This window comes from Nymphaea colorata, chromosome 1 (genome assembly GCF_008831285.2).
Source record: "Nymphaea colorata isolate Beijing-Zhang1983 chromosome 1, ASM883128v2, whole genome shotgun sequence".
Classification (NCBI taxonomy): Eukaryota; Viridiplantae; Streptophyta; class Magnoliopsida; order Nymphaeales; family Nymphaeaceae; genus Nymphaea; species Nymphaea colorata.
The window spans coordinates 25,578,356-25,649,036 of record NC_045138.2 but is presented as its reverse complement, the minus strand read 5'-3'; the positions used below and the strand labels follow the sequence as shown (position 1 = coordinate 25,649,036).

General features: G+C 39.6%; 7 protein-coding genes across 8 annotated transcripts in view; 2 read left to right on the top strand and 5 right to left on the bottom strand.

Annotated features, from left to right (window-relative positions):
• LOC126409617 (ADP,ATP carrier protein 1, mitochondrial-like) overlaps positions 1 to 158 on the bottom strand; it is a 3,664-nt gene extending 3,506 nt beyond the window's left edge. The window contains exon 1 of the mRNA XM_050075521.1: positions 1 to 158. This exon is cut by the window's left edge and continues 1 nt beyond it. The gene's annotated coding sequence lies outside the window, so the exon portion shown is untranslated.
• Positions 159 to 3,391: 3,233 nt separating this feature from the next.
• LOC116250485 (ras-related protein RABB1c-like) lies at positions 3,392 to 9,557 on the bottom strand. The gene is made up of 7 exons (XM_031624127.2): positions 8,843 to 9,557; positions 8,258 to 8,343; positions 6,852 to 6,991; positions 5,402 to 5,484; positions 5,111 to 5,315; positions 4,440 to 4,508; positions 3,392 to 3,718 (listed from the first exon to the last, which is right to left on the bottom strand). The coding sequence occupies exons 2-7, from the start codon at positions 8,301 to 8,303 to the stop codon at positions 3,629 to 3,631; spliced, it is 633 nt and encodes a 210-aa protein (XP_031479987.1). The 5' UTR covers positions 8,304 to 8,343; positions 8,843 to 9,557; the 3' UTR covers positions 3,392 to 3,628.
• A 1,992-nt stretch (positions 9,558 to 11,549) lies between these two features.
• LOC116250477 (phytosulfokine receptor 2) lies at positions 11,550 to 15,858 on the bottom strand. Its single transcript, XM_031624116.2, has one exon. It carries the CDS (start codon positions 15,046 to 15,048, stop codon positions 11,917 to 11,919), a length of 3,132 nt encoding a protein of 1,043 aa, XP_031479976.1. The 5' UTR covers positions 15,049 to 15,858; the 3' UTR covers positions 11,550 to 11,916.
• Positions 15,859 to 24,557: 8,699 nt separating this feature from the next.
• LOC116267541 (mitotic checkpoint serine/threonine-protein kinase BUB1) lies at positions 24,558 to 32,372 on the bottom strand. 2 transcript variants are annotated; one of them, XM_031649322.2, is made up of 15 exons: positions 32,273 to 32,372; positions 32,079 to 32,144; positions 31,837 to 31,987; positions 31,592 to 31,749; positions 31,382 to 31,469; positions 30,665 to 30,778; positions 30,509 to 30,593; positions 29,385 to 29,488; positions 29,205 to 29,276; positions 28,788 to 28,877; positions 28,503 to 28,660; positions 26,610 to 26,664; positions 26,358 to 26,492; positions 26,148 to 26,269; positions 24,558 to 25,103 (listed from the first exon to the last, which is right to left on the bottom strand). In XM_031649322.2, exons 1-15 carry the CDS (start codon positions 32,317 to 32,319, stop codon positions 24,914 to 24,916), a joined length of 1,635 nt encoding a protein of 544 aa, XP_031505182.1. In that variant the 5' UTR covers positions 32,320 to 32,372; the 3' UTR covers positions 24,558 to 24,913. The 2 variants fall into 2 exon arrangements, with proteins under 2 accessions (XP_031505182.1, XP_049936163.1); XM_050080206.1 differs by having other exon boundaries at positions 32,079 to 32,166; positions 32,273 to 32,353.
• A 3,457-nt stretch (positions 32,373 to 35,829) lies between these two features.
• Positions 35,830 to 39,189, top strand: LOC116267408 (30S ribosomal protein S5, chloroplastic). Its single transcript, XM_031649147.2, has 2 exons — positions 35,830 to 36,666; positions 38,797 to 39,189. The coding sequence occupies exons 1-2, from the start codon at positions 35,969 to 35,971 to the stop codon at positions 39,044 to 39,046; spliced, it is 948 nt and encodes a 315-aa protein (XP_031505007.1). The 5' UTR covers positions 35,830 to 35,968; the 3' UTR covers positions 39,047 to 39,189.
• A 1,504-nt stretch (positions 39,190 to 40,693) lies between these two features.
• Positions 40,694 to 45,667, top strand: LOC116245839 (uncharacterized). Its single transcript, XM_031617412.2, has 6 exons — positions 40,694 to 41,829; positions 41,930 to 42,004; positions 42,149 to 42,249; positions 44,178 to 44,224; positions 44,306 to 44,382; positions 44,968 to 45,667. Exons 1-6 carry the CDS (start codon positions 40,981 to 40,983, stop codon positions 45,370 to 45,372), a joined length of 1,554 nt encoding a protein of 517 aa, XP_031473272.1. The 5' UTR covers positions 40,694 to 40,980; the 3' UTR covers positions 45,373 to 45,667.
• Positions 45,668 to 58,953: 13,286 nt separating this feature from the next.
• LOC116251407 (probable carboxylesterase 17) lies at positions 58,954 to 60,350 on the bottom strand. The gene has a single exon (XM_031625665.2). The coding sequence runs from the start codon at positions 60,176 to 60,178 to the stop codon at positions 59,150 to 59,152; it is 1,029 nt and encodes a 342-aa protein (XP_031481525.1). The 5' UTR covers positions 60,179 to 60,350; the 3' UTR covers positions 58,954 to 59,149.
• Between the last annotated feature and the right edge of the window lie 10,331 nt (positions 60,351 to 70,681).

Sequence of the window (70,681 nt, the reverse complement as noted above, 5' to 3'; positions counted from 1 at the left end):
TCAACGAGGTCTTCCCGGAGGGTTGCTTCCCTGTGCCCGCTCAGACTCTTCCCCACAAAGGAGGAGGACGGGGTTTTATACACATAAAAAATGGGAGAGGGAAAGGGGGAGAGGCGTCCACCCGGGACTTCTTTTTTGGAAGGAGAAAGGAAGAAACCCTAAAAGAAACTTCCCCCCTTTGACTGCCACTTTTGCACTATTTCCCGGACTTCACGCCTCGACTTAACCGGATCGCATTTCTTCCCTTCACGTCCGTCGCCCGTTGGTGGCACACTCCCCCAAAGGACAAGGACGTCCCCCAGACCATTAATCCTTTACTAAATAAATCACCTAATCTTTTTAATTTGGAACCCGCGGCTTTACAACTAATTCCACTACGCACCTTTCAGTTTCTGAATCAACACAAACCCACATAAATTTATCTAGTGCCTGCCTTGAACCAATGTCGTTGCTTTTAATCGCAAAATTATGTCGTATGAATGTTCTCATTTACACGTTGGCTTCTTTTAAAAATTTAAGATTTTAAAACTAATGCTCTTTAACCTTAAATTTTTTGTATTTATTATTGAAATATTTATAGCTAAATCTCAAGTATAGAATAAGGGAGGACCTATAATATAATAAAGAACTTCCTAAGTTGTTGGATTTAATAATTAATACTTTCGGTTTTTCGGATCTGGATCCACAGCTGGTGGTTAGGTAACGTTAAACCCGTTTAGATCTGAACCATAGTCGGTTCAATCCACTCCCGGGGATGTCCAGATTCACGTCGACCGGTAGGTGTCCAATGAGAGGCTCCAACGGACCCGGTAGTGTCCTGTCCAATCGTCCCAAAAGAGAGACGTACACGGGTCTGACTCAATTGGGGATTCACGATCCATTCTAATCTTAGATTCGGGAACATGATTAAAAAAGAATCACAATATAAGAACTAAAATACGAACTTAAACGAGAAAACTGAAATGTTTTAGTGGTTTTCAAAATTTACACCAAGTTTAGACATACCCAGTGATCTATAAAATAAAATATAAAAAGTCACCACGTGACTCCATGCCGGCGATCTACCGTCTTATTGGGAAGGTCCGAACGTGTCCTTCTTCCCCACCACACAAAAAAGCTACTGGAAGGAAGGAGGAATGAGCATGGCGGACCTGCCCCCGGCCACCGACCCACCGGTCTGCCGTGCTTAGACCAAATTGATTGGTCATTAACTGGGTCAACGTCACTTTTCTGGGAGAAGTTCATCCCACCACCCGGAATCCGGCTTGAAGACTCCCATTCCCTGCCTTTGGGATGTGGAGCTGGGTGGGACCTTTAGTTTTCTTCATGAATGGAGAAAATGTTGTGTGAGCTGTAATGCCTACCAAGTTTTACTTGCATTCATGTTACACTTGAAACTTTTGTGTTTGTACAAGAGACAATTGAATCTGCTTTCAGTTGATATTAACGTAATAAGCTTCCCCCCGTCGACTTCTGATTGCTGATTTTCAAAGCCAACCTTTTCTGAATTTCCAGATCAATCTTTACCACTTTCGACCTCAAATTCATCCGTCAACCTTTAGTTAGCCCAACTTGGCGGCTGGACGGTGCGGGCGGCTTATTTTACTTTTCTTTTTTAATATGAACATTATTTGAACAAAAGAAAAACTCTCTCTCTCTCTCTCTCTCTCCCTCTGATACGTTTATTCAATGCATGACTTTTTGTTTATCATTTCCATTTTTTTTTTGGTTGAAAAAGAGCGTTGTGGAAATCAACCATAACATTTGATACTCGTTTTCTCTTCAATTATTATTTGCAGTGATAACGTACAAAACAATATGCAGATAACCAAACTCCCTCTCCCGCATCAAATATTACAAAATTTTTCAACTTCTCAAGACTTTAATGGGCGAATGGATTGGTGGGTCACGTTCTAAAACAGGGTATATGATCTCATTTTAAAAATCTCATTAAAGGAGAGTCCCCCCTTTTTGGTGTGATGTAGGCTGATAGCAGGAACAGACCAAATCGACTGCGCATCTGAATGAACCATGAGGACTAGGATCCGAAAGAAACGTATTTTGAAGGACAAAATACATGCATGCTTGGCCCAACTGTTTGAGCTTGGAGGAATGCGGTGTACAACTACAAAATTTTACAAGGAACTGCCTATTATTTCAGTGTTATAGCTTGACTGTTATTTAGATATATCATAGATAAACTTAGGCATAAGATTATTCACTTGGCTTATTTATAATCAAAGTGGCTAAAACGCATCGACAAGTTGTGCTGTTAACGAAGGACTATATAATCAGAAATTTAAGAAGATACAATTTTATATTCAAGCAAAGCATGCATTTGGGAGTTCAATCGAACACGGCAGTTGGCTGTAATAATGAAGGGATTCGCAATATATATAAAATAAAAGATAGGAAAAGCCTCATCTAACTTGAAACCACTGGGAAAGCAGGCTCGCATAAAATAAGAGGCCACCACACTCTGCATAGCTAAGCAACTTTATGGCAACAGGTTGGACTGTGGCCATACCTGGCTGGCATGCTTGTCTACGTCATATACTAAGTAGGCCCTTCTCTCTCTCTCTCTCTCTCTCCTTTCAAACTTCACAGAGTCTAGTACCATTTCCCCTACCCGTGCTAACATTTATTTGATTTTTGGGAGTGCAACTGAACAATTTTTCTTTATACTCTTATGAAGTGAAAGACCAGATTTTGTCATTACAAAATTGAAGTGTTCTATTTCTTTTTCCCTGTAATGGAGGCAAACGGAGGGAGGAGTAGCATTTAAAATTCAGATGATCGGCAAGAGCATGTCATCTCACATCTGACAACCAACAACTAGCATCTTTACCCAGCCAAGGGCATCAGCATAAACTTGACATTGCATACATTAGAGCATCTCTGTCAACTGCTGATCCCGTTGTTGGTGGAGATCAAGAATTAAGATCTATGCAAAGACCAAAATAATACCGGTTGGCGGTGCATGAGGATCATATACAAAGCTAAACACATTGAGAGTCGGTTTCTAACTGAAAACGGTTTGAAAACCTCCATCCGGTTTTCTGAACCATTTGCAGCATCACAAGAACAAGACGAGAGATCGTGCAAGTTCCTTGGCAGCACCAGAGAAGTACCAATCCAACCATACGAATTTCTGCGGTCAAGTTATGCCTGGCATACCAGTGATCCCCTAACCTGCTGGTGGTATCAAATAAGAGCTGGTACAGGAAGAAAGAAGATATGCCGAACTTAAAGCAGTGGAAAGGCAATGAAGAAAAGGGAACAGGTGGTTTCCTGTTTCACCATATTTGTTCTGCGGCCATGCCATTCAACAAAATTATGTCAAATAAAAAGTAATAGACACATGATAGGCTGCACTTGTGGGAACCAGGAAAAGGACTTAAGACATGGCTTTATTTATAAGAGGAAGAGAAAGAACGGCACAATGACAAAGTCGGAACATACGTACAATTGAATATAAGGAACTTCATTCACAGAATGTACAAACAAACAGAAACAAGGATGGTTCACAAGTTATCAGGACAGGGTTCGACGTTCGAGGGGATTGAGTTTAGATGTAGAATCACACAAGCACGAAAAGCTGAATATTGAATCTGTGGCCACCTTGTTCTCAACTGCAGCAGCCTCCTCCCTGTGTTACAGTACCATCTCTTCCGGTGGCAGGAATTCCCCCTCCAAAGCCAACTTTAATTCCGTAGGACTGAAAATTATGACAAGAAAAAAAACATTAAAGCAACAAACTGTAATTGAAGGAAAGGGATACATGATAGATCAAATCCACCCAAACAGAAAAATATGCAGAAGACCAACAGGTGCTTTGATATCCTTGTCACCTTTTAAAGCTAATAGAAAGAGATATTTTGGACTTGTCCCATTGACGTGAAGTAATCAAACATCCTTCAAGAAAAGGTAAACAACATGTTTGGCTCATCATCATTACATAAATGGGTGACCTTTAGACATTGACCTATTACATTCATCTAAAGATAGAATCTGCATGATGATGTTTCTCAAGAATAAGGGCAACAAAAAGCTGGCACTATATCTAAACAAGGGCCCAGAATCCTATCTTATATTCCCAAATGAACCCTAAAAACAATGTGAAGCAATCAGGTGCCTCTAGACTTCGTCCAGTAGTAGGATGAAAACCCTATCATATTCTCTTTCTTGGCTACCACCGAACCCACAAAAAATTATAAACATGGAAAAGAGATGGCCGAGTGAAATGAACCCACTCTAGAGTCTCAGACTCAGTTTCATCTTCTTCTTGGAGATGTCGGAAGGTTTCCTCCAGCATAGCATCGCCAAATTGCGGGAAGTTCCAACAATTGGAAAGAGGGCATTTTCAACATGGAACCCAATCATATTCATATAAAAAAAATGCTGCAGAAAAACATAGTTGGATGCAGGAAAGAACTGACCTCATTTGAGACATCAAAGACACCTTCTTGAATCTTCTTATAGATGGTAGCTGCAGTACTTATGAAGGCCTAAAAGGAGAAGGAGAGAGAGAGGTTAGCAAGAAGTGCTTAGAATTAAAAACGAAAAAAACAGACCAACGGAAAACAACAATAGTCAGCAAGCATCATGGTGCACATTAAATGAGACTGGCTGCACCAATGGACCACAGCATGAAAAAATTGCTATGAGATTATTTTATATGTTTACTTAAAATTGTTCAAACATATGACTTAGCATAGGCAAGGATAGGCCCCTGGCTTCCCCTTTTCCCTCATTAAGTTCAGAATAGGATTTGCACATGTTCTAAATTTCTAACTCTGTTACAAGAACTAAGATCAGATGTGCCGAAGTCTCCACCCAGGAACTTCAGGACATTGGTAGACAACTATCTGAAGGCTCAAAGAACCCAAAGGGAAATAATAACACCACATGGATTAGTTGCTATAGGTCCCAAAAAATCTCATATGAAAAATGAGCTTAATCATGCATCGATCATAGACAAGTGCACATTCACATGCAAGCACAGCTCATCTTTGTATCATTCAAGATTGGGCCAAATTTGAGCTACTCGGTTCATTGTAGACCCCTAGACAAAGCAGATGAAAGATCCTGATGATGAGCAATATATCACCTCCTCAACATTCTGGGCAGTTTTGGCAGATGCCTCCATAAATATCAAACCATGTTCCTTTGCAAACTGTTCACCTTCTTCGGTGCTGACAGCTCTTCTGTGTGCAAGATCACACTTGTTACCAATCAGCATAATTGTCATATTCGCATTTGCGTGCTGCCTGGCATCCTCCAACCAGCTTGCTAGATGGTTAAAGGTCTCTCTCCTACGAAATAAAAACAGATGGAAAACCATTATTCATCCATGCATCATCAATCATTTACTCAAACAACAGAAGATCAACCACATTACCTTGTAATATCATAAACCAAAAGAGCACCAGCAGCTCCTCTGTAATAAGATCGAGTTATTGATCTGAAAGATTCTTGCCCAGCCTGCATACGAGTATGAAAACTAATAGAAACATTAACGTGCAAATTACTAGTTAAAAATCGACAAGCACCCACTGTAGATTGAGGAACAAGAAAATCAAAAGTCGTTCACAGATTCTGCAGTTCAAGTCTTAGAGTCCTATTTGGTTGCCTATACATGAAGTTGACAAAGGGATGCACATTAAACAACTGATATAACATATCTATATGTCAGCATCTTATAGATTTCAGGTTTTGGCAACTGTCAGAAATTTTTTGTTGCTTTTATTTTGCTTTAGTATAATGCGGAAGAATATTCGGGAGAAAAGTTATTTACCTAATATGATAGAACTTCTGGCTTTGACAGTAGGTTTTGACATTGCACCCAAAGCATTGACATGTAACTTTGGAATTTCACACAGGCATACCATTTGGCAAATTCTGAATTAAGCTATAACGGACATTAAGAGCATGTAGATGGTGCATATGCACCTACAACCTGAACCAATTGTAAAGGACATCTTATTGCTCTTCTTCATCTACGAAGAAAATGTCTTGCAAATATAAAATCAGGTGTTGATTGAGCCAAACTGTAGGAAGCAAGGAAAAGTGGTGAAAGCACCTGCAAATTTTGAAACCTGGGGACAACTGCAACTGACATGTCAAGAGGCTTTGAAATCATCTTTAGGAAGCAACAAAGAACCCTTCCGGTGAACAAAGTGGATTCAGTGAGAACAAGGAGCATCAATCATATTAACAGTGAAAGTGCTGTTTTAATCTTCATTTGGTAAGTCTGAAAATTATCGTGGAAGAAATTTCAGATAACGAACTAAGACATGATTTTGTGCAATTTAGGCATTTCTTAGTCATTAATATTTGAGCTGCCCCCAAATATGAATTCAATAATGTTACAATAGATTAAGCCATTAAGGTAATCTTTAGATATTCACCCAGATCAAAGGCTTGCAGAAAACCTAGGCACTGTTCATTTCTTGAATGTTTAGGACTTTATGGTTTGGAACTTTGGACTATCTGTTTCTCAAAACTCAAAAGTTTTAAAGTAACAAATCCACAAAGAAGAAATTGCAATTTCATGAAGCCAGGGATTTACAAGTAGGTCACATTAGTACACCTCTCACTCTCTCTCTCTCCACCCCCTTCCCCCTAAAAAGGAAGAGAAAAGAAAAATCACATGACACTGAAAGGGAGCTAAGGCTACAAAAAACTTGGTGTTCGACAATGATATATGATGTCAACCATCTGCAGAATTGCTTATTCAGGAAAGGCTGACCATATCTTCGATCAGCAAGCCATAGGATCATGCACGAAGGGAATTGAGAGTAAGTCATTAAATGCTTTTAAAAAATAGACAACAGAGTGTGATAACTAACTGTGTCCCATATTTGAAGTTTGATCGGCTTGTTGTCAATATTTATCATCCTAGCACCAAATTCAACACCGATTGTCAAGTCATGCACAGGTTGGAAACGTTTGTCAGTGAACTGCAGGAGAAGGCATGATTTACCAACACCTGTAAGAACATGACAGAATAGATCTTCATCAACATAGCATATTATCGGTTATCAGTTCAATAAAAATAGCTTCATCAGACAGTTTAAAAAAATGTAAATGAGAGAAACAAAATTATAACATAAGAAGACATATATAAATCATGAATCAAGAATTACACCTGCCTAGTGAATCTACCTACATTATAAATAATAGATAGAAAAATTCCACAAAAGTGAAAGCAGATAAAATATTTACTGTTGAAATGTTAAAGAGGTGCATATGGCATAAGGATCCACATCAAACCATCCTCCTAGGGTTCGATCTGAGTATGCACATTACACGTAGTAATGAAGTTTGCAATGTTCAATAACCAACCCAGGACAATGGGTTGATTAATTCTATGAGCCCTCTTATATTTTCCAGAACAAGAGAAACCCATATCCTATTCTGGAAAAGTCCGAAGTTGAAGCCAACAAATGTCAGTGTACTTGAGAAGAGAAAATGTTGGAATATCAATGATGACGGAGAATGAAAAAGGACAAACAAACACTCATTTCCTAATGCTTCCCTGTTTAGTTGTTGGTATCATCTAGTTCCCCAAGGTAATGACTGTATAAAAGTATGCTTTGCATATAAAAGCATATTGTCAATCTCTGTTTGGTAAAATAGTATGTTGCCTTTCTAATCCAGTCACCCATAACTATTATTTGGGTCCTTAATGATGTTATTACTTGTTTTTGAATTATTTTCATGTAAAGAATGTCAAATAATGTCATTCATTGTTTGTACATGCTACATATAAAACCTATCTTGATCTCCAGAAAAGATAATAAGCATTTTCCCAAAAAACAAAAGAAGGTTGTCCTTTAAACCTCAGACGCCATGTGTTACAGCAACAAAAGCAACCATTTCCCAAAATAAAAGGTATGATTCCCCAACATAAGCTCAGCCGGAAAGAAAAACAACTAGATAACATGAAAAGTTCAAAATAACACAATTAAGCATTTGGGAAATCTTAGAGTAAAGGTCATAGAAGACATAAAATTTCCGTAAAGACAACTCCTAGACTGCACATTGCAGCACATGTAGATTGTTCAATGGATGAAGAAAAGTGACAAACTGCTCTGAAACTTCAGCTGCGATAAAAGTTTACGACAATAAAGAATATGATTCCAAAGAAGATTGTAAATCCATCCATCTTGATTATAGATTTGAAGGTAGAAAAGTAAGACAGAAAACATGATACTCATTGCTCAATGCAACAACGATAGAGAAGAACACTGACCTGTATCCCCAATGATTATGTACTTGAATAAGTATGCGTAAGACATTATCAATCAACACTTTTCAGGCTCCCAACTTACAAAAAACCTGCCCATGCATAAACATACTAAAACTATAAAAATTCCAAATCCGCAATGCTACAAAAATTGCACCAAGATCAGATAGAAATAACACAAAGTTACAGACAGAACAAAGAACAAAAAGCACAAAATAGCACCACGATCCCAACAAAACCTACACAAACAGAGCACGAAATTATGGGACAAACTATATCTAATCAAACGCAACCTCCATCAACTCACAAAAAGAAAAATAACAGGAATTCCTAATCGAAAACCTACACACAGATACACCCTCCCTTCCCCCAAAAGGAGAAAACAAGAAAAATTAAAGAAGAGAAAAATAGGTGGGGAGAAGGAGAGGACGAACGAGAAGGAGACAGAATTGGGACAAAGACAAGAAGAAGAGGAAGAAGAAGCGACAGAAAGGAAAGATAGATCCGGCAGTAACCATCAATCCGGAGATACACCCCATCGGGAAAGGGAGGTCCCCCACTGCCCAGCCACAAACAGAGAAAGCGAAATACCCGAGAAGAAGATCGCCGCCGAAGGCCGCCGGAGAAGGAGAGATCGCCACCAAACCTAGGGCACCGGGAGGGGAAGAGAGAGAGGGAGGGGGAGAGAGGTCCCAGTTTGAGTTGGATGATGTTTGAGTTGCAAAGATAAGGTCCCAGTTTCGATTTTCACCACACTCAATCCACTTTTTGCTCGATACTGGAATCTTGAACTTTTCTTATGCTTGAATACCAATCTTTCTGAGTTCTTGAAGCACACTTTGAAGGGCTCGCCGTAGATTCTTTCCTTCTACGATGGCAGGAAAATCCACTTTTGGAGTGGGAGAAGTAAGCGTGCTGGTTTAACCTTTCTTTTTTTGGGAGTAAAAAACCATTGAAGCCAAGGAATTTTAGCCATTAATTCATCCTAGCCAGATGTGACCACAGAACTATCTTCAGAAGAAGAAGAACATGAGAGAGCCATGTGGACGTGCTCTGTCAATCCAGGGCAGCTGTGGCCTTTGCTGTTCAGTGAAGCTGATTGAACTGGCAGATGGACCTTGTTGGGTCCCTCCTCCACATGGGGCGACATCAAGGAAGATCCTCAAAATTGTCGGTCAATTTCTACCGCTGCTACATCTACCGGCGGAATCTCCGGCCTGTGTGCAGATAGTAAACGATATGATTAGGATCTCAGAGGATCTCAAATTCCAAATAATTGGCTTAACACAAATGTTTAGTTTAGCTGGTCGGGCAGAGACACGGTAGCAGGTAGCATTTTAGTTTTGATTCTCGTTGGCACTAGGTCCTTGGTCATGGGTAGGCTTATGCAACTGTGGATCGGAACTAACGAGGCTTTCGTGTTTCTTTTTCGAGTAGTGGGTTGTAATCCTCCCATTCATCCCTACTATTGTTTTATCAGTCTACTTGAATTTTAGAACAAATTTATGAAGTATTTGTTCCTAGTGCCTTAGGCTCTTGTATGTCACTAACATAATGGCAAAATCTATACAAATTTTCTTGTGAAATGAGTTAATTAAGGCAAGTGATGTTAGAGATGATACCATCCAATGTTGTGGTATGTTTTTGTTTATATTTCAACTATTTGAAAGAGAAAATAGCCGCAGTCAAATACCCATATAGCATAATAGTTGATTGAGAGAGGGTTTCAATAAAAGAGTTGAGTGGAGACTTCGACCTTTGGCTGGAAAACTCCACTCATTTGGATACATGAACGGCTTGAATTTAAAAAAGAAAATCCAAAATTTTTTGTTGCACTTCCCTCCCTCTTTCCTGTATGTCACACTATATGGTAAAGCCTGGTTTACAAAAAGCTCTTCCTTCCTGAACTTATCTTTCTTGCTTTTAGTTGCCCTGTCTATTTCACATCCCATATCCCATCGCCTGAGCCAATGCTATATTTAAAAAAAAAACACAGCTTGCTTAATTTCACTTTATGTTTTGCTTTTCATAATTTTTTCATTTACTAGTGCTTGTATTCATGGTTTCCCCAATCCTTGATCGCTTTCGATGTAGGGATGTCCATTTATCTCATTTGGGTTGGATATCTAAAAAAATCATATATGAAAAAAAATTAAATTCAAGAAATTAGATCAGATTCAGATTTAATTAACATCCAATCAGACTTCGATATACATGAATATCCGATCATGTTCAGTTTTAAATAAATATTCTATTTTCAGTACTCTTACATTTTGAAAATTGGTCAGATTCGGTTCAAAGTTTAGATTTTGATTCAGATATAAATATAAAAACCAGATTCAGATAGTGAAATCAGATTTTGGATTCAGATTTGGATATGATTTCTTTTTTTTACATATGTGAATCCGAATTGGAATGTGAATCTGGGAATATTTGAAAAAGAAAATACGGTTAAGGGTATTTCCGATTCAAATCTAATCCATTGACATCCTTATTTCAATCTCGCAGATCCATGGTTTTTTAAAGTAATGCGGACCTCAAATCTGCAATTGTGAAATCCACTGTTTGCTCCAGTCATGGATTTTTAAAGTGGATTTGAGATCGGCCTCATATCTCACGTCCGAGGCTTTAACCTCATTATCAAGTGGGGATGCACGGATAATAGTTCAACATAGAAGACCAAGACAAGAAACTTTGTTATTTCTTCCAGTACTAAGGAACGGAGACTTCACAAAGAGTAAGTCCTGTAGTACTTCATTGTTGTCATATGTTTTTTGGATGAAGGATAACGATCCAGAATATTTCCCGCCTCACTATGCACAACTTGTATTTTAAATCTAACACACAGATAATTCACACGCCGCACATGCATGTACATGCACATAGTGGCCTAAGGACAAGACAAACAGAAGTGAGCAAATGCTTCAAGACTTCAACAAATCAAATGCATCTTTCAACCTGAGATAATTGAAGTTTAGTTGAACAACTAAAATCTTTTCGTAACTTGCATCAAATTAGCAAAACAAAGAAACTCACAGCCAAAAACAAAAAAAGAGAGTACATGAGAAGGGATCGCCAACCTGCGAGGTCCCAATTGGTGATCCAGGAATCAGAAGACTTGAGTGTTTTATCATCAGCAAGTATAAATAAGTCTTCAATGTATTAGCACGGATATGCCCACATGAATGATACTGCAGCTAGACACAGAATCAGCACGAGAAACGGCACATTTAATGTTTTGCATGTAGATATTGAACCTTCATGGTGCACCACTCCCTATTCTAGGGCTAACCAAGGGGATCACACAATTTTCAGGTGATCTATTCAAGAGACACAGCATGTGAGTATTCGATGTTAGCATACAAACACATCTTGACAACAGCTTCTAAAGAATATTGCATGTTAAATAGACAACGGACAGTAAGTACACTGTGCTGGGTTGTTGCTCATCTTTTCATACTTCAGCAGAAGTAGCTGTCGAAGCCTCGCACTAATTCAATTTTGTATGAAATTACATGACGTATTATTTACAAACTCAAATGTATAAATCTCAGCTAGAGAAGGGATAACACCGCTCTGAGTTTGGTAGCTTCAGTAACAGTTGGACGCTGAAGAAGCTGTTCAAGTTATGTCGTTGTTGCAGAAGCTTAAGGAAATCAAGAGATCTATGATTGTTCATCTTCCTTCGCAACAGCATCAAGCCATAAAACGACCTGATCAATGGACGGCCTTTGTTTTGGATCAATGCTTATGCATTTACAAGCAATATCAAGGACTGCCAGCAGCTCCTTTTCATTATCTTCATTCAGCATCAATGACTCAAACACATCGGTATCCTTTCCTTCTGCCTTCATCTGGCGGACCCATGCAACCAAGTCCCAGCAACCCTTTGATTTGCACACGTCTACGGGTCTTTTACCAGTAAGAAGCTCCAAGATAACAACTCCAAAGCTGTAAACATCACCCTTGAAGGTAGCTGTCATAGTCTGACTGTATTCAGGAGGAATGTATCCCAACGTTCCCACAAGATCAGTTGTGACATGAGTATCATACGGCTTTAGCAATCTTGATAGCCCAAAATCAGCCAAATGAGCTTCAAATTTATCATTCAGGAGAATGTTGCTTGACTTCACATCACGATGGACAACATTAGGCACACATGCTTTGTGCAAGTAAGCGAGCCCCTTTGCTGCATCTTGTGCTATTTTTAGGCGGGTTTCCCACTCTAGCTGTGATCCTCCATCAAGTCTCTCATGCAACCAATAATCCAAGCTTCCATTTTCCATGTACGAGTATATTAGCAACCTGTCATTACCATACCTGCAATATCCTTCCAGAGAGACAAGATTTTTGTGCTGAGCTTTTGAGAGTGCTTCTACTTCAGCTTGGAACTCGCGTTCCATCTGACAACAGTCCCCTGAAAGTCTCTTGATCGCAGCTTTTGTGCCATTAGGAAGGATTGCTTTATACACAAGACCAAACCCTCCACATCCAATAATATTAGCCTGGTCGAAATTATTGGTAGACTTAAGGAGGTCACATATGGTTAGCTCCTTCCCTTCCGGATTCTGAAATAGGACTAGTTTTGCACCCAAATTGTCACCTATTCTAAGAGGACGACCAATTTCAGCTTCTTCTTCACATCGGTTCGCCTCCCCCTTTCTTAAAATATTGAAAAGGACAACTGCTAGAAGTAACATAATCCCAACTGCAATGCCAATAGTTATTCCTAGAATGGTCTTCTTTCCAGCTCGGCTTCTGACATCAGATGTTGCTGCTGTACCATTTTTTCCATTGCAAGTCAGCAGAAGAGGTGCACCGCACAGACAAGAATTGCCTTCAAAACTTGAGTTGGAGAAGGTGGAGAACTGCCCACCAGTAGGAATTCGTCCGCATAAGTGGTTGTTTGCAACATTGAAACTCGACAAGAAGGTGAGCTCATTCAAAGATTCAGGGATCGATCCATCGAGGTCATTGAAAGAGAGGTCCAACGTCTCTAAATTGCTCATATTAGAAAAGGAGCTGGGAATAGTCCCTGTAATATTGTTTCTGCTCAAGTCCAAGACATGTAGACCTCTCAACCGCCCAAACTCTGACCAAATGGTGCCGTTGAGCTTATTATAGCTCAAAAGTATTGATGGAGGAAAACTTGATATTTGGTTGTACTGCATACCGTTGGAACTTTGGTTCCTCTTCACAAATAGAGGGAAATTGATGGAACTGGTGGATGCCGAAGATGAATTGGCTGACAAAAGGCTTTTAAGCTGCGTTAAGCTCAGAGGTATTTGCCCTGCAAGCGAATTGTTTGAGAGGTCCAGGTAAAACAGGCTGTCTAACTCTCCAATCCAAGATGGAATGCTTCCATCGAAATGATTCCAAGACATATCCAGTAACTGTAAATTTTTGCACTTGAGCAACCATGCAGGTAGTTGACCAGAAAGACCACAATTGCCAACAGCAAAAACAGTTAACTTCTCAAATCCATCTATATTATCAGGGAAGGTCTCTCCTTTGAAATTTTTTGACAAAATGAGTGTAGATAGATTTCTGCAGTTCTGCAGTATTCGCAATGTTTTTGAGATGTTTGAGAAGCTATTGTTTGACAGCGACAGGGAGGAAAGAGACTGAAGCATTCTGAATTCATCAGGAATCTCACCATGGAAACTATTCTTAGCAATACTCAAAGTTTCCAACTCTTTGCAATTTGATAAGCTAGAAGGAAGTGTACCCACGAATCTATTCGTAGCGAGATCAAGATAATTGAGATGAATCATACCCGTAAAGTCAAGATTAATCTCCCCAGAAAGAGAATTATTCCGTAGATCGAGTGTTCGCATTTGAGTACAGAGGACAAGAGAATGTGGCAGCTGACCTGAGAAGGAATTTGATTGAGCAGAAAACTGTTCTAAATTGGTCAGATTTCCAAAAACATCCGGGAGGGAGCCAGAGAATCGGTTCCAGGAGATGACAAATGACTTGAGCTTCACAAGGCTACTGATTCTGGCACTCAATTCACCTGAAAAGTTATTGGCCGGAACCGATAGTTGCTCCAACGCTGCCAAGCTAAACAAACCACTGGGGAGCTCCCCATCAAGAGAATTAGAACCCAGTAACAACTGGCTCAGAGAAGTACAACTGCCAAGGCCTTCAGGAATTTTGCCGGAAAACGAATTACTTGAGAAATCCAGAACTTGAACAGCAGCGGATCGGTTGCAAAGGATGGTTGCGATAGGTCCGCCGAAAGAATTATTGCTGATATTGAAGCTGATCAACTTTGAATAAACAGGCATTGAATCAAGAAGAGTACCATTGAAGAGGTTACTGGAAATATTCAACCATCGGATTGAATTCAAGCCGGCTCCAGCAGAGTTGAAAAACGAACCGTTCAGTTTATTATAACTGATGTCAAGAAACTCCAACTGCGTCAAATTCGAAACCTCTTGCGGTACTTCACCTCTAAGCGAATTCAGTGAGAGATCAAGATACTGCAGGCGGTCCAAACGCCCCAGTGACGGAGAAATCGTCCCTGTGAGGCCACTCCGGCTCAAGACCAATCTCACCACTCTGCTGGAGCTTGCATTTATCGCGGTAGCGCAAGAGACACCTTGCCAAGAACAGCAATCAGCGCCACGGACCCATTTTGCCAAAACAGAGCCGTTTATTAGATTCTCGGCAAATTCCATCAACGCCTGAGAGTCATTGGCGTCGCAGGTGTTGGCTGCACCTGCTGACGCCGTAGAAAAGCAAAGCAGGATCAACACCGAAGCACCCAACCATCTCAGAATACGGGAACCCATCTACACCGAAACGCTAGAAACCAACGATACCGCGCTTAAACATGAACACTGATTAAAAGAAACGAAGTTGGAAGAAGCCAACCGTCTAGGGGACAGCCCCAAATTATCTTCTTCTGCACTCCTTTAGTCTCAGAAGAGCACAAAGAACCAACCAGCAATCCTTCAGATTGAAGCAAATGGTGAAAAGAAGGAAGAAGGACCAGTAATTCAAATTATTTTGAAACAAGGAAAGGGCTTTGCTATCTCCTTGTCAATCATGGAAAAGCATGAAGTACAGAGACAGAAAAGGAGCAGAAGGTTGTAAGAGAAGGAAAGAAAATCAATTCCTTTTTGTTTTCTCTCCCCACTAAATAAAACAATAGTGGTTGAGCTGAAAAAAAAAATGGTACGACCTACTCCGATCACTAACCCCAGTTGGTGGAAACGGGGTTCTGATAGGATGATTAATTTTTCTCTTTTCTCCCTTCTTCCTTTATCTTTTTTCCGGCTCCCCACACTTTATCACAAGCCTCCTGCTGCGCAGCTTTGCGTAGCGGCTTGTATAGAGAGAGAGAGAGAGGGGGGGTTCGGTGCGGCCGGTGGATGTCACGCGTTATTGCCGGTGAGAGAAAGAGCGAGAAGCAGAGAGGGAGAGGGAAAGAGAGCGCGAGAATGGAGCGTGAAGGCCAGAACCTGCAACTCTCTCTCCCCCCTTCTCTCTCTCTCTCTCTTTTGAGAATGAGATTGCGAGTCAAACTTGCTGCTTTCCATGTGAAAGCGCGGTCCCCAGAGTTCCACTCCCCCTGTCTGCCTCTTCCTTCAAACCCCTTCCTTTGACCGTCCCCATTCATTCATTCTTTCTCTCCCTCCCTCTCTATCAAGGTATGGATAGCGCAATTAGAATTGGATAGCATGTTGTACCTACCTGTTTTCAGTGTGAATCTTTTAATTTTGAGATTAGAAGTATAATTATGAAGGTTAAGTAGATCAGTTCTGTTTCTGTATCTTCTCACACCATACTGTCTCAAACTCTCTCTCTATATATATATATTGTTGAAGTTTGGACAGAGAAATCATCCGACTTCTCAGCAGACTTTTCGAATGCATCGGGCTTTAATCATATTAACATGGTCAGAGAATTTCAACTCATTTATATACATACATAAAAGAGAAGTGCAGTTTTTTTTTTACCAATTTAGATTGTGCTTTTGAAACTAAGTCAGAAACAATAGCAAAAAGGCGGCCGTTAAACTAAATTTTAATTTCAATAGATTATGGTTTTGGAACTACGTTTGATACTTCAAACAACAAGGTTTCGCACGTACTCTCTAGTCTCTGCGCCATCCCCACTGATTAGTTGCAACTTTTACGAGTCAAAACATAACCCTGCATGGTTTTCTTTTCAACAGATTTTTATTAATTGTTTATGTGCGTGAGAGAGAGAGAGAGAGAGCTGGAAAAGTAAAGTTCGGAACAATGGCACTTTAATTAAAGTTTTAAATGCAGAACTAACCGAGGTTTGTGTTTACCAAAAGAGATGAGACCTCCTCACATTTAAGTTTGACTGCTTTCTTCTTGGGGAGGGTTCCTTGCATCCAAGATATCTTTCAGGGCAGGTAAAGATAAAAGAAGAAGAATGAGCCTTCCTTTTCCCTTTTTCCCGTTAAAGGATTCTGAAAAATGGCCCCTTCCACTTGTTGCTTATAAGTGACGAGTGACCACGTACTCTTTCTCTCTCTAAAGTGGTTGTCAAAATGTGCTCATACTGCATTCACTTTCCACGTTGAAAGAGAGTTTCTTACCTTTGAGTGCAGTCGTAAACAAGTTCTTGAAGCAGAGTTGAAGATGATAGAGAGACGAAAGAAATGGCAAAGTGGGTGAAGCCAAATTCGATAAAGGCCTTTGACTTCATTTTCATTTTTCATATCATCGTGCTCCAATGGTGGTATATCTCTTTCTTTTTTCTCTCTTTCATGGACTCTCCTGCTAGTGCTTGAAATCCCCACTCTACTGATTTCCACGTATCGAAAAGAGATCCGTTCTTTACTTTACCTCTAACATATATATATATATATATATATATATATATATATATATATATATATATATATATATATATATATATATATATATATATATATATATATATATATATATATATATATATATATGAATTTGTCCATGTTAATGCGCCAACAGACAATAATTTTCGATTGAATGTTTTGTCTGGCGAAGGGAGAAGCAGAAAAGTATGAGAACGAACAGCAAAGGTGAAGCAAAGATAACAGAAAGATTTTGACTAACTAAAAGCAAGTCTATTCATCCGTGACTCCTACCATATGGTGTAGATATCTTTTCCATGGGAGAAGAGTTCGCATGCAGCAATAGTAATTGTGGACATTCTTAGTTATAACGTATCAACGTGTTTGGAGCTTTTGAAATTTCGATTTTGCCTTCCAATTCATCTTCTTTTAGACTCATCTCTTGAACCATAATCAACGTTCAAGATCTTAGATATAATACGAAGCCCGTTTTGGTCCGGACCAAGTTGCCCGTTCCGGTTTTGACCGCCTTGGTTCTACGCCGGCATTAATACTCCCCAAGCCCATAATGGTTCTTGAGTTTTATATGTTTTCAAGCCGATTTCTTCCCATCCAAGTTAAAGGAATCAATGCTCGCCGTCAGTCGACCTCTCGGTCAGCCTTTGCCTGCCCGCCCCAGCTTTTATATTTTTATTCAACGGTCAAAATATACTACATATATTTTCATATGAATTAGAGTTTTCATCTTAAATTCCAAAGGAGGCCACCTACATGGAACGAGGTTCACATGGGCAGGGACTTTTTCTTCTCGAGTGGACTTGAGAAATAGTGTATCCGACGTTTGACCGGACAAGATAATCACGTTAATTGTGGATGATTGCAACCGCGCGATTCTTAAGTTGACAAACAATATTCATCCATTGATGAATGATTAACTGCGATTGCGTGTATATTTAATGAACAATAAAGTTTTTGATTCACGCCGTTTGGATCTAAGAAAAAAAGATGCAACAACTGTTAAAAGTCGGTACCTCATAATGCATCAAAATTATTGGCTGCGAAAAATCAGGACTTCACTAGGTAAGCATGACTTGAAATACGATCAATCTTATAGCAATAGAACAGCAGACTAAAGTGTGATTAATCTTAATAAATGATCTTCCTTGAATCTACGCGAACGGCAAGATTGCAATTCATCTAACAACCTAATAATTCAGTTTTACACGAGTTTGGGCTCTTAGTTTGACGGATTTTAACCTGCTCTCCATATATATAGTAGCTTTTGTTCTGGTATCAAAAGACTAAAGAACCAAGACGACCATTCATTTAGTCAACCTCTCCTCTTTATAAATCCTTTAACATTTCCAAGAATCTTCCAAACACAATTCAACAAGTTACTATTTACAATTAATCTTATCTCTTAATAAGAACATATGCCTTTTCTTTTGCATGCATGACATCAATTAAATATAGATATTTGTGGAGTTAAATTAGACATACAAATACACACGCACGCGTGTTTGCATGCACATGCGCATGCATACACGTATTCTAGAACCCAAGTGGCATCTTACTTATATTGAAAATGAAGGATCTATAAAGAGATCGGGTCCCACAAATGTGAACGTTTGGTGAGAGTTTCTAGTGCAAGATTTGACCATCCTGCATCATATAAGGTGCCCCATAAACGGCACTTAGGGACAAAGAAAAAGTATTCCATATGGGTCCCTATCGAAAGACTGATTTTGCAGAACAGAGGATCATTTTTGACATTAAGATGGTTGACATTTTGGACAGGAACAGTTCACTTTTTGGCTCGACACTATGAGCTTCTCGCAACGCCATGACTGTCTGCCCCAGGATCCGAAGTTCCGAACCACTTTGAGATGTCAACGGTTCGGGTTTTGTTGGTATCTGACCCGAGCCCGCTCATCCAGAAATCAAAATTCAGTGCAGTAATAAGATTCAATTGGCAATTGGATTTAATCTTGTGGGTTCAGATAAATAGTCGTGGGTCGGATCTAGATTAGATTGGACAGCAGATGGACATCCTTGGCGAGCCTGCTGTCGTATCGGTGTTATGGTGTCGGGTAACATGTAGACGGACACGATACTAACATAACCAATGAGTTCTTTTTTTTTTTCTTTAAGGGTGAGTGGTTCATCTCTAAAAAAAGTCATTCGCTTCTTGTGTCCACCCTCTGGGTTCACAAAGCATGCTTCGTGACCTTTTACGATCCAGAGGTATAACGCACTGAGATGTGATAGTGACCACTCCAATATTCGAACACAAGTTTTTATAGGAGTCGAACCACCTTGCCGCCCAGTACGCTACTATTTTACCATGGAATCAGCCTTAGACAAGGAGGAGCGTTAAGTAAACGTTTGGTGAAACAACCCCGGAAAATGGATGTTCGAGAGGGTTTGAGTTTTCTATTTCAAATCAAGTTGAAGAAAAGCGTGGGCTTGCCAGTTTCGCGGGAGCAGGTGTTGACAATGAAGTAGTATATCAGTTTTTATATTAAATGGAAAACTTCGAAATATGATAAGTATTGCCGATATGCATTGGCCTATATCGGCCTTTGAATTCAAGCATTTTTTTTATTTTTTATTGGGAAAGTCATTAATTAATACATATTTAAAGTACTTAATAAAATAAAAAGGTATCGCTCCAATTTTATCGGTTGTCTCTGAAAATTTGTTAAAACTTTTAAACTGGAAAATAGATGAAGTTCGTTCATATGCTTAACTTATTTTTTCTCAATTCTCTTACGAATATTTTTGCGACTTTATTTTTTTAGATTTTGAAAGATTTCATCCAACAATTCATACTTCCATGATTATTTCAAGATATAAACCTTACAATTTTTGAACTTGTTGAAGTTTCACTACTTGGGTTTGAATTTATGATTTCAGATCCAATTGCTACGTTGGGTTTGAATTTGAACCAAACGCTGAAATTTCTACTTAAAACAATAATATAATACAATGCAAGTGTTTGGCAGTTGTCATAAATGATGCTCCATACGAATAAAGATCAAAATAAACTTTTGAAGGGAAATTGCTAATAAATTTCAATTTTTTGGCTTAAATTTCGGAACATGGGCACAGTAGTCAAACCTCACGGCGCAAAACCAGGGGGAGCTGCCCTATTACCATCAACCATGAGGAAAGCCAAGTCTGGGAGTTCGGACCTGATCCGAATCGCAATGCCATAAACTCAAGATGCAGGCAAACATCACGCACATCTGTGGCCTTGAGATCCAGAATCACCTTGGATCCAGCACCATATTTATGCACCCCGGATCTGTCAACGGGTTTGTTTGGCAATTTTCCTCATTCCAAAGTGTGCCACCACATTTTAACATCTTGGATCCAACACCATATTTTATATATATATATATATATATATATATATATATAGTTTTTTTTTAAGTCCAAGATATCCTAAGTTAGGAGAGGCGAGGGAGAGAGGAAACAAATGAGTTTCCTTAATAAATTCCCATTTTCCCAATAGCCTTCCAAGGGGCTTTCATTTGATGTGAAAACATTATGAATCAAAAGAGTCTGCATAAATTAATCTGTTGAAGATTTTTCAAGGTTTTTGGTATGAGATTATTTTCAAGTTTTTTTTCAGGGAACAAGATGACGAATATTCAATTGAAACGTGAAAGTGCGTGGAGAAATATACGCATGCTTCCAGTTGGCACCTACAGTGACGATAAATGGTTCCTTTCGTGTTTGAATGATCCAAATAGAGTACGCATTTCAAAGTGAGAAGCAAGTTATTTTGACTTCTGGCTCCTGCAAGAATTGATGTAACTTAATATATGATGCCAAAAGGAGGAATATCACATCAATACGATCATCTGATTTTTCGGGAAGTTGACATGTAATATAAGAAAATCCACCATATATATTACTAACTAAAAGTATACCAAAATACACACAAGTTTTGTTTGGATAATGAAAACACGCTTAAGACAAGCAGCTTAATGAAGCGAATTAAATCTTTAGCCTGTAGCACCAGAACATGATATGATAAGGGGATTAAGGAATTAAATTACTTTTCACTTTACCATCTAAATTAACAACATATCCAAATTATTTGGAATATTAGAAACATAGTACCGTCTCTGGTTATATTATGAGTATTATTTCAATTTATATACTCTTTAATAAGACTTAATGGGACTTTTCGAAACATCATTCAAAAAGCTACCAACTAAAGGAAATTGTGAGACTTAATTTCAAAGACAAACGTACCATTGTTGCTTCAACAACCAATAATAGGCCATTTGGTCCAGACATCGATCCAAATCAGTGTTTCGGCATGGAAAAATTTTCTCCAAACCTACATCTTGTCATAAGTTTGATGTGATATTACCTCCCAAAACTAAGGGAGCAAATTCAGGTTGTGAGAAGAAGAAGTACCAATATGCCTTGAGAATGGAGGGACTAGGCGAGCAAAAAAAGTCTCTCAGCGAGTACATTTTCCTGGAGATTGGAAAAAGTTTTTAAGTCCAATCAGTTTTGGGCTCATATCATATGTTTTCAGTCAACATGGAAGAAAGTGATCCCCAGGTGCTGCATTGGTGCTTGCATGCCAAACAGCCTAATGATTTGTTGCCATCCGCAGGCGTGGGGTCTTTCATCTTTTCTCAGGTCGAAATACGGCGGGAGACCAGTTTCCAACAAGTTCTTTACTATCAGAATCAATATTCGAGAGTATTCCCCTCATTCATAGCCATAAAAGCAGAACATAATATTCCACCATATCTGATTCCATCACAAAAACGTTGACACAGAAAAGAAAATGCATCATGCAAAGCTTAAAAGTAATCAGCCATAATGTCAATGGACGAGTACTGGACATGCTTCGTCCACAAGTCTTCGACATGGGAATGCTTGCGCCCGGTGCCCACATGCTCCTTTTGGTGAAAAAGAGAAAGAAGAAGCAGGCAGGAAGTCTCAGTTGTTATTTTTTATTATCTTCAACATCATGAGACCATTGAAGATCAGCCAAGAAGCAATCGATTGGCCATCTTCGTTTTTATATACTTGAGTGGATCTATCATCTGACCAATTTCATACTTTAGTTAGTGGAGGGCCGGGTGTGATCACTTTGTTAGAGTAATAACAATTGTTCTGTGCTGTAACTGTTGTGGGTATCTATGAGTGCTTGGATTTAGTGTTGCCATTAGAACAAGGGTAATGATAGTCTACAAATAAACAAAAGAACCAGTACTCTCAAACATGGATGAATCTACAAGTTGATCATCAACGTTAGCCTGTTGCAGATCAATCGCTAGTGCCTTCGCCGTAATCCATTCTTGATCGCTTAAGCCATTATCTGCACTTACGTCTTAGATAGATCAAAGCATCAAATTGGAGCCGGATATGCTCTTTGTATGTTTACTTCTTTTTGTGGCCTTGATCTTGAGAATGAATTCTAGTAGAAAACACAGCATGTGAATATAAACAATATCACGTGCCGCAGCTCGTGCAGATACTGTAACCAAGGCTGATTAAGTGAATCCAAAGTCAAATGCTTAATAGCTCTTCATGCATGGTTAAGCATCCCTTTTGATGCGGTGGGTTTCTTTCTAGTTAGTTAAAGAAGTAGATATGATTTCTTAAATTTTTGTTGAAGTTCCATCAAAGTGTTAGGCAACAAGTCAACTGTGCTAAGGTAAATTTGAAGTCATATCATTAGTTTTAATTTTTAAAACTGTTGTAGTTGCTAGAAACACAACCTAAACAGTGCAACGGCAGCAAGTCAACATTTCCTTTTAACAACTAAGAGCGAAAAGAAAGTAGGATTTGGGGTTCCTCCTCAAAGAAGCCTCACCAGCCAAAGACAGTATCAAGTAGCACAAACCCTGCCTAATCTTCAACTCTGAGCTTCCTAAAATTTCCACTTTAGGTAAAGGTGGATTTTGGATGTTGATTACTAGCACTTCACTAGCGCTAGATGCCTCAATTCGTTGGGCTCTCTCTCTCTCTCCTCTCTTATATAAGCATTGATTAAGGCTGAGTATTGGGCTGAGCTGGGTCCGCTCAACGCTCCACAAAGCCAGGCTCGGGCTGGGCTGAAGCCCTTGCCAGCACCACAAGCCTCGCCAGTTTAGTTTTCAGGCTGGGCACTCTCATCCACTTCATGACTGTCAGATGCTCTGTTTGATGTCTACCCTTATTTGAAACTCTCAACATTTCATTTGTTAATAATTAAGAAAACCTCGACGATGAGTTAATCAAGCTCTCAATACTTAACTCAGGCCAGCCTAGCCAAGATGTCAAATAACCAACCCAAGCCCGGCCAGATGCCCACTCTTAACGTTCATACACATGCTTGCCTACACAGACATACACACAGACGCGTGCATGCACACACAGAACACAGACAATAGGATGGCTAGCGTGAAGGACTTGACATCATTTGGTGGGGAGTAGGTTGGGTTCTCGGCTTGACTGAGGAATCTGAAAAGGAGCTGAGAGGCGTAGAATTTTGGGGACAGAGAGATCAATGAGAACATTAGCAGCCTAGCAGTCCATGTGAACCCTACCAAATTCTTGTCCTGTAAGAACATTGTCTTCACGCGCTTCCCGTTGGAGGACCAACTGTCCCCATGGATTCCACAAAACCTATATCAGAGGGCTACAAGACGAAAAGCTTATATTCAAATTTAGGCATACAATCAGCTGAGACGCCGGTTTCCATGGACATTGAAAATTTTAATCCAAATCATACCTACTACAGCCAAAAGTTGGAAAAATAAAATCTCATAATAAATTCAACTTATTTGAACTGAGATGCATGGATGGAAGACAACTAGCTGAGATTGATGTTCAGGCTCGGCCTGTTCACCTCTCGAGCATGCTCAAGCTTGGGTTGTTTCTCCCGTCGAGAAAAAACTAGCCACAAGATGGTTCTCGCTGAAAACATAAATTAAATTTGCTGTTCCAAAGAGTCTTTTCAAGTGTTTAAAGATCATACAACATGTCAAATGGTAGGCCTTTTCAGACCTTTACGTGTATACCTATCCCACAGAACTTGGAGTGAGCTAATCCAACTTTGACACATCTACTACCGGTTGGCACCGCAAATTAACTAGTATTTTTGTCTATGCACATGAGACGGATAGGTGGACACGAGCAAAGTGTAAGACAGCTCTTCAAGTGATATCAAAAGATGAACAAAAATAAACAAGGGGTTGGTGATATAGCTCAGGCCTCAGCTACAAGTGCAACAAGTGCTTCATTACAAACAGAAAGGGCTAGCTTGAACTTCTTTAGGCCTTTGCAGTTACACCAGTTGGTGATCCAGATCAGATATTCGGATAATTCAAACGGTAAAATTATAACCCCTTTGATTATGTATAGTTGACATGAATGTCAGCTGTGGCATTTAGTTAGGCACCAACGTTCAGATTCCATATGCCTCTTCTAGATTTCCTTCAAGGTGTTTATCAATTTATTCTGGGTTCATTGCAGTAAATGGATTGGACATTCATACTAGAAGAGTCCTTGAAAACCAAGGGAATTCTCTACACTGTTTCAGACAGAAGGAACCAAGGAAAAAGGAGGTAGAAGAAACTGACCATCAAATACAGTAGAAAGTAGGATTACAAGGACAGGTACAATATATTTTTTTTACACACAAGCACCAACGACAATCAGAGCTTTTACATGTTGATGCAGAGTGAACCAATTTATTCACGCTGCGATCAATACAATCAGATATCAGGTTACGAATTTATTTCGGAAAGAGGGCCACAAAGTCAGTGGAAGCAGAAAAGGTCGGATAACTGGTGCCAAGGGAGAGTCCATAAAAACAAAACACTTCACTTCGAAGAACACAGTGTAGTTCTCTGCCTTCCGAGCAGCTGTATTAGTTTCTTGATGAGCTGAGGATTCTCGCGAAAATAATTTTCAAACTTTTCCCGTACATTCTGTAAAACTGTAGTATCCTCAGAAGAACCAATATTTAGCAACTCGGAAAATAAGCTCTTCCAGAGATCCACATTCCAGTACCTGGTAAATTTTGTCTATGTTAGAAAGATCTAATAAAGTGCAAGACGCTTAAAATTTGTATTTGGGTTGTTAATAAGGTAACTAGGGTTGATTCCGCAGTTAAGCAAGCAGGCACTGGCACTGGCACTGACCAACATTAAGCACCACCATGTAGCTGGGAAAAACAAGGAAAACGAAAGACCTACCCGCTCCAACAATCTCATAGGGTTTGGATTTCTGCTTTATTTGATTATTCCGTCTTTCCCTTACAATAAGTTTTTACGAGTTTAATTTTTGAGATGTTCATGAACTGCCTAGAAATATACATGTCGCGTTATTTAACTTTGTCAAGTTATAAATCAGAGGAAAACTTTAGTGACCATAACCAAAATTCAGGTGAGGGAATTCACACGAGAAAACTATCTGGGTATGGTTCTACCAGATCTGGTTTCTTTTCTTACGGTTTCCGGGTTGGTTTCCATACCGTCAGCAGTACCAGTTTCATTCTTCAGACCCAACACCAGCATTCTGGTCTAGACGCATCGAGGCCTAGTGGAACTCTAACGGCCGTCACGAATGTCGGCAATATTTTGAAAAAACTTGACACCATTGCTGGAAAAAAGAAAACGCTTCAACCAGGAAAACTTCATCATTTTTCAAAATATCCCCAAAAAATCCTCTGTTTTCTTTTAGTTCGCCATTTCTTACCATGTTTAATTTCTTTTAAAATTTTAATGGCCTCAACAACCTTTTTGTAAGAAATTTAGTAAATTAGTAGAAAACTCATAATTTCATACATTTTTCAGTTACTCTTTACATTTTCTTTTTTGAAACTTCGAAAAATTTTCCAACGATTTCTTTGAGAAAAAACAGCATTCTAGAAGAACTTCTAAAAAGAACCTGGCTCATAAGCACCTGAAAACAGCACCCGTCACCAAGGTTCTAAACATTGATATCATCACCGACATTCCAAAAGAATGGAGCCATGGAAAGACCGTGGTCTCTTCACGAATTCTCCTGACCCACCCATAACCAGAAGGTAAAGTAGACGTTTTAGTGATATACCGTTTGAACGATGATCTTGGTAGATAGTGATAGCCGCCATCCGGGGATGCCTTCTTCTCAACTTCCATGTATTTTCCGTGCAGCATCATGTGCACAATAACACAAAGTCCGTAAGCGTCTCCCTGTGGCAGCCATTGTCTCACGATCAGAAACACATATTTTGATACCCTGCAGGCAGCTAAATGAACGTTTTATTCGGATAAAAGTCACCTGAAACACCCAAGGCCTGCCTTCTTGCATTTCAATGCAGCGAAAACCAGATGTTCTACAGTCAGCCACAAACTCCGTCCCATCAGGAAACAGCCTCTGATCGATTCCCCTTCCCCAGTCCACAAGACAGAGACCCTGAGATAACCTTACTAGTTACACATTAAAAAATGAAGCGTCTCTCGATTAAAAAGCTTATTAGTTACACAATAGGAAGCAAATATTTCAATTAAAACCATGTCACGTGACAAAGACCTGATCTTTCCATGATCCTGATCTTTCCAAGAAATCCTCCACCTCCAAAACCTCACTTCACAAGAACAAGAATAAACAACATATTAGCTCTAATATGAGAAATTTGAATTTTTACTAAAAATCCTAAATTTGTTTAAACAATCCTAACTGCAACATAAAAAAAATTTGAGGGCCTTATTACGCACAGGGGAAGCATGAATATCTGCACTTAATTAACAAAGTGGGATCAACATCAACAGCAAAGATGTTTAACCCCATCAAATGAATATGCTCGAGATGGTATCATACAGAACTAAAACCTAGAACCACAATTAAGCCTAGAAGATCATTAAAGGCTAGAAAGTGCAAACGAAAATAGCAGGTTTGCCTCACAATCAGCAAGTCAGAATTGTAACTGGTTGGGAGTAGCTAGCACCCAAAATGAAATTCGCCACTTGGCCAGTGTCACGTCAAAGACAAGGGTTCTACTGACAATCTTAGCAAAACAAAAAAAGCTAATAAGGATTTGAGAAACTGGTTGAAGGGTGGAAAAATAACGGTCTGAGACAGGCCTCCTGTCTCGACCATGCGCTCCCTCATCAAGCAACATTCTACAAAGGAAATGTAGGGACTTTTCAAAATCCGATCACAGCCATAGAGGTGTAACAGAAACGGCGGAAAAGTCTTTTCCCAAACACACCCTTACTGCCATATAACAGCGTGGTCGAGTGCTAGAGAAGCCCGTTGTGAGAGTTTTTCTTTCAGTTGGTGTTTCCTCAGCCCAAACCCAATCAACCACAAGGTGTGATGCTTGGTCTTATTTAAACACTTCTTCAATTTATTTTTGTCACACCTACAAGTACGAAAGGAAAAGGGCGTGGCACGATGGTGTGTCATGAGCTGGGGCATCGGGCGATCCCTCAACATAATTCAAACACACCCTAAGTGATGGAGATGGATACTTTTGGTGAGAGTCTGCAACATGATGAAATGAATTTACATTTAATTTGGCCATTAAATCAGTCAAGTACCTTCCCTAAATAATCTCTCCTGACCTGACAATCAGCAGTAAAAAACTTGCTTGACTCAAAGAAGAGCTTTTATGAATCGCAGTTGTGTGTGTGTGTGTGTGTGTGTCTGAGAGAGAGAGAGAGAGAGAGAGAGAGAGATGTAACTCCTACTCAACTACTAGTGAAGGAGTTTATAGTGTACAATTCACAGAGAATGCTGTTTAAAATCTTAAACAGCATTAAAGTTCCTGAAGACATCAATTAATAAAAGGTAAAGAGGAAAGGAATTACATTCAGCGATCAGGAAATACAGAGCCACTCTTGTCATGATTTACATATGAATGAACGAGGTCCATCATGTTGCCAAAATGCAAAGAAAGAAGGCCAAGGTGTGTTAGTCACGCTTATCAGATATCATGTTAGTGAACGAATGTGTCTCAGCATGTTTCCTCTCTTGAATTCGATGAAGCTGTTGTATAAGTACATCACTCTAGTGATCAGCAGTTACAAAGGTAATTATTTCACATAAGAAATTTCAGAAACATGTTTTCTTTCACTTCCCTCGTCTCAACATTTTCTCCAATTTGCAGCATTCGATATTGATTTAGCATTAATCATTAGGCTTTTTATGCATAAGGAACGCCAGTGGGGAGCTTTACTTTTTGTTTCACGTCTTGGCACATTAGACAAGCATGTGTCTGAAATATGTGGAACAACAATCTTAATATAAAGGAGCATACTTTGAGAAGTATATGCCTCCAAGTTTCTTATAAACGGATGAACTAAAGATAACTGAAAGTCTGATTCTTCATGCAAATAATTTTAGGCAGGAGAACTTATGATAATTATGTTGATGGATATAATGCCTTACAAGTGTACATGGAAGAAAAATTACAGCACTTACCAGGCATTTCGAACAAGCAGATTATCAGGTTTGAAATCGCCATGAATGATCCCAACTCTGTGCAGTGTTTCAATCATGCGCAACATCTCTATGGTGTAATAGACACACGTAACTTCATCCATTGCATGGCCAGTAACCAGATAAGAATTTACGACATCCTACATAGAGTTTTCATCATCAAAATAATCGAAAAAACAATAGAACAAATTATAAGTGAAATATTCTAATAAAAAGCTTCTATACGGTTGTCACCCAACCAAGAAAAGATGGCTATATGAAGTTTACCTGAAGCGTTCCATTTTCTACATAGTCACACACCAGAATGCTGCAATCAGCATATATGTGAATCTTTTGGGCAAAGCCAAAATTTGATCTCTGCAATGAGAGAGGGTTGCAATGACTTCAAGGAATATTAATATGATGCAATCAGCAATCATTTAAAACAAATAATGAACAAGCATTCATATAATTTCAGAGTGACTCAATGCCAACGGTGACCCTAGATAAAAGCAATTCTATAAGATTCCATGGTAAACAAAAATATCAACGGAAGCCAGCTTAGTGTCTGAACGTTAGGTCAATTATCAGATACTAGGAGAACAAGGACTAGATAAAGCACGAATTGTCGTGGGTTAGTACTTGGCCAAGACCCATTCCAGGATAAACACAATCTTTAAACAAAGAAGCACAGAAAATACATACTTCCACGGCTGCGATTCTCTTGTCAAGTTGTTTGTACATGTAGAATTCCCATGGAAAAGCAGGTTTTTGTACCTGACAAAGATGCCAAATAAATTAGATGCTGAAGAATGAGGCAAACCCATGCATGCTCACACACACATAGAGAAAGAGAGAGACAGAGACAGAGAGAAAGAAAGCGACCTTCAAAGCAACAGTCTCCTCGGGGTTGCCATAAACATGAGATTTGAAGACCTGAGCATATCCACCCTTGCCAGCACAACCTTTGATCTGGTACTTTTTCCGACCTTAAGATACAGGGAAAAGTAAGCAATAGGTATACAAAATTTTGAATTTTAATCTTCTCAAAAGTGCAAAGCTACTATGATAATTGAACGAGAGTTTCACTGATCTAAGCATGAAAAAACAATTCAAACATAAGCTTACTGTACCAAGTTTTACAATATTCAAGAAATGGTGCAGGATTTTCATGCGATAAACCAATCAACTTGGTTCATCATTTATAGTGAGTTTAGAGTTTCATAGACAGAGAAAACAAATGGTATATTCTGCACATACAGATTTACATTATTATTACTACTCAAATTTTCAAAACATGTCATCCTTCAGCAGAAGTTATAAGCTTTTTGTCATGGCAATGAGAACAAATATCCAAAGAGCCCTGGGTTGACTATACTACCAATAAAATTGAAGGAATGATTGATTGTCACAGATCAAATGCTTGTGAGTTGTGATCCTTGGAGAAACTTGCAATTGAACACACAATGGTGAATGGCTGGCAACTGGTACTAGCAGAGCGATGCATGTAGGCCTGCTAATAGGAGAATAGACTATTCTATGGAGAACTTCCTATCTTGACATTTAAAAAAAAAAAAAAAAAGGGAGTGTTTGGATGACACCTTGAAACTCCATTTTGGCCTCCCAGAAGCTGTTTAGGGCATGCCAAAACAAAGAAAGCATGAGTTTGCTTTGAGCACCCTAATTTCTTCAAAACAACAACACCGGAGGCACAACCTGGATAGTTAAGGCCAGGAGCTCAGTAGAGACTAATGTCGCAGAAACTGATCGAGGAAAAAACTACACAATCGAATCTCTTACATACTATCTCATGGTAGTTCAAGAAACATTTAGAACATTCATGTTATGTGCTTTGCTACATTTGACTTTCTAATCCTCTTGTGATATGGATTGGACAGGTCCGGCCAACATCTTGACCTTAATCAAAAGATCAAGTCAATGCATTTATATATGCCATATCAAAGCATAATTACAATGTTATTCACTTCAAATTGAGAAAAAAATATTACCTAATTCTACAATCATATTCCTTGAAAGGTTACCAGAAGATGAAGGTAATTTTCCTGGATAGCTTTTCGCACTATGATAATAACCCTGCAATTGTTCATACTTTGGCATTAAATAAAATTATAATTTGAGAAGACCATAAAAAAGAAGTTGCTCACCTCATAGTTATGCATATTCTCCTTTTTCTTTTCCAGAAGTTCTGCAATGGTTGATTGAGACCACGGATTAGTGCCATCAACACCACCATTCTTGATGAGGTTGCCAGCTTCAACCTAAAAGAGCATCGATGAAAAAAATTTCACGATAAATCAAACATGATCCTGTTTCCTTGAACGACATATATTGTCATTTTGCATGTGACAATTTAATTTCACCAGCAATATGAGTGGCGCTAGTTGTCAGTTTTGATTCATTACATACTGTTACTTCAATTATAAGATGAACCAACAATTTTCCAATTCAGTCCGCAATGTAGTCTTCCAGACGTGACATGCTTCATGATTTCTACTCTTGCATATTTTCATATACACAATCTTACAACAATGAAGATGTTTCGAGAGCTATTGCGGAATACTGTTTACTCCACGAACAAGCATGGAAAATTACAAACATGTATCAAACAGGTACAAAAACGATACCTACAAAAGGTCGAAAGCTTCATCTCAGACTTCAAAGAACATATGCACATTGACACTTTCTAAATTTAAAGAGTTTTGGTCAACAGAAAGGGATCCTACCTAAGAATTTTCCAAAGAGAAAGACACTAGAAAATTGAAATCGTTTTGGTGGCCAAAGTGAATTTTAAGATGAAACTGTTTAGTAACTTTAGTTCTCCTCATCAACCAAAATTACAAAGAAAAATGATTCCGAGGTACCTCATTTGCCAACGAAATATTGGCTTCAGCCACCCGTTCGAGGAACAGCTTGTGCATTTTCTCAAGTCTTTCAAGAGGCTTCGCATTCCTGCCAGGATATCGTCATGGAAAACCAATGCCATGTCCACGATAAGTGCCCCGGTGAACTGAATGCTCTGACGTGCTAAAGATAAATTAATGGAAATAGGAAGATGGAAGGAAATAAATCACCAAGAAATGCCTAATTTGTAAATGCTATGTGCTTCATCCCATCTTCCCATCAATTCAAGATGCACAGCGTACGCCTCATACAGAAATGAATGACCTTTACCAATTCCTTTTTTGTTCATCATCTCATAAACCTTTTTGAAATCCTGAATCACATCAGCCTACAGGAGGAAACCAAAAGCATCACAACCCCAGTTTCTGCCATGGACTAAAGATTTCAAAACTGTGAAAGGAAACGAATCTCTCACATATATGACCCATATCTTCAGAAACCGGATATCACCGAGGTATCGATCGACTTGCTGGAAACGCGAAATGGCTTCTTCCAGAATTTTGATCAGCTGGGACAAATTTGAGCCCTTACTTTTGCGAAACTCGTGTACATACTTCTGGATGAGACTTTAATAGAAAAAGAAAACGAGACTCAAATGGAGAAAAAACAGAGAGAGAGAGGCTCGAATTGAGAGAGCGAAGAGAGAGAAAGAGAGACCTCAACCAAGGTTGTATAGGGTCATCTACCGACTGGTCCTGTAAACGATCCACTTCTTCAAATTCCCTATTAGTGCAGAATCACAAACCTGATCAACAAAAAAACAGAAGCAAATTTCCACACAAACGCACAGAGAGAGAGAGAGAGAGAGAGAGAGAGAGAGAGAGAGAGAGAGAGAGAGAGAGAGAGCCAACCGAGAGAGGTCGGAATGAGAATCGATGTCCATGAGGACCATGACCATCTTGAATGGAAGAACTGCGGCTGAAAGCTTCCCCTCTCCTTTTTCTCGGCAGAGCGCAGAGGGAGGGAAAGCCTCTGGAAGAGCTTAAAAAAGAGGGCGAGATTTGAATCCGCAGTGGCCGCGCGCCCGAGGAGTGTCCACAGCACATCGCACATGCGACTCGGTTCGATCCGACTCCTTCTGAACCCGCGAAACCGGTTCTCTAACATCGGAAAGAAGGCGGGCGGGTTTCGCTCTTGTCCAGATCCAAGAACCCCTCTCGTTTTAAAGCAGGATCAACCACATTCTAACCGTCCTGAGACAGATCCAGAATTTCAAATTTCAGGATCTTAAACAGCTGCTACTCAATCTTGCAGAAATCGAATCCAAAACACTCAAGTTTAAGCAAAATCATAACATAACATTAACTTTTTTCACTAATCAGAAAGCGAGCCCAAGCCCCTTCATTTCTCTCGGCTTTAGGGTCCAGAACTGCATCAATACCAAGCGGCGGTGAAATCTATATGTACTTCAACTTGTACATAAGATCCGCTCCCTTAAGGTACAACTTTTTAACGAAGTTCCCTACATACAGTCATATATCTGATGTTATCGAGAATAGAGAACTGTTTCATGAACAAAGAAAAAACATGATTGCTTGCCTACTCTTTCTATCAACTAGATCAAAGCAGTTCATGAAGAAAGAAAAAGCAGGATTGCATGCCGATGCTTTCTATCAACTACATCAAAGATCGGTCTGCCACTCAATGGAAGCTGCAGATCTTGGAGACCAAAAGGTTTGCTAGTTAATACGCTTGATCGTGTTGAGCTTATAATCATCTGTACTTCGTGGCAATTCAGCCAAGAAGGAAGTGAGTTGGACTATGAATGAGAAGAGCATTCTCACTGTCAGCATATGAACACTGTGCAGCCTATGGCGTGTTTGAATGGGTGAGGACACGTACACTTGAGACATTCAACTCACCTTTTAGTGGGACATATTTAAACTTAGGAGAAAAGCTGCGCACTTTCAAGGTGATTTGGAGCGAAACAGTATAAAAAAGGGGCCGAAGCACCCCTCTTTCTTCCTGTCCCCAGAGTCTAGAGCTGCGTCAGGATCAGGTAAACTTACAAGTTCCCCACAATGTTCTCCTCTTGTTGGATTTTGATACAAACTCATCTGTCCATCCAACACCATTTGAATAACCCAAATTGGCCACTAACTTGTAACTAGAGGAGTAGAAATGGCATCATCTAACCCTAACTGCCTGTGAACCAATGGCATGTCTCTCTTCAATTACTTTTCAAATTCAGATATAATTGGTGCTTGATTTCTATCCCGAGATAGTTCATTCCTTCAAGGTTTTATAGTGTTTTAGCATGAACTTAATAACCTAAAAGATGGACTTAAATAAGAAATGTGGACGAGTTAAATAATGAGAGCAGAGGCCATAACCTATGCTTAAATCTCTTCTTCTCCTATGGCTTTGTTCATTTTTGGAATCATGTCCTGTGAAATGTTTTTGTGTTTTGTAACTAAAATTGATGCAGATTTGACTCTCCTCACTTACCTCATGTGCTAAATAGTTTTGACTCTTTGTCACGGTCGTTTACTCCTTCTAGAGAACCTTGTTGTTCTTGCTGCTTAGAATTCATCAACTAAAATTGATGTTCTGAACAGTATTTCGAAGAACTAGTGAAAATCATTTTAAGTTTGTGTTCCAAAGAACCACAACTTTTAGCGATTTAATGAGAGGTTGAAAAAGCTCCTTGCTTTTGGAGTCTAGGGTTACTTTGTGATAAGCGGAACAACCTTCAACTGAAGTGCAATGCATCCATCATTTGCAGTCCAAAAGACTAGAGCCCACAAGAATCAAAGTCACGACTGGGCTTAAATCAGCCAGCCGGCCCAACCAGCCATGCTACACCCCCGGGACCTCCATAATCAGACATTGAACACCTTTGAAATAGCAAAAAATTACATGTTTGTTAAATGCGTAAACAATATTACGTAAGGTTTTTTCAACTAAACGGTTAACTTCTTTAGGGTTATAGCATTTAATCTAAATAACAAAAGAGGGTGCAATTCTGCATCCATTTTTACAAAGTTGGACATGTAGTCACCTCTAAACAGTTTTTTTTTTTTTTTTTTCAAAAAATGACTGAAAAACTGATTCTCGAAGATCACCAACCTCAAACTCATTTTCTATGAGGACAAGGAAGTTATGTTACTCATATTTGACATTTTCACAAGGCAGCTGCAAGATTTTTCACCTCAGACAAGTATTTTGCGAAGGTCACCACATAAAGAAACACAAATGAACCTCGAGGAAAGCCATCCTTACCAAGATGTATTAATTTTCATTTGTCAAGCGACCTTTCATATGATCGGCGTTGAGAAACTTGTATGCAAGGTGAGATGTTGGACAGGAAAGGATTTTCGGGCTAGCTTGGCACTTGATGGGTATTCGGTATGACTCGGGTTTGGGCTCGGGCCTCAAATTAGGTATTGGACTGATATGATGACTTATCGGGTTGGCTCAAGTTGGCCAGACTAAGCGCGATTCGGCATGACAAAGTATTTTTAATATTATTTTTATTGATATATATATATAATTATATATATATATATTATTACTTTAATTTTATTTATATATTATTTTATATTAAAAATATATTTTCTAATTTTAATCTGCTGGACCTAGACTCAGGTTTTGTGTGTCGAGCTGAGCCCAAACCGTAGTCACAAGCTGTGGCTCTACCCGAACCTGACTCCTTATCAGGCCAGCCGAGTCTGCCAGATGCCCCGGCCTAGGCCTGATGTTTTCTATAATATGTGATTTTCAAATCATAATTTGTTAGCTAAAGCCATGAACTTAAGGTAGGGCGTATGTCAAATTGGCCCCTCCTAAGACGAGCTTGAAAGCTAAAAATCCAAGTATTTCACGCAGCAAGTGATTCATACTTTCCCGAATCTTAAATTTTAGAGATATTGAGATTAGATCAGATGTAGTGTGACAAAATTTCAGAAGCTAAGTTATATGGGTACATTAAGAAGGTTCCTATATCGGTCTCTTTGTACCCACATGGCAAAGGTAGCATTTGGAACCCGAGTATTTTTTTATTGAAACTAATTCAAAATACTTACTTTGACATGATTTAATTTGTTTCTAACTCAGTTTTCATTATATTTTCACAAGTTTTTGATCGTTAACATGGAATGTCTTTATTTAGCTCACTAACATGCCATGTTTTTATTTATATTACTTGTTTATTTAAATGTTACGTTTATACATTTTTATGATATTTTACAAAATATACACAACATATACCCTGTACCCATATATTTCCGGCTATGTTTAGGTCCCGCGTCGCTTTAATTATATCTGTACCCAAACACATACCCACACACCCGAACCCGTACCCAAACACCCACTTAGCCTCAATCAAGATTGGCAGGTACATGGGTCGAATCGATTGCCACCGAATCATACTTGATCCAATCCGTTGTGTGCTTTTGAAAATGGATAAGCCCTCTCCCCTCTCCCTTCTCAGTTCTCAGTTCTCAGTTCTCCCACCCTCTTCACCTCCCCTGTGTGATAGGAAAGGGTAGAAGAAGAAGAGGGTAGCAGTAGAAGAGGAAGGCAAAGGAGACAGTGGGCGAGCACCAATGGCTGTTGCTTCATCCATTTCTTCTCTCTTCTCCACTCTGAAACTCCATTCCCACCCTTCAGAACCAAGTCTGTCGGCCTCCTCAAAACCCCATTTCTATCCCCTCAGAAGACCCACCTCCTCAATTCCACCCTCCCGGTTGCAAGGCAGCCCCCAATTACGCCTCCCACTCTCGAGAGCAAAATCCTCAGACGAAGACGGCGTCGACACCTCCTTCTTCGATGACGTGAATCCGGAAGAAGAAGTCCCCTTTGAGCAGGTGGCCCCGCCGGAGGACTACGTCCCCTTTCCTTCCTTCGACGAGCTCCCCCCGGAGACTGAGGAGCAAATCGCGGCTGCCTATGAGGAGATCTATGGCCCCGCTTACAGTGGAATGAGCATTTTGGGTAATGACATCTACGTGATGGACTCCAAGGTGAAGAAGACTTCTGGCTTCGGGTCGAAGAAGAAGAAGGAGAAGGTGAGAGACGGGTTCGAGGAGAGGGTGGTGCAGGTGAGGAGGGTTACTAAGGTTGTTAAAGGAGGAAAGCAGTTGTCCTTCCGGGCGATCGTCATCGTGGGCAATAAGCAGGGCCAGGTCGGCGTCGGCGTCGGCAAGGCCAAGGAGGTTATTTCCGCCGTCGAGAAGTCGGCCACGAACGCGAGGAGGAACCTTGTCACCGTGCCGATGACCAAGAATGCCACCTTCCCTCACAGGTGAGAATTCTGCTGTTGGCCCTTCAATCTCTTGTTCTTTTGTTGGAGAATTTTGTGTTGTTTGAGTTGTCTCGTCAACTATCGATACTTTTACCTTAGTGATGTCTTCTTCTTCTTCTACTTCTTCTTTGTTCATTGATGCTCTTCTGAATTGAATGTTCACCAACCGAGTGCTAATTCGCACTTGGGATGTCCCTGCTAGTAATAGCTTGGCTCTTACAAAGTTCGACGCATTAAGTTGTTCCTATTCTCTTCATTTCATGTTCACAGAGCCATTCTGTTCAGTTTTCTCTTGTTACTTTCATGTGGTATTTATGAATCATGAATAAGATTGACCCTTCTTCTTGCGGTAAACATATGTTTTTATGTTTCAGTTGTTTATTTGAGTGAAATTGGTCGTTTAGGATTGAAATGGAGGTAGGCTTTAGTTAGTGCTGAAGACAGAAACTGAAGATTGTGATGATTTCTACATACGAGAGTCGAGTTAAATTTTAGAATGGCGTTTGTCCAGTCCCGCAACATACTTATCTTCAACGGCAAAATGAGTTCTTCGTTGAAGAGTCTTGCTGTAAATTTGCAGCCTATACCATATTAAAATATGCCTGTTTTAGTGACAAGGAAGATGGTGCATAAAGAAGCTACCTAGGTGATACATGCGGGACGTGGCTAGTTTGTAAAATGTGGTTTATTACCAACCTTAATATCTAATTTTAGTGTCTGATTTCTGAACATTCTGTGATCTGCAAGTAAATTGAGACTCGACCATATCGGTGACTTTAAAAGAGAAAGATGAGAATTTTTGCAATTTATTGAGCTTTCTGGTCATCTTCAATATGCATTCTGCAGCGAGTGTAACGTTGCATCTAAGCAAAAGAAACAAGATGAGCCACTCATGGTCCGGCTGGTGGTCAGCCTATATAGAACTTCTTCGAACTTGTAGAAATAGGCTTGGAACATGCACAACGGATTTTGGTTTTGCTGCCTTCATAGTTTTCTTGGTTAGCAATAAAGTATACCCTAGATATATCTCATGGCACAAAATGCAGTTTATAAATGGTTAAAGTGTCTGATGTGCATATGCTTATAAATCAAAATCCTGTTATCCTCAGCTTGGAAAACTCTGTCCTCCTGTAAAGCGAACTTGAGCTCAATCAGGTAGGTTTAGACTTCGGCGCAAAATTTACCATTTTAACTTTTCCAACTCAAGCTTTGCTTCCTTTACTCGAAGCTTGAGTTTGGATTGACTGACCATGGAAATATTGGAACCTTGAAAGTTGCAGGCTCGACAAACTTATTACAATTTTATTTGTGCTGACCATCATCAAGTGAGAGCTAGACATGGTATGGTTCCATATTGTGTATATAATAAAAGAAACATGTCAACTTGATTACCTCTGCCACGTGACCTACTCAAATCCACAAATTAAATGACAGGTGTGACTGGATTCAGTTCGATGATAGACCTATTTGTGACTTGACTAGAGCTCTATCCTTCCGTGTTGATGTCCATTATCATGTAAGCAGGACTTGTGCAGTTGGCAGAAAGCATTTTCTGTTTTTAGATTCTCTTTTTTCTATGTTCATTCTTTTGTGTTCCAAACTACTAAATTACCATAAAGATCCCTCCTGAAAATGTAAGGCAGTTTCGTTTTGTGTCGTCTTGTTTGGTGAAGCTGAACTTGTACCTGAAGAACAGATGCACGGCTCTTGCAACAAAACTTCTAAATAGAGTCCTTTATATGAACCAGATGTCTTGATTTTGTAAATTAACTTAAACTAGCTATGCTTAATCGCAATTGCTTAATGTTATTTTCTTTATGTAGAAGGTTTACTTTGTCAGTCACCCCAAGTCATTTATTGTAGTAGCATCAGATGCTGTATTCTTGCAATAGTGCATGGTGTACAAGACTTAAGTTGTACTGCTTTAACAGCAAGGAGTTTTCTCTTTTATTTTCTGTTCTATTGACATGAGATGATGGTGGTGCTGATATGTTAATGTCAACAAAAGCCTACTTCACTGTCCCAATAATTTTAGATTTTGGCAAAATTAGATGATTTGGTTGTTCTATTGTTGATATGTGTACACTTTACTGATAGTGTTTATTGCTTATTGATACTGTTTGTTGCCAGAGCTGATGGAGATTATGGTGCTGCAAAGGTTATGCTGCGGCCTGCATCACCTGGTACTGGCGTTATTGCAGGTGGAGCTGTGCGAATTGTGTTGGAAATGGCAGGAGTTGAGAATGCGCTAGGGAAGCAACTGGGCAGCAAGAATCCACTCAACAATGCCAGGGCGACGGTTGAAGCTGTCTCAAAGATGAGGCATTTCAAAGATGTTGCAGCGGAACGTGGGATCCCAGTGGAGGAGCTCTGGAAGTGAGAGACGCCCAGTTTTTGCAAAACCCATTCTTGCCGTTCTCCTGGGCCTGGTTTGATTTAGTTTGTTCAATTTTTTGCTTCCTGTCTTACCAGAACACTGGCATCTTTTACTTAATTGTAAATGCTGATTGGCTTTGCTGCGTAGCCTGAAATCTTGCTGCTTATGTTTCTCCCCTGGTTCGCTTCCAGATTATTTTGAATCTGAATGTACCTAATTGGCTAGAGCAGAACAACATGATCCAAAGCATAATCAGTTGGGGAATAAAAACATTTGGATTGCAAACTGATCTGAGGCATCTTATCTGGCATAACTATCTGGTCAGGACAGATTCAACCGTTTTGGACTTTTGTTCTACGAGGCAGCAAAACCCCCCCCCAAAAAAAAAAGATCTTTAAAAGTTGCGTACTTTTCCATTTGCCGACAGGATCTTAAAAGAGTTCCAAAATCAACGGTTGTCTATAGTTTATATATCGGGAAAACGACTCATCAGTGATCATTTTTTCTTCTCTCTGATTTTCTAGTTATTTTCTAGGATCTTGTTCGTCGACTTTCTATTTGCATTCTTAGTTTCATTAAAAAACCATCAGGCAGAGATGAGTTTCACTTGTTGAGCATAGTGGACTCGAGGATATCTAAAATTCGTTTCTAGTAAAATGGCGGCGGACTGGTAATGAAGCGTGGACCTTTTGAAAACAAAGGTGGTGCAAACAGGAACCGACATTTGCTAGAATCGCTTGTATGTATGATTTACCTTTGAATTTTTCACTATAAGTTTACCCAATCTGATGGGTAAAGAGGTGGTAAGCATTATCTCATAACCTACAAAAATCTAATTTTCCCTTTTGCTATTGATAAGAAACTTCAAAATTACAGAATTTGAAGCATGTTCAACCATTGTTTTAAGGTTTAGTAAGAAATTTTGATGAGCTGTTTGACACTAGACTAGCCTTGGAAATAGCATTTGCAGGATTTGAATCAAGAAAATGACAAAAAAAAAAGAGAAATAAAGAAAACTCAACTGGATTGCGTTCACACACAAATTTCCTAATACACATCACAAACAAATGGTTATGAGATCATGATTGTTGATATGAACCCCGATATTCATATAAAGGAGTAAGTATGAACGTAAGAAAAGCAATGAAAGACAACGGGATTATCCTTATCATTTGCTTGAATATGAGCAGACGATTAGCAATGAGAACATTAGCATACTACTACATGTATGTATTTGTAGGGCCAGATTTATGGAATGTTGTAACATACTGTTTGATGAATTTTCTCCAATCTTTAAAGTAAGTTATTATAGTATGTTACTGTTTCCATTACCAAACTGCCCATGAGTGGTGCCATTAGCAATCTTTTTGTTTTTCTCTAATTCTCCCCCTCAATACACTTGTAAAAGCCGGTTTCAATTTTATATTGTTGCTTCCCTAAATTTGTTGTCAACAAGATATTTGAATCATATAGACAAGCGTCCCAAGCATTAGAACTTTTCAGATTCTCTTCTCATCGTCACGGCAAGCTTTCGAAAAACTGATGTAATCGTGAGAAATATAATACACTTTCCAATTATCGCAAGCTTCAAAATTATAAGGATCTTTTGGCGATCACATTAAAATGATGAAACAACTTGTCTCACTCAATGCTGTTAACCTGCAAACTTCTGATTTCTTTTTAGTAAAATTCTAATATTTCCATCGAAGCGAAATAACACCAAAGCTCCATTAATGACTAACGATGGTCTACCATTTCAAGGGACTCGATCCAAAGAGAATTTGAGGGAGAGAGATAGTTTGGGCCCCACATCTACCATGGTGTTCTGTGCCTACGGCCAGAGAGAGTGCCACTTTGCAGCCATGGCTTGCCGGCGAGGGCAGCAACCCCAACGCCGCCACCACCACCACCACTGACGGAACCACCACAGCCGCTGCATGCGCCCATTTGTCACACGCGACGGTGGACGTAGAAACCCGAACTGCCTAATGGCGCCCTCCCACCTCCCCTCACGCTCTTCCTCGCCCATCCCTTCCCCTCCAAGTATGGATCCCTCCTTCCGTCCCTCCACCACCAGCACCACCTCCACCCGACGCGTTTCTCTTCTCCTCCCAAAAAGTGGATCCTCCCCATTGGCTCCGTCGTCTCTCTCTCCACCCACCCCACCTCATTTCCCAACATCACCACCACCACCACCAGTACCACTACCACCACCACCACCACGACCACCGTTCCACCCCCACCGCCACCACCACCATCAAGACCACCTCCTCTTTCAGCCATTCTTCCCATGCCTTCTGTCTCCTTTCCATATTGCTAAAATGTGGTTGGATACTCCTCCATGCCTCGACTCTCCGTCCTCTCCACAACCCACGCCTTCGCCTTTTGATGCCTTTCTGACCCTGCCCACCAATGATCACTTCCCCTTTCCGTCCCCTGATTACTCAAATTACTTGCACCCGCTCATGGACACCACCATTACTGGTGGCGTTCCCGAGCAGCCTCCTGATCCCAATCTGAGTTCCCACTATCTCGGTGGTGGCGATGAGAAGGGTGGTGGTGACGGCGGCGAAGGCGGCGGCGTCGGAAACTCGTGGTCATTCGGTCTGTCTATAACGAGGGCAGCGAGGAGCAAGAGAAGGATAGCAAGAAAAAACAGCCCGAGCTTTTCTCGTTTCATCAGAAGCAGCAAGTCTCCCTCTTGGAAGGCTGGCAAAACAAAGAAGAAAGAGGCAAATGGCACCAAAAAGAGGCATTTGGTCCTTCAAGATCATTCTTTCAACAAAGTGGGGGGCTTTTTTTATTTGTTGTTTTCGTCAACACTTGAGCTTCTTCGTTCCATTTTGAATATAGCTGGTTTATGATTTGAACTTTTAATGTATACAGAATTTAAAATTGCTGCTACAGAAGGAGCTGAAGAATAGTGATGTAAGCTCTCTTGGAAGAGTTATAATACCAAAGGTTGCTTCTTTTCCATTTTGGATTTCTTTTTCTTCTCTTCTCTGCTATAAAAATCATCATTGGTTATGTATTTCAGTACTAAATGCTACTGTACATTTCCGAATCCGACGTTGGTCTATAATTTCTCTGTATTTGTATGAACAGAAAGAAGCAGAGGCAAATCTTCCATCGCTTGCAGACAAGGAAGGCATCCGGATCAAATTCAAGGACATGGAGAGCTCCCAAGCTTGGAACTTGAGATACAGGTCAACCATTTGAAATTTGAGTTGCAAAAATAAAGGAGCTAATTAAATTTTCATAATTACCAAAAAGCGGGGCAATTTTAAAATGCACACGTCATTTGTTTTTATTCTTAACTAAAACAACACGTTTAGTTTGTATCCAGATTTATCTTTCTTTTTTTTTTCACTCAGATATGATTTTTTTATCCCAGAAAAGGTCAAAATTGCCCTCCTAGGCAGAAAGAAAGGTGGCATGTTTTTGAATTTATTACCTACGAACTAGGTTAAAAGAAAAGGCTACCAGGATTAGGTGTTTGAAATTTGAATAATTGAAGATAAACTGCATGCGATTTTAAAAATATCTTCTGTTTAGTTTTCTAATAAGCCTTTAAAATTCAGGACTAATTCCTTTTAATAACTCTTTGAAAATTGAAGTCTACTAACAGATCTGGGGTTATGGTTTGCTTAGTAAATGAATCTTTGACTGCACAATGCCCAAAAGGTCCATATTGATGTCGCTTATGACATTGGCTACAAGTTCATAGGTCCAATAGATCATCTCGAGAATTGAAGAAGGAAGAAATCCAAGGGTGGAGAAGGACGGATCCCCACCTCAGCTTCGACCACTCGTTGTTGGAAAAATGCTAACATTCTGACCAAACTTTTTCAGTTTCCTGTTGACATCTGTATGATACAAGGCAGAATGCGACCTAGCTGAAGTCATCCTGGCCGTTCATTTAAGCAACCGATGCCGTAGATCAAAGTACACTTTGACTTCTTTGTGTCACATCATAAATGCTTTGCTTTCTTTCCCAGTGAGAATTTTTAAGTGAAAATCGGCCATATACGTAACTTTTGAGAGTAAAAGCCATATGATATTAACCCGTGAATGTGATCAACATTTTGAGAGAGAGGCCAGATTTTGACTCGCAATTTTTAAGAAGAAGAACCTAAGGAGCGAGAATCAGCAGACGACAATTTCCCCACTTCTTTCCAATCTACAGAAACTTTCGAGGCGCTTTATTTGTTAAACGAGATAAATTCGAAGCATGATGAAATGAAAAAAGAGTATATATGCGTATGTGGACTTGTTAACTAGTTGCTGAAGGTGTGATGTCAATAATTTTAGCACAAACATTCTGACTTTTTACGCTATTGATGTTCTTGGTTTTTCGCTAGTAGTTTCTAACAATTGAAAATCAACTCACTGTGAGTGAGGATTGCTAAAATAGTCAAATTGAAAACTGTACATCGAGTTTTAACCCTGCCATTCTGTTGTTGTCTAAGCTTTTTATGGTTCTGAGTTTTTCCATGAACTTTTGGTAAGGTTTGGATGTTGGAGGTCACCAGCTTTTTGAAAAAATGAAAGCGAAATCAACTCTCAGGGAAGTGAACTTTCATTATTAATACAAAGCAGATCTTCTATAGAAAGCAGTTCTTCTAGATCACCTCAGATCAAATTGTCCAAAAATTCAAGTATTATGCAACGAATATTTTAGTGACACAGTAGAACAAAGTGACTTCCATCCTGTGGCAAGGTGAAAAGGGAGTTAGACTTCAGACTTTTAAGAGGAAGGGAAATCAAAAGTTGAATACGCGATTAACATCTGATCTTGAGAATAATCTAGGCACAAAAGGCCAAATTCCAACACTCTGGTGACGAATTAGCCAGTACATTTGCCCTTGTCCGTGTTCCTACTACTAATATTCTTCGGTTTATAAAATCACGAGGAACTTGATAGCTGGAAAAAATTGTGAACTTGTCAACAGTCATAAGAAGAGAAGCTTTTTTCTCGTCAAGCAATTATAAGAATCCTCTAATAGTGTCTTTGAGGGTCATTCAATGGAGCACTGTTTGTTCGTGTTTTACATTCCATGCCTAAAATAGTAGATTATTTTTGGTATATGAGGTGATCTTCTGATGCTATGTTTGGGATTGTGTGAACTAACAGATTTTGGCCAAACAATAAAAGCAGGATGTATGTTCTGGAAAATACAGGTACTTTGCTCCTTCCTTTGGTTTTCAAACTTTAGTTTATTCGTCTAAATGAATAGGGTAGTTAATGATTCGTAATCACAGGAGATTTTGTAAGGAAATATCATCTTCATAGTGGAGATTTTATCCTGCTCTTCCGGGATGAAGAAACTCAGCAATTTGTAAGTTCTTTCTTACTCGCCTCCACTGATCGGTCTGCACGATAACTTAATGCTTTGGGGCCTTGGGCCGTGAAAAATTTCCGATATCTCCGCCGTTGCCATAGCACACTTTAATACTGAGTGATGAAACAATTTGAGCCATTGCTAGATGCAAACAATTTACAAGTCCTTAGAAAAGCACGGTATTCGATTCCGTAAAACGGTCTTTTTCAGTCACAAGAAGTCCCCATGGACGCCCCCCACTGTTGATTTATTTAACAAAAGCACGAACCATTTTCATCTTGGCAAGGAAAAGGAACCTTCTGTCCCTCAGGCTGCTACTTGAAATAAATGCAAATGAACTCCAGTTGAACATAGCAATGGAATATAAGGCTTAATCACAATTCACCTCGCGCTGCAGCATATATTAGAAGTTAATGTGTAATACTAAGCTAAGGAAAAATAGAACCCTGGAAAAAAAGGACAAACAGTAGTTCTTGAAAAGGCGTCATTTTTCTAGTAGGCTTTCATGTCCTGAACTGTGTAGATTTAACCATTTAGATCCCGAGAAGAAAATACAGTGACAAGTTCTATACTTGGAAGCAGTTTATATCGGCGAGAAAATCAGAGGAATCAATGCCCTCTTCTCAAGATTGGATTGATGAAGATTTATCTGCGGAGCAGAGTGATCAGTTGGTTCTCTCAGACGCTTCAAGCGACCATGACCAAAACGTTGGCGAGCGTACTGTAGCCACCGAAGGTAACAGCAGCAAAGGCGACGTTGGGTTGAAGTTGGTGAGAGAACCATCTTCAGAATTTGGAGGAGAAGATGGTGCTGAGTTCTCAGACGATATGTTTGGTAGCTGCAGCTCCATAATGTCATCCATGAGCGAACTCTACGACTGGAACTTCAGCTCGCTGGAGAAGTTTGACAGCTTCGAGGACATTGATCTCTCCCTTTACAACGAGACGGTGGACATGGACGATTTTGATGCCAAGAAACTAGGCTAGACAGTCACCGCTCTCTTCCTCTCGCTCTCTCTCTGCCTCTGTGTCTGGACGTCTATGTTGTAGCAGTAAGTTGTTTGGCAGTGTATGGTATTACAGGTAATAATTTGCTCATCTCCTTGGTAGGAAAGACAGAAATGTGTCGCCTATAGCGGTGGGTGCTCCTTTTGAACTGCATCTCTTCTTGCTTTTGAGATGTTGGGTGCCAGGGAGTTCAAGAAGCAACATACCTCTAGGAAGAAGTAGAGATTTTAAAGGTTCATTTCTAAGAAACTTGCTCAAGAGATGGGTATGGGATTTGAACGGCGTTATCAAGATGTATCTTCCATTGAGTTTAAAAGATTAAATGACTTCTTGCTTATGTTTTACAACTGTTGTGTCTCTTATTTCTTTTTCTGTTTCCCGTATCCCTGAGGCCTGTCTACTCTGCTCTGAAAAATCCTTCCTCGGTTCAAACATATAGCCTGATGCTTGTTGGAGGGGAGTTGTGACACAGGGATTCGCCTTTTTGTTTGAGGCAATTGTTCGAAGAAAACTGTGGCAGAAATTCTCTGATTCTACCATCTTATGATTGAATTGATGCTTGTGTTTGATTGTCTTAGGCTCAATTTGATCTGGCAAAGTATACATACATATGAGAGGTCCAAGCATCTAAACTGTTTAAGAATATATATATATATATATATAATACAGGAACCAACTGGGGAGGACGAGATTCTTTACTATAAGCTGTCTTTAGACCTAAAACCTTAATTTCGATGACAGAACCCACTCTTGAAGTGGGAAACCAGCTGGGGAGGACGAGATTCTTCACTATAAGCTGTCTTAGACCTAAAACCTTAATTTCGATGACAGAGAACCCACTCTTGAAGTGGGAAACGTTGGCGCACCGTTGTGATCTGTACTCCTACATATATTTTGTCCCTTTAGCAGTATAAAACTCTGAGTTGAAGAACCATAGTCAAGATATTTCCGTCTGAGTTTTTCACATTGCTTATGGAAAGTTATTCCACAACACGGACTAAGATACCGACACTAACGTAGAGAGAGAGAGAGAGAGAGAGAGAGAGAGAGAGAGAGAGAGAGAGAGAGAGAGAGAGACTCCAAGATCGCATCAGCTTCTGTAACTACAGCAACATCTCATGATGAAGGAAGGTCACTGGAAATCGTTGGTAGGAGTTCCCTCAAATGCATCATCATCGCAGAAGGAGAGATCACAGTCGTTGATGCTGTCGAACCCCTCCAGTGAGCCGATTTGGCATTCATGGAAACGAGTGATGCAGGAAATATCAGAGGTGCAACGTCCAACCACGTCAATGGCACTGCGGGCTGCCCCTTCTTTGGTGATACTTTTTGAGTCTTTTGTCATACTTCCAATATCACCACCACCGCCACCGCCACCACCGCTGCCATTACCACCGCCACCATGTTTTCTGTTGCAGTGGCGGCCGCCACCGACATCACCACCACTGTCATGTTCAGAATTGTGCATGCTTGTCCCACTGGTTCCCCCAACGAAAACCTTCTCTTCCCCAACCGTGTTGGACTGATCATCTTCCTTGCTAACGTACCCGATATCATTTTGTGTTTTTCTTGCAGATATAAACTGCCAAGAATATTAAGTGTGCACACCACAGATCGTCAAGTTTAAAACTTCTGGAAATTTATTGATGGCAGAACATGAGAAAAACTCAGAACCCAGCTTATAGAGTTAAAAAATATATAAATATATTTATAAGCTTAAACAAAATTTAAATAAGGAATTTTTGTTGGACAGTATAGGCTCCACCGCTGATATATATATATATATATATATATATATATATATATATATATATATATATATATATATATATATATATATATATATATATATATATATATATATATATATAAAAGAGAGAGAGCAAGAAAGACAAGAAATTAAGCGTGACAATGTTATGGCTTTGTCGTCATGCACAGTCGTTTACGGTAACAGTAACACCTGAGAGCATCAATGGGCGTGGTCAATCTTGTCGACGTTTCTTAATTGCACAAATGCAAAGGGCAGATAAATCCAAAATAACCTAAATGCGTGACATCATGCTTGCCTCGTTCGAAATTCCGGTAAAAATGCCTCCACCTGTGAGCATATTTGAAATTCAAATTCCTCCCATCTCACCATTTCACTTTGTAAGAAAAATAATTAAGTTGAAAACCATCCAGAAAAATTAAATCATTTGTATGCCGCGTGTACCCTGAGAAGCCTTATAAATACAACGGCCATTTTGGCCCTAGCATTTTAAGGGTCATAACATATATATAAGTAAATTGAACGATGATTCTGACTCAGACTCACCTAGCTCACGCATAAGAGCCATCTAATTTATTATGGATTGTTGAGAAAAAAACAAGTAGAAAAATTTATGAATGATAATGTCTTTAATCTTTTTCTTCTTGTTTTTCTTTTAACCATTCATTATGATGGATTGCATAAGCCTCAGGACAGCCACAGTTATCATTCACTCTTGGGTTTGATCATTTCATTTAAGTAACCAATGTCTATGCAACTTCAATTGTATATCAACTGTATATGACATTTATTTATTCATTTTAAATGAATTCTTACTTTAGAATCTATTTTAATAGATAATTTGATCAAGTACAGACGATCTGGATAAACAGACCCATATGGAATAATATGACTTTTGACGCAGGCCATGCTAAGTGAATGTAATGCATTTGTCACAAATTTCTTTGTACGTATTTCTCCATTCCTTTTATTTTTTAGTAATAAAAGCTAAGGAGACCTCTCTCCCAGCAGTGATTTCTTCGAAGGAAAATTATCATCGATGGAGTTAGCCATTTTGCGAATATGTCAACCTCTATATATATTGCATGCAGTTGCACCAAAAGAGACTGTAATGTAAGATTTTGAACAACGTATAAGAATACAAAAGATTATCAACATTCAGATTAGTAATACAAAATGAAGGAAAGAAACTCAAAAAGAGACAGAACAGATACTGCAATGATGCTGAGGAAGAGGGGACAGTAAATACTTACATATTCACCGGTTTCTTCATCATGGTATAGTAGCATGAGATCTCCAGTCTTCAGCCGATACATTCTAATGAAATCCCCTGGTGTAAGAGAAATGCCAGACTAGATCAAATGGAAGTAGTCATCGATTGAAAATCAGAAAAGAAAAACTCAACGTACTTGCATTCTGCAGAACATACATCCTGCTTTTATTATTCGGCCAATACCTACAAAAATCAACGAGAAAATGGTGACACAGGCTTCAGTGGTCTTGATCCAACAATGTTTGATAGCAAGAAACCTGAAGAGACATTCAGCCCTTTACATATATTTTCTGAAGACATGGTGCCTGTCTAGGAAAATGGTTTATTTGATGGGCAACCATTAGGATAAGTTATCCAAGACATGTTGTCCATGAATAAGGCCTTTGTATATATAATGAAGTGATCCCATAAATGCATTGATAGGAGGTAAAAGAATTAAAGGAATTAATACCTGTAATATCCTTTCACTAATGTTTCAATCCTGCTTATACTAACAGATCATATCTCATTAATCAATATTGTCAAATTAAACGATATCCAGGAACCCGGAAATATCTGATAGGTTTTGTCTTACATGTACGTATTTGACAAAGATTGTCGGATATACGACGTACAAAATTTGTCGTATATTGTCGGGTAACGAGGAACATTAGAGCGCAACACGTGTTATTTAGTTTTCCAGCAAGTTTAAGTATTGATAACTTGCTAAGAATGTTAGTTATATGGATTAGATTTAATTACCATTAGTCCTAAAAAGAAAAAGGAAATCTAGCAATTAACTTGCTATTTGATAAGACTTTAATATTGCCTACAGTAACAAGAACCCATGCTGTTCTCAAGTATTGCTAAAATTAAAGCTTTGCTGCTGCATTACAAAAGAGAGGGATGTAAGCCCTTCAAGGGACAATGAAAACATTCATGTAATGCTGTACATTGGAGTCGACTCATACAAAAAATATTCTTCCATTTGTTCAGCTCATTCTAGTTTATGTTTTAGCCTGATTAAGGATGCAATTGAGCCATTTTCCCTTTGTTAAATGATTGGTCTATCTAGATTGAACAAAACGAGTTATAACTAAATAAATATGTTGATCAACAAGTAGAGATCTAAAGAGAGATCACAGAAAGTGAGATTTTTTATAACTAGGCCATTAAACGTTCCATCACCCACTCAGCCATCTCTCTTAGAGGCAGTCACCATTTTGCTTGTCCGAACATAATGCACCCGTACAGTCAACAAAGTCTATTTATAAAGACATTTTCTGGCATATCTATGTGTTAACTTGAAGAATAAAAATGATATCATTTTCTTCATGGGCAAACAAACACGTACATAATATTCTTTAACAATTATATTGTTTATCTGGGAGTATATGTTAAATGAGATCCAAAAGTAGGATCAACGTTGCCAGGGGAAGAAAAATTGAGTCTAAAAAATTTTATACCCAATAATCTAACTGTATAAAAAATAAATCATGGCAGAAGATGAGATGTGATCTTGCTTTCGCTGCTTAGACTTCCTTACATATTGAAGTTGACGTGATTTAACTCTATGCTCGAAATGTATTCTATTGGCTCCACAAAAGTAAAGATCATTCATAACAAGAAAGGAACATATATATGTTATTCAAACGCTAATTAGGGTAGCCGCCGATTTAGAACTATAACCTGTACTTCATATTCCATGTTTGGGAACTGTCCATGTCTTTGATTCTGATTCGGATTCCCTCTTTGGTTGTAAGTGGAGGAAGATACGTCTCTGCCTCTTTCTACATAAGTAGAAGACAAAGAGAGAGAAAAAAATCAGCCGTCGTCGATGATACGTAATACAGGTAGATTACCTACTATCTGTTGCAATATCAACAGTAAGGCCTTGCTGTAGACATGAAAGACCAAGATATAAGCAAGGACCTCAGTTTGTTTTCCTTTTTCTTCTTCCCATTGTTACTATTTTTGTTATTTTACCTTGGGGATGATCACTCTTCCAAGAGAGCTAACGTCACTGTTCTTCAGCTCCTTCCTTAGCACTAGCTTCAGCTTCTATATCAGAAAAAACGTTGCCATATTTGAAAAATAACAAAACGAAACAACAAAGAAGAAGTAGAAGAAAGATTATGGGCGCACTTCATTTAGAATGGGAGGCTGAGGGCCCAACTGCATCCTTCTCGGAGAAGTTGTTGCCATTCTATACGGCCCTACTGTAGACAAAGCCAGAAATTTCTTCCTAGTGAGTCGAGCAAACCGCCGACAGTTCTTCCTAGGCGACCTCCTTTTGCTCCTCACTCCTTTCCTCATGGACGCCTCAGGCGGCCAAGAGATCGAGAGATCGCCGCCGCCAACCTTCCAAGAACTAGTGTCATCATTCACAGGAATAGTTTCGTTATCGCCATTAACACAATTCGCACAGGCCTTGGTAGAACAACCCCCAAGACCACCAAAAGGCTGCACTGTGTTGCTAGCTAGAGATTCAAGCTCCTGAAAGAAGCTAGCACTGTGAGTATCCACAAAGGGCAGCAATGAAGAGTAGTCAGGTGGTAAGAAGGGGAAATGGAGAACTGAATCTTGTGGGTCATAATGTAGTGGAAGTGGCGCAACCTCATTTGAAGTGAAAGAAGTAACGTAAGGGGAAGAGAAATGAGGGTTTACAGATGGGACATCAGAAGAGTCCTTTTTCATAATTGCTCAGCAAACTGATCAGTGATCACAAGCTATTGGTGGTGCTGTTGGTGAAGATGGTGGGAATGGGCTTAGATGTGGGTAGAAGAAGGAGAAGGAGAGGTATGGGTTGTGAGAGATAGACCCACAGATGATGGGACACTTTGCTGCAGGGGAAGGGTAACGTGCCGAGTGGTGTGGGAGGTGAAACTAAGAAGAAACAATCTTGGTAAGGGGGGAAGGGAGATGGTAGATCTGTGAAGGACATGGGTTGGCAATTTTTGATCAGAGGCTGAAATGCGGGTGACAAATGGCTTGGCCTGAGCCAACTTCTTTTGGTGTTCATTTCCCAGCCCGCCTTCTATGTGGCATCTACCTGTGTTTGAATATCTTGGATTTATTTCCTTAGTAGAAAAGAACATTGGCCGTTTCTATTAACTCCATTATTTCTCTTTCTCTCTCGTTTTTGGAACTCTTAGATAGCCGTTAGGGCTGATCCTGCTTAATAAACTCAAGATGCTTGAGGAATGCTCCAATAAGGTGCAACTTGAGCCCAAAAGATAGCTTGCTCATGAATGAAAATAGAGGTACTGTGGACTTGTTTACAGTTTTTGCCTTTAGGTAAGCAGGAACAAGTACGTAGTATGTTTAGTGAGCGAATGCTATGCCTCAGTCACCCTTCCTTTCAATTGGTGGTGCCATTCTTCTCTCTTCCCCCATTCTGTGAATGGGGTTAAGCAGGATCCTGCCGTCGTACAGATGTGATTAGCAGTGTTTCACAACATTATACATCATCAACAGGAAAAAAACTTCTGATAGGTGTTTATCCTTCCAAATTAATATGATCGATGCAATCAACAATCTCGGCTTTATCTCTCTCTCTCTCTCTCTCTCTCTCTCGCGCGCGCGCGCACACACACTTGTTGAACTCTTATCTCGAAACCATTTAATCAGTTGATTAAGATATCCTATAATCTAAAAGTTTATTAGTAACATCATTCCAGTCTGTAAGTTATTGTCCTGATCGATGTGAAGCCATTGTTTTTCCTGATTCCATGAGCTAAAAGTAATAATTTCCTTCCAAAAAATTGCAATTCAGTGCATGATTCTTAACAAACTAGAGATGCTTAACATTTCACTCAGGTCAAATTGAGTGAATTTTGTCTTCACCACGAGACAAGAGAGCACACGCCATCTGCACTTCACACACACGAATGAACACATTACTTTTACATAGAGACACAAAACTAACATACACAAACACATTAGGCACATACATGCACACATAATACACACCCCCGCACATAAGCATACATATATAAAAAAATCTAATATTAGCACATACATATGCACATGTGTGTGCGTGCGCGCGCCTGTGAGTGATGAGCAGCTTCAATTAATTTCCACGTTCGATTTGACCATGCATCAGCAGTTTTGGTGAGGGGAGGAAAGCGTGGGAATGCCATGGATGGGGGAGACTGCACTGGTGCCTGTCATGCATTTCAGCAACCCCCCTATTTCCCATCCTTTCCTTTTTGGCTTTTTCTTTGGCTTCTCACCTAAAACCAGGCTGCGGACAAAAACGTGTCCACCAATGTGTACTGGCCCTTCTTGGAGGAGGGCACTTTGCGTAAGCAGAAGAACTCTGTGACACATTCCACCCCAGCTTTGTCAATATCTTCTTCAGCTTAGTGCTCCACAGAGAAGAAGAATAACTATCATCCCTCGAAAGAAATAAATGAAAAATTTTCCATGTCTGCATTTGCCATTAGAGTTCAACGTTTATTTTTGTAATTTGTCTGCTTGTACTTAATGACACCTTGGAGGGATGCTTATCTGTTTATCTTTCTTCACTTGAAAAGGTGTCAGGCATGGTTAAAAGTAAGTTACAGAGTGAATTATATACTGCTTGATAGGAAAAAGCAGGGTGGTATCCGAGAAACTTCATTCGGGTTTCGAAGTGGGAAAGTTCTTTACTTTTTTTCTTAATTTGTCAATATCCGACTGTTGGCGACTAAGAGGTAAATGCAGGTTGTAACGCTTCTACAATTAATTTCCATTTATTTGAGTTAGACAAACATCGGGTTGGAAAGGCCGAACCATATGTAGGTCATCCTTGGTCCCATTATGGCACTATTGTCTACCAAGACATTAAAACACCCATTAGGTGCAAGTTTTATGTTCAGGGTTGACACAAACTTGGTTGGGAAGCACCTTGGTGCGGTAGAAAAGGACCCACTGGGTGCACCATGGCTCGGTAGCAAGGGCCCTGTTCTTTGGGTGGCCGATCATGGGTTCAGACATCAGTTTGTCTAAGTGCAAGCTTTTTGGTGTTCAAAGAGCCTTCACCTATGAATCTTACAATACTGGGGAGACGATCATGAGTACTGCGGCAGGTTAAACTGATGCGGTCAGATTTCTCACCCCAAGAGTGGGTTTTCTGCTACGTGGAAGAACATTAAGAGCTAGCTTACCTCACCTTTGTTTCATAAAACTGACTAGGCTGTAAGACAATTTAAAGCTCAATCACATCTGTAAAAACATATAAAGTTGAGAATAGAAGAAAGAAAAGGCAAAACGAGGACCATTTGACGATTCATGGGAATCGTTTCTTAGCATATACTGTAATGGGGATTCTGCAGTCCGTTTTTGGGTAAGTAATCAGTAGTTGTTGAGGCGTCGTTGTCACGATGCACTTGATAATTGCATAGAGGAAATGAAAATTTGAAGGTTTGACCAAAATATAAAAATGAAAGAAGAAGCTTTTGGGAGTTACTAATTTTTCTTTTCTTTTCTTCTCCATTGGGGTATAACGGGATGGTTCTGACAATTGATAGACGCCACGTAAAATACAGAAGTCAACAATCGATCTGTTCAAATTATGTAACGCTTGTATGGAGATGAATTTGATGGCCTGTCCTTCAAGATTCTCTTTTCCTTCTGAAAACTCAGATAAGCAAGCAATTCTCTACATGTGACCTCATCCAAGTGAATTTACAGAGTCTGACAATGTGATTCTACATTATCCTTGGCCAGTAGAAAATTTGCAGTATAATTAATTCACAGTAGCTCAATCTGCTAAAATTATGTAACGCTTCTATGGAGACCAATTTGGTGGCCTATCCTTCAAGATTCTCTTTTCCTTCTGCAAACTCAGATAAGCAGGCAATTCTCTTTCATGTGACCTCATCCAAGTGAATTTACAGTCTGACAATGTGATTCTACAAGATTCTTGGCCAGTAGAAAATATACAGTATAATTAATTCTAAATAGATCTCTTGCTACCAGCAGCAACACTTAGAATTTTTCACTTCCAGCAGGAATTCCCTCTGTTCTTATGATCCGGTACCAGGTCCAAACCAACCCTCTAATATATGTAACGGTCGCCATTGTCAGGGAAAATTGCAGGAGTCCTCCATGAATTCTCCATTAGTCTGCGGGTTTTCAAGAAGCAATAAGTGATACCAAACTGATTTAATGGCTATAATCACAGATTCACAGCTATCCACGAGCCACCTGATATATGCTCCAAGGCTGGAATTAATACTTTCCCAAACTGCGTCTATGTATAGAGCAGATGTACCTGTTTCATATATATATATATCCGACACAGAAAATTTAATTATCAACACACTTAAATTGCTCCAATGCTAGAACTAATACTTTCCCAAAATATATCTATATATAATCAGATGTCCATTACTTGTGTTGCAACCCAGTTTCTCACTACGAACTGTTTCAAACTTTCAAGATAGGAGAATTTCTTGCTTTTCAGCTTTAATGGAAGATATTTCCCTCTGCAGGCAGGTTTACTTCCAACAAGAGTTCAATCCACCTGGTTTACAGTGTCAGCTAAAGTCCTTAAAGATGGTTGACTGTTCCTTAGTATTATTGGGTTTGCAATGGAAAAAAAAAAAAGTCAAAACCTCCTGCGCTTGTTCTTTCCTTTCCTTCATTCCGACTCTTGAATTCAGTGGCTACTAAAGTAGAGGAACCAAGGTTGTTAAAAAGAAACATCTCCACTATTACCACTTATTTCCAAAGACTATTAAGGATTATCGGATCCCAAATTGATCTTCATATGATCTTCTCCTCCCCATGGACTAATTCTCCTCTACTCTGAATCTCTGATCACATTGAGTGAGCAGTTCAACAACTCACATTCAACTTGTCTAAAAACCTCATCAAATGACAGAGAAGTTCATGGTAACCTTCTGGAAAGACTAGCTCTCGGAATTTTGAATACTCTTATGAATCAGATCACCTTCTTCAATTTTGAAAATCATATTTCGACCCGAACGTTTTCGGGATGCCCCTAACAACCAACGAATGACAAGTGCTTTTTCCTGTGTAGATCTCATTTTAATGAGAACTTGATGAGTCGATCCGCCTACACTTCTTACATAGATTGGGAGTTACTTGACGTAAAACAGAGTGGATTTGTTTATATTTTTGTTGAATATTTTTCGTTGCTGGATAGATAATTTGATAAGCCAATGACTTTTTTCACGCATCAATTTATTCCCATTAATATTCTATCATGCATTTCACCTAAGGTTCCGCTCCCCCAAAACTCGAAGCCCATGGGAACACTCTGTTTTACCAGATAGCACAGGCTTGACATTTGGAGAATCACATGCTAAGAAAATATGTCGTTGTCTTGAAGGAACGTGACTCAATAAAAGAAATGACAGATCTGTTACAACTTCAATCTCCACAAGAACAAACGAGACAGGAATCTCTAGCAGATCACAGCAAGAAGGAATTCTTTTGAGGTTTCCTTATAGTCATCTATTCTTATTCGCAGGCTACCTCAAAGCAATCAAGGGGAGAACATAAGTTCTTGGGGTTCACAAAGCCTTTACCTCTTAGCTCAATACTGTTGGAAAATCGACCACAACTACCGCACGTGAAGCCAGCGCAGATAGGAGCCCTGGTTTCTTTGATACCCAAAAAGAAAAACAAAGATCTTTCATCACAAATATATCGATGCCTGAAGATCATGGCCACCAACCTTCTTGAGAACATTTGAGTAAGGAAAAAACCTGGCCTTAGAAAAATAGCTATATGTAACTTAATTATTAGCTGCTCGATTAACTACATTGATAACTTATAGACCATGCAACGTTATTTTTTCGATTAAGTGAACGACGACACATGTTTCAACTTCCAAAAACTAGTTTAACGACGCCGAAAAATCACATTGTAGACATGAAACCTTTTTCCTGCAACGAATGCAAAATTTTTTTGACAGTATGTGAGATTTGCTCCAACATCGTAGCAAAAATTATTCCTCTCAAAGCGTCTTATAGTTTTGGAGCAGTCCCGTGTCATGAGGAACTTTTTTTAAATTGGCCTTGAATTCTGATGAGGTGCCTGCTAATAAATGGCAATTGATGTTCACGTGAAGGCTGGTGTCTGACCATGGATGATGATGGCTATATCATCTCAAGACTGCTCGTGAAGCCCGCAGCTGGGCAACGGGTTTCCCTTCGTAGTGTAGCCACAAGCATTTAAAGTGGGCTCTCTTCCACCGGAAGAGAAGGGGAAACTTCTACGTTCCATAGACACTGCATATCAGTAGGTGTCCAATCTTTATTGTTTTGGAAGAGAGTCGAAGCTTTAATCCTTTTATCTGTCCAATATCAGTTAATATATAAATGTAGATAGCAGGGGGAACCCATCATTTGGAAGAGAGTCGATTTTGTCTCCTTAAAAATACAAGATCTACTTTGAGTGTAACAGGATGTCATTCTCACTGCGCTTTAACTTTCGATGAGACCCCATTTTGCATCAAAAGAAAACATCTAGACACTCAAAATTCCTTTGGGCACATATTACCTAATATATATACGGGCCATTTGGATGACATCACGTCTAACCCAGTTTCAGGGGCAGTGGGATGTGTGTGCTAGGTGCGGGCAGCTAAAAATTTTCTTAATTTTGCATTGATATTTTTGAGTAATTTTTTTTTTAACTTACATGTTGGTGCCCCTTAAAATTGAAAATTTTATAATTGGTGCCCCTTAACTAGAACTTTCTGTCTCCGCCCTTGCCTAGTTTTGTGAAAGCTTGGCGTTATACAAATCAAGCTTTTTAATGAGTTCTAAAAATATTGTTGTTTTATTACGGTAACATACCCAAAACTTGGTTTTCGAATAACCTAACGAGGTTAGGCTTTTTGCTCTTTTTTACAAATCCATGTTTGATCATAACAGAGCTTTCTTCGAACCCAATTTTGATGGGAGTCAAACACTTTTAAAACTTAATTTTACAGGTAAAACCAAGTTTTGGTTTTGGAGTTTCATCCAAACACCCCAACCCCAATAGGGTTATAAAAGCCAACATGAGGCATACTGGCTGATACCACCTGATGAAACTGATACGATGCATTCTGCAAGTTTTCTCGAGGATTTGAACCAAATAGTGCAGACCTTGAGGCAAGACTAGAGGTGAACGCTTTATCGCTTTAACTACACTTTTCCTTTAAATTAAACCATCGCAATATCTCTACATGGTCCAACTTTTTTGGGGTCAATACGACTACTCCATCGCATGTTTGAAATAAGTTCCTTCCATTTAAATATTCACAAAATTCTACTCACATAATTTCGAGAGAAGAAAAGGCTCCAAATCGCCATCATAATCGGACAATCCACCTGCGCGTCCCCGTAAAACCGTGCACATGGAATGTTATTAATGTCTGGAATCAGAACTTTTGAGACGAACAAATGGAGGATCAAGACATCAGGTCCGACAATCGTCTCCGTCGGATTAGTTTGTACATAGAATCTCATATAAGAGGGAGAGCAAAAAACTGAATGATTAGATTTGAATTTAGCAATTTATTTATTCAAGAACATGCTTCCGATCAAATTAATACAATCAAGAAACATAAGTTTCTTTTTTTTTTTATTTAATCTCAAAGTTATAGCTAGGTATATATTACACAGACAAATTAATGCGCAACACATTTAGCACGCAGACAACAATTTAAATTAATCAAACTGTGCCTTTGTTATGGGGCAGATCTGTCACCACCGACACCACTACAAACGCTGACTAGATTCTTCTTGTCGTCCATTGAAAACGGTTGGACAGATCGTCAGTAAATATGTGATTTGGTGAATAGCTAGACGTTTCTTTATTTAAAATTTCATTTAGTAATAGAATTATATTGAATTTAATAAATTTTAAACTTTGAATGTTTTGCCACTAATTTTTGCCCGTTATGACCCATCCTTTTTCATGAACACATAAATTTAATCAACAAAGTCTTGCCAAGAGAAGTTGGTTGAGGGCGACGGATCTTGGCTGCCATGATGAACTTTATTATTATTATTATTATTTTCAAAACTAGGCAGACGATTTAGGCTCATGATCGAGAAGGGTTGGTGCAATAGCTTCGGGTAGAGTAAGTTTCCATTCGCATTCACTTAGGACTGTGTTCTATGCTAGTTGTTGAGAAATCCACTGTCTAGTATTTCGAATCTATGAACCCACTGAAATACCAGGGATCTGAAATGAAAGGTGTATTGTAAGATAGCTAAAAATTAAAAGTCTTTCTACGAATCTTTACTAAAAACACCATCAACCATTCCTAATACTCATGTGATGACTGTTCTTTGTGAGAAATTTAAAATTTTTAACCAACAACAGCAGCATAGAACTCCCAGTATACTTGTATCTTCTTGGCTTACTACCACAAGATTATGAGAAAGAGCAGGCCGAGAATGACTGAGTTGAGATGAGACTTTAATTAAGATTTCAAGTTTATTAATTTCCTTGCATTCTGACTGATCATAAGCCACACTTGAGGTGGTTTTATTGTGCAACCCAAAACATGTTATCGGTCTCTTAAAAGTATACGAACAGGCAAAAGTTTGGTTCATTAAATTGTGGTTGGAATCTTCACAATTTCTAGGGGCGAAGAAAATGCTTGACAAGGACGCACAACAACCAAATTTCGAAGGTTGCAGATCCACAGCGTCTCTTCTCTCTTCTTCCTCGATGGCCACAGACCCGACCACACACACTCCCTCCCTCTCTTTCTCATGCATTTATGTTTCAGTACATCGGATGAAGGCGACCACCCTTTCCAGGAGGTCCACAGCCTCTGCAGAGCTTCGGAACTTCTCGTTCAGGAAGAAGCAGTGGCCCATCCCCTCCTGCCTCACCACCTCCACCGCCTGCCCCTCATCCGCCATCTTCCCGCAGAACTCCGCCTGCCGATCCCTGAAGATGTCCTCCCCTCCGATGAACACCAAGCTCGGAGGCAGCGCCGCCTCCCTGGAGTTGGGCACCGCCGGGTTCAACAGGAAGTAGTCCTGAGTCTCCCCCGCCGGCAGCGCCATCCTCGCCCCCACCTCCACCGAGTCGATATCCACCAGAGCCCTCTCCGAACCGTTTCTCTCCGATTCGCTCCTCTCCTCCCGTATGAACCCAGGGTGCAGCAGGAGCAAGCCCCTGACTCGAAACGCTTGGGAGTGCGTCGTTCCTTCCCGGATCGACTGCAGCACAACGTGGTAGGCAAAGTTTCCGCCCGCGCTGTCGCCGGCGAGAAAGACGCGCCCGAAGTCGCCGAGCCGGCGGAGGAGGGCCGCGGGGGAATCGTCGGGTTGCGGCGAGTTCGGCAGTTGACGGAGCCAATCGAAGGCCTCCTGGCAGTCGAGGAACCCGGCAGGCAGCCTGCTCTCCGGGGCGAGACGGTACGCGACGGACACCCAAATTGCACCGGAAGAAATGCAGAACTGACCGACCGTCGTGTGGTACATCCTCCACGAAGGGGAGCCGAGGCAGAAGCCTCCGCCGTGGAAGTGGAGGACGATAGGAAAAGGGGCTGCCGGTTCGCCGGAGGTGACCCCCGGAGGGAAGAAGATGCGAGCCCAGACGTTGGTGGCGGGGTAGAGGGTGATGTCGTAAGAGGAGAAGTCGGCGGGGGTGGCGGCCGTCGAAGGGGGAATGCTATAAATTGGGGAGTGAGGATCAGATGGTTCATAGCGAACCACCGATCCGTCGGAGTAGAGAGTGATGAGGCCGGGGAGCTCCTCGACAACCTGCTTGCTTTCTCCTCCTTTTTCATCTGCCATCTTCTCACCTCCTCTTCTTCCGCTTCCTTTCGCAAGATCTACGGACACGAACCAGGGACAGAAATTCCTCTGACTCTCATGTTTTCTTTCTTCAAGTTTATAATGAGGGAGGGGAGTTTGGAGGACGGAAGTCGACGTCAAGAAGATGGGGAGATGAGGTGGCCACAGTGCTGTGAGCAGATAGTGATTGGATGAGCAGAGCACTGTTACTTGACGTGCACCGTCATTTAAGAAAGAAACAAAAGAACAAAAGATCATATTACTGCCATTCAAATTCACCAGCAAGTTCAGAAAGTTTGAATTCTACAGTCGCTGACATTTATGTTGAAGGATGAACCATAGATCCTATACATATTTGAAAACAATCCAAAACATTGAATGTATAAAAGTATGGTTTTAAGAGATTTTACACTGAAGGCTATTTCCTCTTAATAAACATAAAAAAAAAAAAAACTTTTATGTTTGTTAGGTATAAGTAAACTGGTTTTATTTGTTTGATTGTATCAGTTAACAACTTTAGTATTAACTAATTTTTATCGTGCTGTTTGCAGAGCAGCTACATTTACTTCTTCATGTGTCGATTTCCTGAGGTCTGTTTCTTTATTACAGCTTTTAAAAGTTGTTTTCTTTTCCGCATAAAAAATGTAGTCTTGTTATTTTGGTCTCATTTTTATTTAGTCTCTGTTTACAAACTCCATTATTAGAGACATGAATTCATTCTGATTCCGGCATTTAATTTAATTGATTATGCACAATTAAATTTTATGAATAAAAAAGGTAATTAAAACACTGGAGGCACATCGGAAAGACATATTTGTATGCGCAGGCTGCCGGATAGTTAAAAGATTTACAAATTTACTAATTAAAAAACAACTGTTAGAGGAGTATTAGCAACAGTTTGTAGTAAAATGACATTCTTTTGTGGTTTTAGCAATAGTTTGCAAGTTCTTTAACAAAAGCTTTTTAAATTTCTAACGATAACCTGTTTATTGGCCACGGCAGCAGCCCTAGCCAATAACATTATTTGTTATACTGGTATGACCAATTAAGGGGTGAATATCGATGATATCGAGGAAATTCCATAGCCTCAGAGGCCATTTTGGCCTTAACATTCCAAGTCCCATACCTTGTGTCTATGTATATAAAACTTATTTTAAATAGGGAATACATGCATTTACACTATTTATTAGTTACAAAACATGCTCTGCGAAAGTTACTTTTGCAATTTTGACAATCAATTCGATTTAATTGGTTGCATGGCTCTAAAAGGGCAAACAATCTGAAAAATGGGTGAATCTATATCATGTGTTTTCTACTTAAATCAATTGAAGGACGAGATCAACAATAATGCTGGCTGGATTAAACCAAAACACTTTAGTTTGTGGCCTGACCATTTCGTCGGTTTCTTGTCTCTGTCACATGTGAAGATCAAGCTGGGTCCGTCCTTCAACTTGGTTGTCTTTCGGACCAAGTGGGCGCCTTCTTAAAAAGTTGGGTCCGCGTTGCGCGTGATTTAGGCAACCAGGCTTTTTAGATAGCTCAGTTTGCATTCCATGGTGAGTTGGTGCGGAACATAGGCGAAGCCAGAAATTTTTTGTTGCAAGGGCTAAACTATATAGTTTTAAAATTTTAACAGGGGCCAAAATAAAAATTTTTAATTTTTTTATACATATTAAATGTTTTAGATTTACAAATAATTTTTTACAGTTTTTAAAATCTGAGGGGATCAATGCCCCTGCTGCCCCCCCCCCCCCCTTTCCCTCCGTCCCTGGTGCAAAAGCAAATGTCTTTTTCCTTTGTGGGGGTTCTTCACATGCACCTCTTAATACATGGTAGGGCAAGGGCAAGGGAGCAACATTATCATGGCAGGCACTTGTGGGACCGGTGTCTAGATTCTCCACCCGAAACCCTAATTTATAAGGCGTTAGTCCTTTTTGCTAGACTGGCAATGGTTATGGGCCGGTGGATAGGGGATGTAGTTCTTTTTAAAACAATAGGATGAAATACTCCTCCTGCTCACCCAAAACCAAGTATCGGTTGTTCATGCATAATAAACTAACATGCTATAAAACATACAATACATTAATGCTATTTTTTATTTTAAGAAATATAATGTGGATCTAGTAATCAAAGGTTAAATATTATGTCACCATAGGCTGTGAAAATAGCCTACCTACATATGATTTCAGATCTTAATATTACATGAAGAGGCACACACAGAGAGTGAATGAATGATCATTATGAGATGTTGTACAGAGATACAGACTGCCAAGTTGAAGTACTATATTGTCTATATTATGTTGGCCATTTGCCGTCTCCTCTTGTTCATGATGGTTGTTTGTTGTTTAGTTTATATAAATGGATGTTATGAACAAAAATAAGTTTCTTTTTTTTCGGAAAAATGCATTTAAATGAATGTGTATTAAAAGCATAGTATTTTTCTCATCAAACTTCCATTCTTTTGAACAAATTAAACTACACAGTTAGTTTTATGAATAAGTGGAACTGTAGGTGAGTTTGGTGTGCTACCTACCATGACCATATATATACATGTTCTCGATCTCTGGCTCACTGATGGCGACGGCTGGGCTCGGTCTGAGAGGGGCCTACCTCGAACTGTTCAGTGAGATTTTTGCTGGCGCTTTCTGCTCCCCCTGACATCTCATAGTTCTTAATATTAGACCATACGTCAGAACCCCAACTTTTTGTTGGGTATTTTAATATTTTACAATTATATTTAAATGATTATATTTTGCCCACGAACTAGTAAAATTAATTTTTAATTTTGTGATACCAACTAAGCTTGAGGCGTCCATTGTTTGAACATCCTAAGTTCTCTATTCCGGATCTGATCAACGTAGAATCAAGAGGGAGAGTGAATGCTGAAAAATGTACAAAAAAACATCGACAGTGTTTGAAGCAAATTAAAGTATCGCATTCGAAGAATGAAGTTAATTTCGTAGAAGAAAAATATCAACTAGATTTTGAAAACTAAATGATACTTTGCGGCATCTCCAACAGTCGATTGCACTAGTGATCACTATATCAACTTGCCGTAATGTTCTTACATCACAGCTTCCCTGTTTGCCACCACAGGGGAACAATATGCAGTTGTATATATGTGACGGCAGAGAGTGATATTGAGCACGGATCATTACAAGCAACAAATAGCACGTATTAATATTCAGTGCCGCGAATGTTCATACAGTCGATATAGATATGTATGAGAGTGTGAAAATAGTAGGTACTAAATACTTAGATGATCAATGAATAAGGAATAATCTTAACTCTTAATTATTTTTAAATCCATCGATAGGAGAAAAACAAAGAGAAAAAGTGAGAACATTTTCATCGTTTAGTATTTTTCCCGCCACAAAGATAACTACTGATTTCAATTTTTCTTTTCACAGTGAGAAAACCAAACTTGAGCTCGGCCAGCTCGAGTTCTACTCAACCCACATATAGCTCCGCTGAAGCTTGACTTGACTCACATATAGCTAAGCTCGAGCTCGACTCGAGCTTCATGAGGTGAGCTCGAGTTTGGCTCTCTTAACCAAGTTCAAAGTGACTCTCTTAAGCTTGTGTCCCTTAATATACATGTTATGCTTAAAATTTTCACATTTTTATTTAAGCCATTTTAAGTTTTTGAAATTATGAAAATAAGTATTAGTAGTAAACAGAGTTTAATTGACCGGAGTTCATCCAACTCAAACTAGACTCATTTACAAGCATTTACAAATTCTAGTTATAAGTTAAGCTTGAATTCAACTCGTTTAACTTAAGAGCCTAGCTTAACCGATAGAGTTCAAGCTGCCGAGTTGGCTTGACTCGTTCAACATTCCTACCCCAAATAAGTGCATAATATTGCCATAGGCACGTAATGTAGATTCTCTTTATTGTCTCCCGGAATCTCAGCAATCAATTTCAGAATCAAAGAACTATAAAATAGCACAAAACTTCTCATACATTGCCTTTCTTTGAGAGATCATAAAAAACTAGCAGTAAAGTGCCTTCCTGATTCCCAACTGAGCTCTCACAAACCAGTACGTTTATTCCGGAGTCTGTTCTCCTAACTGTGTGTCTGTCCTCGACCGCTGCAGCAGAATCCCACTTTCATGTAAGGCCTCGTTTGCAGCAATGGAAAAAAGGAAAAGTTTCTCTTTTAAATGCGATGAGGAAATATATATATATATAGAGTCAGGAACAACAAGATTTCTCTTTACAGCAAGTTTATCATGAAACCTTTTCTTATTTCTACAACACGTTCTAATTTGTACTCATAATTGTCGTCTTTCAAATCTCCATTGGATCCATCCTTATCGGCATCAACTTCGTTATGGCAGATGACACCTCTGTTTTGGCAGGTGGCGTTAACTCAGATATAGCACAAAAACAAAGGTGAAATATTGAATGAAGCAACCGGAGAGACATGAAAGGCGTACAGTGCGGGAGGCAAAGAAAATCGAAGCACATCAGTTCAAGACGTTTTCACTGCCAAAGAAGACAATTCGCGCACTGTGTCTCAAGGGCAGTCCTCTCATTCATCTGAACCTTGTCCGTTATTCCTTCTTTTTTTCTTCATCATTATCCCAACTTTTCTTGCGCTAAAATTGTTTAGTTTCTCAAAACCAACATTAATTTTTCTCGTTCAAATTCTTATCAGCAACGATCTTTTCCTTCTTCATCTACTGGTTCTTCTTGTCCACACAAAGTCCCCACACTCATAAACATTTGGATTCAAACAGTCTAAAGCCTTTTCTTTGCAGCAACCAACAAGGCTTCTACTTTTTCCCTACTTTTGCAAACTGTTAACAAATGAAGGGTTCTTCTCATTTGCATCTTCAACCTCTGAATGCGCCTGAAATTCATGGAATGCTGCAGGAACTGCTAGAGAATCATGGTCTGTCCTTTCACAGTGCGCTTGTTGTGCATCTTTTAGTGCAACACTAAGAAATTGTAAAGATCTATCTACAGCAGGATCCACAAAAAGTTTAGGATCAGGGTTGCAACAGCCGAATAAGCATGAACCAACCATAAAAAGTTCAAGAGCAAGAGCCGCATCCATAGAGACGTATGAACGAGCCAGTGGATGCCAATTTATCTGATCCCAAAAAAACCTGACATGGAAAAAAAGTTAATATTTGATTAAGAAATCAGATTGAGATTCAAGAAATGATATCTGATTTGATTTAGCTTCGGATATGCATAAATATTTTATCAGATAGAATCAGATCAAATTTATTATAAACAATATCCTATATCTAATGCTCTTACATTTTGAAAATTTGAAAAAACTGGGATTCAGCTCGGATTTGGATATGAATATTCAAATCAGAAACGGATTATAAAATCTGATTTTGGATTCAGATTAGAATACAACTTTATTCATATTCAAATCTGAATTTGAATCTAAATAAGTGCATATCAAAAAAAAAAATAGATACCATTAGGCGCATATCCATCCAAATTTGGTTTGATCTATTTACATCCCCATAAACCAGGAACATGGTTGGAAAAAATTGGACGGGACGCCCAAAATCTCAAGGATTTTCACGCTCGAAGCAATGAAAGTGGTTGTGAAAAAAAAAAAAAAAGGAAAACTAAATCGATGATTATTGTCGTCGAGTTTTTAAAAACAAAACTCGTGCCTGAGGCGTGCTCCTCAAGCACGCCTCACGCATCTTCCAGAGGCGTACGCCTCAGGGAAGCGGCGTATCACCCACATCAATGCGTTTGGGTGGGTCATCTAATAACGTTCATGACGTTTTAGTGCATAATGAGTCTGTCATTACTTCGATCCAGGAAAAGGGAGGAGGCTTCTTGCTATAATAGTCTTGAATCTGTAAAACCACGGCACGGCAGGCAAATGATAACGTGAAGAATAATTGCAAATGGTAAGGCAGAAAGCAATACGTAAATAACTTCAACTATGGTCACGGCGAGGTCTCATGAATATCACATTCAAAAGAGAGAAAGAGTTGAAGAAGGCAGCGGTGGCTGCCTTTCGTGGTGTTTCTTAAAGTTGGACGGCAAGAAAAAACTGTATCGAGCTTTTGGTTGATATCTGTCGTCGACTTCAGGTTTCTGAAGAACGCAACTTCGCTTTGAGATGACTTGTCCCGTCGGGCTTACTTGAATCCGGATCTGATTAAGTCCTCCTTTCATTGTCTGACTTCATCTGAGTGTCGGCGACACGTTATTTTCGTGTCAAGCAAATACAACACTGGGAAGGATGTATAATAAAAGAACTGGGATTTTCATGTCAAAGGGGGGTTTGATAACATTGGAGTTGAAGAATCTATAATAGAGCTCGGTAAGGAGAAGAGGGACAGTAGCTTCGCCTCTCGCGAACCACCAGCGTGGTGGTGCACCCTATCCTGTCCTGCACCCTACCCTGTCCTTCGAATCGTGCTGAGTGTTAGCGACACGTCCTCAATTTGATTTTTGTGTCATATTTTTGTGTCATAGACAACACTGAAGTTGAAAGATGTATAATAAAACTGGTAGGTCCAACCATGTACGGTACCCTTGAGGGTAAGGATAAGGGAGAGAGTAGCTTCACCTCTCTCAAACCGCCAACATGATGGTATACCCACTCATTTTTTATAAATGAATGGTGCATCTGAGTGTTGATGACACGCCCTCAGTTTGATTTTCATGTGCTGCAAATATAACACTGTAGTTGAAGGATGTATAATAGAGCTGCTAGGTCCAACCATGTACCATACCCTTGAGGGTAAGGAAAAGGGGGAAAGTAGCTTTGCCTCTCGGGAACTGCCAACATGATGGTGTACCCTCTCCTTTTTTATGAACTAATGGTGCATGTGAGTGTCAGCGACACATCCTCAGAAATATAACACTGGAGTTGAAGGATCTATAATGGAACTGCTAAGTCCAACCGTGTACTGTACCCGTAGGATAAGGAGAAGAGGGAGAGTAAGTTCACCTCTCGCAAACCACCGCCAACATGATGTGCACCCTCTCCTGTTTTAAGAATGAAAACAGAGGATACCATAATTTCTTTGTACTAAGATATTCAGCTACTTTAGTGATGAGAAATAAAAAAAAACAACTCGTAGTTAATAATCATGCATGGAATGTACAACACCAATGATTTTTAAAGTCATGAAACCTGACGAATTTGGTCGGATCAACTAGTTGCCTCTAAGAAAATGCAATGAATAAGTCAGAAATTCCACGGACAATGTGGGACGAATTTAATTTAGCTGGACATGAAGGAAAGGAAGTTATGGAAAAAGAAGGGCACGAGAGAGAGATGCAGGAAGAAATAAGGGAAGAAGAGAGGGAGATCATGAGTTACGGCCCTCCCGAAGGGGAGAGCGTGATGTGATGAAGTGGGGTTGGATGTCTCCCACTCAATGTCACGGTACGATAAAGCAAGGTTTGCCATAATAATAATAATGGGGCCTGCGGGAATATAAATTATAGGGAGGAATGGACAAGAGAAAGAGAGAGGGAGAGAGATTTTTGGTTGATTTAGTCTTCTAGATTGCTTGTTGGTGTTTTGTTTTTTATAAGACATTGGTAGCTAGTGAATGACTATAATAAACCCATTAATATCACATGAGAGAAAGAGAGAGAGAGAGATTTGGACGTTTAGTGTTTGACATAGTATTTTATTCTAGAAGCTTTCATTGGAGAGCTAATTAGAGGTAGTTTGGCTAATGGAGTGGTAATATGCCATTCTATCAATCTACTTTTAAAGATTAACACATATCTATGAAACACTAGCTATGAATTTTTGAAGCAAGATTATGAAATAGTAAAAGCCAAACGACCCCTTCAGTAGTATCTTAAATCCGACTCTGATCTCAAATCTGCCATATGGGTCAAATCCGTTGTTGATGCAAACAGTGGATATCACGATTCATGTTTGTGATTCACACTACATTAATGTACAAATTATGATATGTGGTAGCCCGTGATTACAAATCCAAGGCAATCGAACATAAGAGTGAGTGTGCCTTGGGAATCGAACCAAGCATATAAGCACCTGGGCTAGCCGTCAGGAAGGTTGGAATTAGACTGTTAGAGCGAACCTGGTGGTGCTCTTTTCTTTTCACTTTATGTGGAGGGAGGAAGTCACCTTCACACAGTAAAAAAAAATCCTAGTTACAAAATTTTGAAGTTTTGAAACACTAATATATAAATGAAGAAAACTTTGATAGAATATCAATATAAAAATAACAATTTTTTGTGACAATTGCTAACAGAGTCTAGACCCCGAACCACCTCCCTTCTCTGCCTTCCCCAGTACTGATCTTCTTCGATCGTCCCAACCTCCATTATCATCCTCACGTTCCCCTCTTAAAACTCGATCCTCCCTTGTTCATGACGAGCAAGTCTCGTGACCATCACATTTGGTCTCGCCGTGATCATGGCCTCATTTCAGGCGGTGGAACCTGCGACCTCTCGCCGACGGGATGACGTTCACGAATTTAACGTTCCCGTTTTCCGATCGATCGAGCCTGATGCGGTGCAGGCACGATGCACAATGAAGTTGAGAATCTTTGGCCTACCTGATATCCATGAGCTGCTCAGTGGTGAGGTCCACAACCACATGGTTGGTTTCAGAATCATTTGGACACATAGATCATGGAGTTTAGAGGATATGGCCTTTCTTGTTTTGGTTGGGAGGTGGTTCAGCTCGCCCGCTTCATGACCATTAGGTGGCTGAAGAGATTCATGGAATTGACCCAGTTGTGGACTCACATGCTGGTCCATTTTTGGCCCCTGCCCACCTACTCCACTCGTTCATGTCTGGTAACTCTCACATTGATCGAATCAAGGAGAGCCCCTTTTCTTCATTTCTCAAATTAGTTTGAATGCTTTAAGGTAATTCAGAAATGCATCTGTTTTCGAGGTTTTTGGCACTCATCTGAACTTGTTATGCATGTAATTAATTGATGTCCTGAGCACTAATGATCTGTTCATTGAAGTTTTGATCATCACGTCGTTTTCCTTCTGTTCCAAAGTTCATGCACTTTCAAATACCTGGATCTATCCGTCTTCCTTGTGAAAATCACTAAAAGCTGAAATCATATACATGTGAAATGTTTGTTGCGCTTGTCCTATTCCATGAATTTCATCTTTCAGCCTCTCTCCATGAGCGAGAGTGTACCTTATGTCCTCACCTCAACACCCAAAAATATTCATGGATGAGTGGGAGGCTAACAATCCACCACCCGACCCGAGAAGGTCAGAAAGCCCTCTTCCCCATTCCCTCTGCCTCCAAGAACCTGGGTGGGCTGCATCGGGGCTTAGGGTAGGCAGAAGGCCACTTTCCTAGCACCCCCACCTTTTGAGGCACATGAGAGTAGGACCCATGAAAATTGAAGCGAGGACATGCACATCTGCATGTCCCTTACCTTCGACCAGCTGTGCTACACCCATTGAAACCAAATGCACTTGAACTTGACTATCAATTACTGTATGGTTTAATCCAAAGTTGATGCAAGTATGTAATTATACAAATTACAACTAACTAATGCCATTCAAGTTCACAGTAAATACATTAGCATCCCCACATGGTTATTTGAGATATTCAAAGACTCTTAAACCCATTAATATGAAATTATTCTCAATTTTTCAACATTCTTAAACCCATTAATGTGCAAAAGAGAAACTTGCAATTGCCATTTATTTTTTTTGTGGGAACTGAAGTTAGACCAGGCCAGATAGCATCTTGATAACTTTTCCGGAAGTTGATTATTCTAAGAAGTTGCGTTCAAAAGATGATAAAATAAAATTTTCAATTTTAAGACTAAACGGAAAGATGCATTATCCCGATCGACGCAGGTTTAATTACTGGGCTGGTTTAAATTTGGGTTCCTTTGGAGAAAAGAAAAATATTAGAGCAATTTCTTGAATTTGACAAAAGATGTTGCACCATTTCAAAAACTTCAACTCTTTGTTTTTTTTTTTCTTCAGGAGAAAATTTGTCCATATGTAGGCTTTAACAAAGTCTACCTCAATTTATTGCACCCTCACTTACTACCAAATTGGTTAGACAGAGTTGTTTCATTTCAAGTTTCTTGCCTACCTCATTCATTTCAAATTTCTTTACCTGCCTCCTTTGCCAATATTGGAACAAAAGCACTCCCATTTTTAGAAATGATCCTGAAGAGCAGCCTAACTCCAAATCCTCTCTCATAGCTTTAGAGAGAGAAAAAATGGTGACGTAACCCAGCCATTTATGGAACTCATATATGACCCAGACCATATAAGAGCAGGCGTTACTTATATACAAAATCAGCATGATAATGCCCCCGTCCCTTTTCATGAACAGGGAGAGTTTCTTACTGGAGAAGAACTTGAAACTTTCAACAAAGAAAAGGACTGGTGTCTCTGGTCTTATATATCAGGTGAGAGTAATTTTTTCTAGGCTTGTCTCTCAGAAATGGTAAAAAAAAAAAATGAAAGTTAATGAAAGTTAACTTGAGATAGTTTGGTGAACAAGAAGTTTACTACCCACAAACCCCA

What these genes read in the sequence shown, in the direction of transcription:
- LOC116251407 (XM_031625665.2), bottom strand. Translation starts at nt 60,178, where the DNA reads ATGGCAGATGAAAAAGGAGGAGAAAGCAAGCAGGTTGTCGAGGAGCTC.
- LOC116245839 (XM_031617412.2), top strand. Translation starts at nt 40,981, where the DNA reads ATGCGCCCATTTGTCACACGCGACGGTGGACGTAGAAACCCGAACTGC. An exon ending in AAGATCATTCTTTCAACAAA is followed by an intron (nt 41,830 to 41,929) that starts GTGGGGGGCTTT and finishes TAATGTATACAG; the next exon opens with AATTTAAAATTGCTGCTACA. An exon ending in GAAGAGTTATAATACCAAAG is followed by an intron (nt 42,005 to 42,148) that starts GTTGCTTCTTTT and finishes TTGTATGAACAG; the next exon opens with AAAGAAGCAGAGGCAAATCT.
- LOC116267408 (XM_031649147.2), top strand. Translation starts at nt 35,969, where the DNA reads ATGGCTGTTGCTTCATCCATTTCTTCTCTCTTCTCCACTCTGAAACTC. An exon ending in AATGCCACCTTCCCTCACAG is followed by an intron (nt 36,667 to 38,796) that starts GTGAGAATTCTG and finishes GTTTGTTGCCAG; the next exon opens with AGCTGATGGAGATTATGGTG.
- LOC116250477 (XM_031624116.2), bottom strand. Translation starts at nt 15,048, where the DNA reads ATGGGTTCCCGTATTCTGAGATGGTTGGGTGCTTCGGTGTTGATCCTG.
- LOC116250485 (XM_031624127.2), bottom strand. Translation starts at nt 8,303, where the DNA reads ATGTCTTACGCATACTTATTCAAGTACATAATCATTGGGGATACAG. An exon ending in CATAATCATTGGGGATACAG is followed by an intron (nt 6,992 to 8,257) that starts GTCAGTGTTCTT and finishes ATGTTCTTACAG; the next exon opens with GTGTTGGTAAATCATGCCTT. An exon ending in TTGGTTTATGATATTACAAG is followed by an intron (nt 5,316 to 5,401) that starts GTAATGTGGTTG and finishes TTTATTTCGTAG; the next exon opens with GAGAGAGACCTTTAACCATC.
- LOC116267541 (XM_031649322.2), bottom strand. Translation starts at nt 32,319, where the DNA reads ATGGTCATGGTCCTCATGGACATCGATTCTCATTCCGACCTCTCTCG. An exon ending in AGAATATGCATAACTATGAG is followed by an intron (nt 30,594 to 30,664) that starts GTGAGCAACTTC and finishes GAACAATTGCAG; the next exon opens with GGTTATTATCATAGTGCGAA. An exon ending in CCAAGATCATCGTTCAAACG is followed by an intron (nt 25,104 to 26,147) that starts GTATATCACTAA and finishes AAAATTTACCAG; the next exon opens with GTACTGGAATGTGGATCTCT.